The sequence below is a fragment of the Gossypium raimondii genome, chromosome 5, assembly GCF_025698545.1.
Source record: "Gossypium raimondii isolate GPD5lz chromosome 5, ASM2569854v1, whole genome shotgun sequence".
NCBI lineage: Eukaryota > Viridiplantae > Streptophyta > Magnoliopsida > Malvales > Malvaceae > Gossypium > Gossypium raimondii.
In genome coordinates this window covers 9,750,037-9,810,984 of record NC_068569.1, presented here as the reverse complement: position 1 = coordinate 9,810,984, position 60,948 = coordinate 9,750,037, and the positions used below count along the sequence as shown (strand labels likewise).

General features: G+C 32.6%; 4 protein-coding genes across 6 annotated transcripts; all 4 read left to right on the top strand.

Moving 5' to 3' along the window:
- The first annotated feature begins 246 nt into the window (after positions 1-246).
- Positions 247-3,993, top strand: LOC105769205 (ADP,ATP carrier protein 1, chloroplastic). The gene is made up of 5 exons (XM_012589680.2): positions 247-1,246; positions 2,160-2,414; positions 2,725-2,868; positions 2,957-3,304; positions 3,390-3,993. Exons 1-5 carry the CDS (start codon positions 491-493, stop codon positions 3,744-3,746), a joined length of 1,860 nt encoding a protein of 619 aa, XP_012445134.1. The 5' UTR covers positions 247-490; the 3' UTR covers positions 3,747-3,993.
- Positions 3,994-15,522: 11,529 nt separating this feature from the next.
- Positions 15,523-23,083, top strand: LOC105784834 (pleiotropic drug resistance protein 1). 2 transcript variants are annotated; one of them, XM_052630405.1, is made up of 24 exons: positions 15,526-16,195; positions 16,344-16,464; positions 16,557-16,645; positions 16,766-16,850; positions 16,968-17,127; positions 17,250-17,326; positions 17,588-17,641; positions 17,741-17,831; positions 17,927-18,228; positions 18,308-18,589; positions 18,680-18,996; positions 19,091-19,251; positions 19,335-19,438; positions 19,526-19,682; positions 19,763-19,891; positions 19,981-20,141; positions 20,261-20,593; positions 20,803-21,093; positions 21,190-21,273; positions 21,378-21,511; positions 21,660-21,887; positions 21,976-22,147; positions 22,237-22,491; positions 22,679-23,083. In XM_052630405.1, exons 1-24 carry the CDS (start codon positions 15,837-15,839, stop codon positions 22,940-22,942), a joined length of 4,410 nt encoding a protein of 1,469 aa, XP_052486365.1. In that variant the 5' UTR covers positions 15,526-15,836; the 3' UTR covers positions 22,943-23,083. The 2 variants fall into 2 exon arrangements, with proteins under 2 accessions (XP_052486364.1, XP_052486365.1); XM_052630404.1 differs by having other exon boundaries at positions 15,523-16,195; positions 20,803-21,273.
- A 9,289-nt stretch (positions 23,084-32,372) lies between these two features.
- Positions 32,373-39,847, top strand: LOC105768974 (pleiotropic drug resistance protein 1). Of its 2 annotated transcripts, XM_052631244.1 has the most exons (24): positions 32,373-32,971; positions 33,165-33,285; positions 33,377-33,465; positions 33,584-33,668; positions 33,771-33,930; positions 34,122-34,198; positions 34,453-34,506; positions 34,605-34,695; positions 34,792-35,093; positions 35,173-35,454; positions 35,565-35,881; positions 35,996-36,156; positions 36,242-36,345; positions 36,435-36,591; positions 36,677-36,799; positions 36,883-37,046; positions 37,133-37,468; positions 37,641-37,931; positions 38,028-38,111; positions 38,198-38,331; positions 38,446-38,673; positions 38,769-38,940; positions 39,030-39,284; positions 39,476-39,847. In XM_052631244.1, the coding sequence occupies exons 1-24, from the start codon at positions 32,619-32,621 to the stop codon at positions 39,737-39,739; spliced, it is 4,404 nt and encodes a 1,467-aa protein (XP_052487204.1). In that variant the 5' UTR covers positions 32,373-32,618; the 3' UTR covers positions 39,740-39,847. The 2 variants fall into 2 exon arrangements, with proteins under 2 accessions (XP_052487204.1, XP_052487205.1); XM_052631245.1 differs by lacking the exons at positions 32,373-32,971; positions 33,165-33,285 and having other exon boundaries at positions 33,365-33,465; positions 39,030-39,264; positions 39,476-39,615.
- A 12,449-nt stretch (positions 39,848-52,296) lies between these two features.
- LOC105768975 (pleiotropic drug resistance protein 1) lies at positions 52,297-60,067 on the top strand. Its single transcript, XM_012589288.2, has 24 exons — positions 52,297-52,899; positions 53,087-53,207; positions 53,299-53,387; positions 53,504-53,588; positions 53,692-53,851; positions 53,991-54,067; positions 54,330-54,383; positions 54,481-54,571; positions 54,667-54,968; positions 55,049-55,330; positions 55,441-55,757; positions 55,846-56,006; positions 56,092-56,195; positions 56,284-56,440; positions 56,526-56,648; positions 56,732-56,895; positions 56,982-57,317; positions 57,492-57,782; positions 58,077-58,160; positions 58,265-58,398; positions 58,551-58,778; positions 58,874-59,045; positions 59,135-59,389; positions 59,561-60,067. The coding sequence occupies exons 1-24, from the start codon at positions 52,547-52,549 to the stop codon at positions 59,822-59,824; spliced, it is 4,404 nt and encodes a 1,467-aa protein (XP_012444742.1). The 5' UTR covers positions 52,297-52,546; the 3' UTR covers positions 59,825-60,067.
- Positions 60,068-60,948: the final 881 nt, after the last annotated feature.

Here is a 60,948-nt window from a genome sequence, read left to right as displayed (position 1 = left end):
TTAAATTAAAGGTTAAAATAAATTTTTTTATAAAGATTTAGGGAAAAAGGTTACTATTACTTTTATATTTTCACTGTGTCTCTGTCTCATAATTCATAAATCACTGAGTCAGTCGTCCACAATTTGTTCTCTCATAATTTGCAAAAATTGGTCGTCTTATTTAACGCCCTGCGACCTTTTTAACCTCTTCTTAATGACTCTTTGAAGGGAGGAGAAAAAAAATAAAACCATTGTAAAGTTGTAAAGGTTCTAAATTCTTTAACCTGGATTAAAAATGTTTGTTTTTTTCTTAGGGTTTTGATTTTTCTTTGTCCATTTGATATAAAAAAAGGTATTTTGGTAGTAGCCATTTTCTTCGAGAAAACCATCTTCTCCAGAATCTAACCCGCCACCTTATCTCTCAATCTTCCTTCTTATGTTCTGAAAATTTTCACAGCATATTGTGGGGGATTTGATTCCTCAATTCTTTTGAAGAAACCATAGGAGAGATATGGAAGCTGTTCTAAAAACCAAAGGGCTTCTTTCATTACCACCAAATCCGACCAGTGCCAGAAGCCTTTTGAACCCATCACAAGGCTTAAAGCAGAGGCTCTTTGCTTCGAAACCCTTAGGCCTTAATGGGTTATCGGTGTCTTATAAAAGAGTTCCAAGCGTTGTAGCAAAACCAAATGGGTTATTCCCGGAACAGAAGAGCTTCATTTGCAAGGCCGAGGCTGCCGCTGCAGGCGATGGGCAGCCTTTGATTGGAGAAACTGAGAAGAAGCCAAAGTTCTTGGGTATTGAGCTTGTGACTCTTAAGAAGATTATCCCACTCGGGTTAATGTTCTTTTGTATCCTCTTCAATTACACAATACTCAGGGACACAAAAGACGTCTTGGTTGTGACAGCTAAAGGAAGCAGTGCTGAGATTATACCCTTTTTGAAAACATGGGTTAATTTGCCTATGGCAGTTGGGTTCATGTTGTTATACACAAAGTTGGCAAATGTGTTGTCAAAGAAGGCTCTTTTCTATACTGTTATTATTCCTTTCATAATCTTTTTTGGTGCATTTGGGTTTCTGTTGTATCCTCTCAGCAATTACATCCACCCTGAAGCACTTGCTGATAAGCTTCTTGCAGTCCTTGGACCAAGATTTCTTGGTCCTCTTGCAATTCTGAGGATTTGGAGTTTCTGCTTGTTCTATGTCATGGCTGAACTTTGGGGTAGTGTGGTCATTTCTGTTCTATTTTGGGGGTTTGCTAATCAGGTGAGTTATACTATCTTATGGGATTGAATGTTGCAAGTGATTCACCTGTATGATTGTATAACCATGTTGGTTTTATATATTTTGATTCTGGTGTCAGAACTTCGTAATTTTTCATTAAAATATTTGTAAATATGATATACTTTGAATATTCTTATTTGATTTCCCTTAACAAGTAGATCTCTTGCTAAAGATTACTTATAATTCCTATCCTTTAAGCTGGATAACTTGGTCTTGCTAGATTTATTGCTCTCGCTCATCAAGTTATCTTGTTTTGTTATATTGGTTTATGACTTTCTGCTTTTCCCGGTATGGCTACATACATATGTAGATCTTGTAATGGAAAAAGCGTACGGCTTAGAAATTTTGATGATCTTCTCAATATAATTTTCTCTTTGCTATATATTAAATTGGTGGTTCCTGATGTAAACTTGTTCTATCTTTGATTTGAAAATTCTATTTGCTGAACAAGTTTTTTGTTTCCTGATACTGGCAATTGAAACCCTATAAGGAATTGTAAAAGAAATTTTGTGAGGTGTATGAGAGATTTAAGAAACTCTGCTGAGTTTTAATTCTATAATTGAGAGCATTTCTCCTCCAGCATCTCTGGGTGTATGTATGAAGCATAGGAGCAAGGGCAAACAAGAAGAAAATAAATGAATGTTACTTCTAAACAGTTCAAACTTTCAATGTCTTAATTGACTTTGCACCTCGTATTTGTTCATTTATACAGAGTTCAGGCTTTTATGATTGTGGCATTTGCTTTACATGTTTAGCGGCAATCTATTACTCATGCTTCTAAGCTTTTAGTTAGTGTGTTTTCTCTAGTTTTTCTGCATTAGTTGAAACTCAGAAGTCTTCACTCGATTTTAGAATTAAAGCTGCATTTACGTGCTATTGCACTTTTCTTGTACAGATAACTACTGTAGATGAAGCAAAGAGATTCTATCCACTGTTTGGACTTGGTGCGAATGTTGCCCTCATTTTTTCTGGTCGAACTGTTAAGTACTTTTCCAATTTGAGGAAAAATCTGGGTCCTGGAGTTGATGGTTGGGCCATCTCCTTAAGGGGGATGATGAGCATTGTGGTGCTGATGGGGGCAGTCATCTGTTTCCTGTACTGGTGGGTGAATATGTTTGTTCCCCTTCCCACTCGTAGCAGGAAAAAGAAGGTAATCTTTTGGCTAGCTATTCTTCATGCTTATCATTTTTGTTTTTAATTTTGATAGGTTCTTAGGCACCAGGTCTGCTTATTCCGACCAAAATGTTCATTTGTTTTGTCTATCATTGATACTAAAGTCTGTTGAGCTGCTAAGATATTTGGAGTCAAAATACTTCATTTATACCTACGACTGTAAGATTTCACAAATGGGGGGGGGGGTCTCCATGCTTCTATTATAAATGCATTCCGAGTGAAATTGTGTGGTCAAAGCATATATGATGCCAAGTTTATTTATTTATTTTCTGTCAATTGGTTTGCAGGAAAAGCCTAAAATGGGAACAATGGAGAGCTTGAAATTCTTGGTGTCTTCAAGGTACATCAGGGATCTTGCCACTTTGGTGGTTGCATATGGTATTAGCATCAACCTTGTTGAAGTTACCTGGAAATCAAAGCTCAAAGCTCAGGTAAAATTTTATGGTTATTGGTCTGCTAATGTTTTATTATTATTATTATCTTAACAGGCTTATTAACAAATGATTCTCCATTTTGCAGTTTCCAAGCCCTAATGAATATTCCTCCTTCATGGGTGACTTCTCCACTGGCACTGGAATAGCAACATTCATTATGATGTTGCTAAGTCAATTTATATTTGACAAATACGGATGGGGAGTTGCAGCGACGATTACACCCACTGTCCTGCTTCTGACCGGAGTCGGTTTCTTTTCCTTGATATTATTCGGAGATCCATTTGCACCCACTCTTGCAAAGTTTGGGATGACTCCTCTTCTTGCAGCTGTATATGTAGGTGCCTTGCAAAACATTTTCAGTAAGAGTGCAAAGTACAGTTTATTTGATCCTTGCAAAGAAATGGCCTATATTCCATTGGACGAGGACACCAAGGTTTGGAATCTTGCAATTTCAACTTCAATTTTTTTTGTGTGTCTTCTTGTCGTTTTAATTGGAACCTATTTGATGCTACCTTTAGGTTAAAGGGAAGGCTGCCATTGATGTTGTCTGCAACCCGTTGGGGAAGTCCGGGGGTGCTCTGATCCAGCAGTTCATGATCTTGACCTTTGGATCACTTGCAAATTCTACCCCATACCTTGGAGGGATACTTATGGTGATTGTTTTTGCATGGCTGTCGGCAGCCAGGTCTTTGGATGTCCAATTCACTGCATTGCGTAGGGAAGAAGAACTTGAGAAGGAGATGGAAAGAGCAGCTGTTAAGATACCAATCGTGTCCGAAAGTGGAAGTGTCTCTCCAAGTGGTTCATCAGTAGACTCAGTAGCGGGTGACTCGCCCGGAAGTTCATCTGAAACATCAACTCCGAGCAATATCTAGGAAGTAATTCTTCCACTTGTTATGGAACAGAAAGAATAAGCAGCGGTGCTAGGTGACTACTGGCTCTAGAATTTACTTTATATTTATAGAAAGAATAATAGCTAAAAGCAAAAATGCTTGCTTCACTCTCGACTGTTCTTTTAACTCCCTTTCCTCAGATGTTGAGCTTAGTGTTTGTTTAGCTACTGTATCCTGTAGAATTGCATTTAGATTCACATCAATCTAAGCCCCTTTTTGATCTCCAAAATCTTTATGGAAGTTGCTTATTAACGGAGGTTTGTACATGGCACATACATAAAAAACGATTACGTTTCATACTGTTTATGGCACTCTGAACCCTTCACCAATGGTTTCATCAGAACAGCTGTTCTCGCACTTAATTCAATGCCCTTCTTTTTGGTTTCTGGTTATATGAGGTTGAGGATCAATCTGCAAACTAATTAGAATCAGGGAGTGTCAACTGAAGCTCAATTTGTTTTCCAGAAGCCAAATGTTCTGTCTTGTTGAAAGTTAAAACCAGTTGTCATGCTGTTTTTAAGGTGTTATATATTTGTATTAGTTTTGACACAGTAATTCATGTTGTATAAATCCTGAGCAACAGAGCCTTTGCTTTCAGTCTTCCACCTCGACTTCAGACAGATTGCTTAATGATTTTGACCGTCACACCATCATTAATCATCATCATTAACTATCCTTAATGTTTACATTTGGTTATTAATGTAATAATAATTTTTATTTAACACTTATGTTCTAAAATAGTGAAGATATAAAATAAAATATAATTAGTATAATTTAAATATGTAGTTAGAAAGATGAGTAAATTTTTTTGTGAAAAATAAGAGTTTAAAATAGCTAAATGTGATTAGTTTATAGCTAATCAATGACCAAAACAAGTGAAAAAAATAATAAACTAACCGATGAGTATGACTAAAGCATGTGAAAAAATTAACACTCCAACCAAACGTAACATAAATGTTCTTGTGGATACTCTTCAATATCCCGATGATTCAAAGAACAAAAAAGCAGATGAACAATCATATGGTTTTGGAAGAAATAGAAGCCATTGGTTTTCAAATTACTTGGGAAAAGTTCTCATTTGAGTGCTTTTGCAATGGGATGGTAGCTAGGTACGTACAAATTAGTAGCAAGGTTCGGATTTTGTTTATTGTTTATGGTTTTCCAAGCCGAGCTAATAAGGCTTCGCTAGCTAGGCATTCATTAGTCTTTACCCTGTTATCCAGGGCAAAGCGAGGAAAAAATTTCAGGAGCTGAAATTAAATTGTCTATATCTTTATAAAATTTTAAGGGTTAAGTTAAATTTGTATCATTTTTAGAAAATTAAAATATAATTTTATCTTTACTAATTAAAAATTTTAAAAATTTAAAGAATTAAAATAATAAAATTTCTATTTTAGGGGGCGGGCCCTGCCACCCTAAATCCGCCTCTGCTGTTATCATAGTAACACCATTGAAGAAACAGAACAGTTTCAGTTCAGAGTCACTAAGGTTGGTCATATATTATCCCCCCCACCAAAAAGAAAATGTTGCTTACGATGCGATCTTTTAGAGCTAATGTAAGCATCTATTTATAGAAAAAGTTGGGTGAAGCCATGATGAAGTATAGACTTGCAATAACCCCATTCAGTTCCATCTGAAAACCAGCCCAACACGGCTGAATTTTGGTTCGATGATGTGACTATCATGGATTTACACTATCACGCATGTTAAGGCAGGGAAAGGTTCGGCCTGGCTTAATAGGCTGAATTCCACGTAATGCATCAAAATGGTTACCTGGCCTGTCCAGCGAAGAAGTGCCCTACGAGTTTTGAAAAATCAATCATATAACCGAGCGTGTCGCAGCTAGTTCATGGATGATCACAAAAAGATTCTTTCCTCAAACCTTGGTGGGAAAGAGATTATAGTATTTGCAAGTTCCTTCTTACGCCTTCACCGCACCGCCAACAATGGTATGCGTTGAGCCCTAGATACAGGGCTGAGTTCCAGTGATGAATTTAATGGCAGCTTCACCTAAAGAGCTCATCATTTCATCCTTTTTAAACAGATAGACTAGGAAAACATCTGTTAGCAAAATTGGAAAAAAAACTCATTTATTCTTTTTAATAATTAAAAATACTTGAAATTAAGCCCAAATTCTGAGGCTTGATAATATACTTTTGCTTTTGAGGTTGTTCTTCTTTACGTAGGTGACACAACCCCATAAAGATTGTATATGTAAAAATCTTTTTATCTTAAAAGAAAAAGGGGAAAAAGGGAATTACACTCTTAGTTTTTATTTGTCAATGTAATTTTAAAAAGTATTTTTTTTTAACAAATGATGCCTATGCTTTAGCTTGATGGTTAAAATGGAGGCTTAGTTCAAGTTTTATTATGTCTAATTATGTTGTGTAAGTCTCCACCCCACCTTGTGCGTGTACTATGTATGGGTTTTTTTCGTCATTTTCGATTCTTGTGTCTTGTACTAAGTTGATTTTACATGTTATTGTAGTTAGTTGGACATGTATTTATACTCTTATGTTGTGCTTATAATTGTACCATCTCTATTGTACTTTATATTAAGTTGATTTTACATGCCATTATAGTTAGTCGGACATGTATTTATATTTATAATTTGTATTATTATATTGTGCTTGCAATTGTACCATCTTGCATTAGTGACATGTTAACAAATATATATATTTTAAATTATGTTTGATGTCTTTTTTTATAATAAAAGTATTAAAATAAAATAAAAAATTCTACATTTATATGGATGCAAATTAGGATAAGAGATTTAATATGTAGAAAGTTTTATATTTTATAAATTTGAATTAAGGTGAATTAATTTAAGGTAAAAAGTTAGAGGTGAGTTTGGTTCAGTTTAGTATAATGTTTTAGAAATTTTAATCATCCATGATAAATTAGTTTGGTTGTTAAACTTTTATATTAATTTTGAATTTTTATGTTTTGACTTATTTTGACAAAATGAATTTTACATCCAAGGCTTTTGGAAATTATTTGGTAAATTTTAAAATTGTTTTATAAATATTAAAAAAACTTTCTAAGTAAATAAATAATAATAAAAACTCTGTAACTTTTTTGAAAAATATTTTTATATAAAATTTTAAGTTAGTTTCACTATTTTAAATATAAAATATTTATTTTATATTATAAAAAATAAATGAAAACATAGAATTTGATTTGGTTCCTATAATTTCTATTTTTTCAAACACATTTTGTTCCATTTTACAAAAACAGTTTTATTGAAAATATGAAAACAAGTTTTTGTTGTTTTTTAATTGTTACATGTTTATATTTTTATATTTTAAAATCAAAATATTTTATTTAGTTTCAATTTTATAAAAAAAAATGAAAATAATATTTGTTTACTGAAAAGGATGGGTAACTGACCCCCACTAGCCATCAAAGACGTATGGGAGGGCTGCTGCGTTAAAGGGCAGACGAGTCTACTCCTACCTTCAGTTTCAATCAATATTTTGAATGAGACAAAAATAAATTTATAGAATTCTTATCAATTTTAATTTTGCTCGTTAAAACTCCGAATCTTGACAATGTTTCCTATCTTTGATTTTTTCTGATTCTTATTAGGTTAATGCCTTATTTTTTAATCGTGAGGCAAATTATTATTGGATTGCGGTTGGATGGACTCACGGGAATGAACAGAAACATATTAATTAGTGGGTACTGCTTATTATAATATTTTGGTTCGTTGTATATCAACTCAATACTTTTCGTGGTAGCCACCCCACCTGGGAAAATATCTAATTACCTAATTGTATGATGAAGGAACTTCAATCATAAAAATATCCTCATTTTCTGCAATCACAAAAACGTTTTTCTCTTCATGATAAAAAATTTATGTTCTTTTTAAAAATTATTCGATTTAAGATAATAGTACCCTATTGATACATGCATTATTATTTTTATTAGTATTCGTCTGTATTATTACTAATATATTTTGATTTATAGTTTCGAATTAATCATTATTTTAAAAATAGTTTAATATATATATGAAAATATTTACAAATTTCAAGATATAAAAGAATATTTGATACACTAGGTTGACAAGTGACTTATAAATGTATAGTAAAATATAATTTTTTTAAAAAGAGCCTTGTGGTATTTTTAAAAGTTTGATTATGGAATAAAATAAATTAAATAGATCTCAAATATAAAAGGGTTATTATTATGTGTGTGTTTTTTTTTGAAAAACAACGAGATAGAATTACATCAAAATAAAATGAATAAAGGCATCATTAGCCTTATCTTGTTGGATGAGCTCTAGAACTTCAATTGGGGCGCCATTCTAAACCTGAAGACTTGACTTTCCCACCAAACTTAGCTTAGCCAAGCAGTCTGCAACTTGGTTGAGGTCTTTAAAGACATACCTTATGCACCACAACCCTTCAGTTCTCATAATTCTTCGAACCCTACTGAGCACAATAATGCTAGAGTCTATCATCAAATTTTCTTGTAGAGTCCTGACAACCTCCAGATTATCCGTTTGAATCATGGCCCTTTTAAGTCATTTGCTAAGCATCACGAGTAAACCATCTAAAATCCCCTGTAGTTCTGCTTCAAAAACTGAGCAACGACCCAAGTAATGACTAAATCCCAAGATCCAATTCCCATTCTGGTCATGCAAGACACCCCCAGCAGAAGCACTACCATCACCACTAGCTACTGCACCGTCAATGAACAAATTAACCCACATATTAGCCATGGGTGTCGAGGAAGCACTCATTTGAGGGGATTGGTGATTGTCTCTATGACTGAAATCAAATTGATGCACCCAACTAAAAGAAGCCTTAACAGTATCAAGAGCCATCTAAGTGATATCTTGAAAGATAAACAAGTTCTTGTTTTTCCAAATATGTCATGCAACTAGGCCGAAAAGACAAGACCAAGTTACCCCTCGATCAGATAGTCGCACATGATAGCCAAAATTAGAAGTCAACCAATCTTGTAGGGATCCAGAGAAGAAATGGCTTTGCCTATCGATAGGGATGACATGCAACCAAACTTCCTCCGTTGCCTTACAATCTCGTAGTACATGGAGAGTGTCCTCAATTTTGCATCCACAAACAGGACAAGAGCTATTATGACCAATTTCCTACCTAGTACGCTCCAAATTAGTTAGGAGCCTTTACTTAGAAGCTAGCCAACAAAAGATTTTAACTCTTTTGTGGTCCTTGATAAATCTAGCTATTCTTCCAGAAGACATCCTTAGGGTTCCAATAATTCTCCTTGAGAGACCAAAAGCCCTACGAATCGAAAACGACCTTGAAGCCGTGCGTTCTCAAATAATTCTGTCCAGCCCGAAGAGGGATGGGGGGAGGAAAACAAACTATTTGCTTAATCACTTCCCAAAACAACCAGACGTGAAACAGATTAAGATTCCAACTACCATCCGACATAACCTGTAATGGCCTGAATTTTCAATGGTGTCAGAACGGTGATTCGAGATCACTAAATCCGAAAAGTGAGTAGAAAATATTATTAATTTAGTGAGTATAAGTTAAATGTGAAGTTAGGAATTTTTTTGAAATAGTGAATAGTATACTAGGAATAAATATTAAAATAATTAGAACTGAAAATGAGGTATCGAAACCCCAAATTCATAAAATGAGCCATAAATATTTTTATAAATATTTATATAGTGTCATTGAGTTGGTATTAAAGTTTCGTTAGAAAATTCTAACGTTTGGGTGGTCAATTAATTAAAAGGACTAAACTGAAAATAATGCAAAATTTGTTAAAAAGTGATTAAATAGCTTAAGTGATAAATAAGGAGGGACTTAAGGAATAAATATGCCAATATGGGATACTTGAGACGGCATAAGAGAAGAAAAAATCTGAAAAAGTAATGTAATAAGGGCAAAATTGGAAATTTTATAAAATTAACAAATAAAAATCTTAATTAAAAGAGTTTCTAGGTAATTATTCATATTTCTCAGCCAAGAACGCCATTTAAGAGTCCCTAAAAGCTTATTTTTCATATATTTGAATCATTTAAGTTTAATTCTTGGTTATTTCTTCTAATTTTGTGATTTTGATACTTTTACAATTAGGTCCAACTAATTATTTCATTAGTTTTTGATTTCATGGCTGATTTTGAGAGTTACCATTGATGAGTGTTGAATTTTTATGATGAATGAATATGGAATTAAAGTTTTAATTTTATTATATGATGATTTTATTAAGTGATTTTGATAGAAATTGATTTTACGGATCTAGTTGTGAAAAAGTTTAGAATTAGGGTTTGGTGTTACGATTTTGAATATCAAAGGCTATATAGTAGTGTAAAATAGTTGGACAAGGTGTTAATTGAGAAAAAAAATAGATCAATTGAGGGGTTAATTGAGAAAGGACCGAATTGTATAAACTGTGCAATTTGGGGCAAAATGGAAATCAACCTTTTGCACTAAAGCAGTTTTGGACAGCAACAGTAGTCTAACTTTGAAAAATCACCAAAAATTTTGGGAATTAAATTAGGGATGAATAAAATATGAAATTAAAGCTTATTGAGTCTAGTTTCTCATAAAAGAAACAGTGTAAGCAATAGAATTGTAAATCATGAGATATAATAAATTTTGTGAGACAATGTCAGAATGATTTCGGGTTTCCCTGTTTTGACTTTGGAAAATCATCAAAAATTGAAGAAAAATAATTATGGAATTAAATTTATATATTTAAAATCCTGAATGAGTCTATTTTCAAGATAAAAAAATGGGAACATCATTCTAATCCCGTACAAGGAGATAATTAATTTTTAGTGAAGAAGGGTCGGAACTGTCAGACAGCAGAACATAGGTGACTTTAAAGAATAAACTGTACTTATTGGATAAACCAAAAATTTTTAAAATTTTATAGTGAGAATATATGTGAGTCTAGTTTCAAGGAAAATTTACGGATCCTAATTTGGAGTTCTGTAACTCAAGATAAAAATAATTTAGTAACTATGACACGGATGGACAACATTGAATACACATAAGTAAATAGTGAAATTATGGATAATGTTACTTATAAGCAGATTATAAACATTAAGGATGTGAAATAGAGTGAAGGTGAAATCAATACTGATAAGTGAATGATTTTACAATGATAGATCGAGAACCCGAAGCAAGATGAGGAAAAGAAAAAGTAGCTGATTAGTCCCTGAACTTTTACAAATTCTGCAAATCGACCCTGGTAAGTTCATATGGCTGAAATTTAATGATTAAATGTTAATTTCATGAATTATATAATGTATGGTGAAATATATTTATTGTTGAAATGAGAATAAAATAAAAATGCGAAAACTGAATAAATGATCAAATTGAGCGGAACGCCGGATTTGAGTACTTCTGATCAGTGACAAGTGATAAGTAGTAGCTTCAGCTACACTTATCTGATCAGTGACAAGTGGTAAGTGATAAGTGGTAGCTTACCTGCACTTATCTGATCAGGGACAAGTGATAAGTGATCATACGTAAGACCATAGTTATTCTATGGCAAAGTGTAAGTGAAGTACTCAATTTTCCGTAACCGTTCCCTAATTTTGATTAAGGATGGTAAGTGACAAATGGGCCCAAAAGAATTATAGTAAAAGGATAAGTAGTAGTGAGTTTATACCAAGGGACTCACCAGTGATTGTGGTTGACAGGTAAACTTAGTAATGATGTATAATGTATAAGTATGTAAATGTTTGGTAAGATTTATGTTTTATGCCTATGAACTTACTAAGTTTCTATAAGCTTACTTGAGTGTATTCAATGTCTCTTGTAGATTGACGTGAAAATATACGGAGGATCGGATCAACACTGAGGATCACACTATCTAGATTTTCTCTTGTAGCTTTTGTAAATTTCCTTTTTGATTTATATGACATGTATATAGTTTGATGATAATATAAATGCTAAAACTTGTTTAATGAATATGAATTAAAGTAAAGTGTGATGAATATGCTAAATAGTATAATTATAATTGAAGTATGATTTGGTATCAATTTGATTGAAATAGATTGGTTGGTTTGGATTGGTTCCGGTTTTAAAAATTGCAGGGAAGGTTGAATATTTATAAAGGGATTATATTGAGTTTTTATTAAAATTTTTTTTGAGACTTTGCGAAAAATTAATTAGGTAAACTTCGGTAATGTCTCGTACCCTATTCCGGCGATGAATACGGGTAGGGAGTATTACATAACCATTTCACTAAAAATACAATCCAAATCAAGATTGACATGAGAAGAAATTTGCGATATTAAAGGGCCTACAGACGGAATCCATGAATCTTTCCAATAGCGAATGGTATTACCATTAGCTTCTGACCATGCTAAATTCTCACGAAATGATGGCCATACATTAGATAAAGACTTCCAGAGATGGGAGCCATTGCACTTAGCAATGGATTCAGGAAGCTGGTCTCTCATACAAGCAGGATTAAATAACTAATATGTGTCTATTATAATTCTTTTTTAATTTTTTAATATTATCTAAGGGCACATGACAATATTTCACCCCTATTTGTGGAGTTTTTAACTTCATTAACAATGCATCAAATAAATTTCAATTATAAAATACTAATTAATTATGTAAGATACTGTTCATCAATCTTCATAAATGCAACTCATCATTAAACAAATTCAATAGGAACAATCAAAAAAATATTTTATATTTTAAACAACAAAAAAATCACAATTTCATAATAAATAAAAAACAATTTCTTTACCCGTCGGAAACACCTTATTGTGTGTGAGATGAGCAAAATTGATTAGTATACACTGATATTCTGATAAAATATTACGAGATACAAACGGTAGAACTGACTTCCTTGACTCCCTTCTTATTTTCTCAAATTAAACACACACAAGTACAAGGAAACAGCTAAAAGATGTCCAGAATTTAGGATAAAATTGTTTGGTTTTCTAGAAGAAAATTTAGATTTTGGAATTGGGATGACCAATATTTAAAGTCTTAAGCCATTATTTGCGGTGTTTCTACTTTTCTAGAAGGCAGACCCTAATGGTGGAACCCATGTTTTTCCACGCTTTGTTTCTACAGGACAAGATATTAAAGAAAGTCAAAAAGCAGTGATCATGGACAGATAACGTAATTGGATGGTATAGATTACTTTCAATCCCCCACAATTGCATTCCGCAGATACGATTGATCGCAGTAATTAGACAAAATACATATACAACAAAATGTAGTTAAATTTTGCTACTACTCTCTTATTTTATTAAAATTGTCGTATTTTAATTTATTATTTTTATCTCACGGTAAATTTTAATTTTTATATTTTCCAAATTTTAAAATTTCAATTTTAATATAAATGATAATCGTTAATCTATTAATATTAATTGAATATTTAGTGAGTAGCATGTAAAATAACAAGCTAACATTACATTGCATATATGATAACATTTTTAATGTATCATGTTTTGGAAATAATATGATTTAATGAATTTAATAGTAATCATTTGATGAGAATTGAAATTTTAAAATTTAAAAACACTAAAATAATAAAATTAAAATACAAATATTAATAACATAATTTAACCTAAAAATACCGAAATTTATATGAAAAATATATAAATAATTAAATCTATATTAAATTCAAATCAATCTTAAAATGATATATAAAAATTATTTTTATTTTAAATTTAATGAACCTGCTCCCATTGGGTCCAATTAATGAATTAATCTCTTGTGAGACCATTAAGTATGCTCCATTGGAAACTGTCAAGGTCTTAAATTATAAATATCACAATATCGTTATCTGGAAGACTTCATTGCTTGGCATACAATTTTCGCCCTGATCTTATCTTGGAGAGGGTATCTGATTGGCTGACCCACGCACGTTATGCGTGAAAATTTGACTTTCAAACTTTATATGCTATAACTTTGTTTCTAGATGATCAAATTGACTTAGACCTCATCCAGAATTTCGATTACATTTCCTGGAATTTCTTTTATTAAGCAAAAAAGAAAATGAAAAAAATCAGATAGCAATCACGTTGCATGTTTATTAACTTCCACTGGATCAAACGGACGGTCGCCAAGGCAATTTTCATACTTTTTTCTGCAAAATTTGAAGCGTATATAATGTGATTTAATTGCTAATTTAATCAATAAATTGTGAAAAAAAAACCAAAGAATGCTCTCGCCAATGTATGATATGAATCATTCTTCATACGTTTTTTTCCATTTACATTGTAATAAAAAAAGTTGAAAGAAATTTCTTTTGAGTTACGCACGAGTAGAAAACAGCAGCTGACCGTCGATGGTAATTTCTATTGTTGACCAGACCGATTCTACTTCATTGACTTCATTTATATTTAATAGGGTGCCAATAGAATTTTGTTTGGATTATTATTTAGTAATTATAGTTAAAAGCGTGTATTTATTTTTGGTAATAGAACATTTGATATATTAAATGTTTGATAATTATTTTAATTTTTATTTAATATACTTAAAACTTTAAATTAAAATTATTTAGTAAAAGAATTAAAATATCTTTAAAAATAAGATATTCAAATTATCATATTTAACTTCTACTCAAAATTAACTATCTAAAATAATAGAAAATATTATATTAATAACATTAAAATTAAAAATTAATTAAAAAATATGGATAAAGAGTGTTACTATATTCAAGTTAGTAAATACTAGTTGAACAAGAGAAGAAAAAAATACTCAAAAAGAAAAATATAATAACAGTTATGGTAAAGTAATCATAAAATCGAAATGTTGTCTTCTTTTTGGGACTCCACCCTAATAAAATATCTAGTCTTTACCTCATTTGCTTTACACGTAAGATCATGTCTTAGGAAGGGCCCCACCTAGGAGTCATTAGCTTAGTTAATCTTGTAGTTAAATATAAATCAAACTCGATTTTTTTCTTAAATGATATTTTGTTAAACTGTAATTAAATTTGGAATGAATTGGCAAGTAAAATTTCGTGTGGAAAAATAATAAAATTGCGGATTACGTTATTAAACAGATCTGTCGCCATATGCAAAGAGCCTATTGGAGAAAGATATTCAAAGTTATTTTTTTATTTACTTCAGTATACATCATGTACTAAATAATCGTTTTCCACGTTCAAATTCAGTACCTGCTTTCACTCCCCAAAAGGGAATGCATAGCTCAGCAATTATGTCAATTTAAAACATTAAAGAAGTTATTATTTATTACACACTGGAATCACGATGAGGTGGTGGCTGCTAGTGCATGTTTTTTTTAGGAGATTCATGCCATATATTTTAGACCTTCTCGACATCTAATTTCACACCACGCTGGCTATTGATGATTGCCCATTAAAAAATAACTCGTCAAAACTAATCCATATAACCCTTTCTTTCTTTAAATTGTTAGTATACATACATATAAAACACGAGGTGAAATAATGTTATGTTTAAAACGTGTAAAAGTAGTATATCTACCGTCGTATACACATGGGTGTTAAAATAAAATAAAAATATAAAAGATTTAGGCCTCCTAAACATTACAAAAATATATCATTATATCATTGATTTATTTTTATTTTTTAAATAATCATTAAAGATATATGGAAATTTCCATTAACGACAGTAATTAAAAGAAAAGAAAAACATTTCCAAGTTCAAAACAGGTGGCATTGAAAGTGCCGTTCGCTTGATGTTGCCTCTTCCGGAAGACTTTAAAAACTAATAATAATTAATAATAACAGTAATCGGAATCTTTCACTTTTTTTATACACAAATAATTCAATCCCTGCGAAACATCCTGGAAATTTTGGAAGTTTGACAGATTGAAAAGAAAGCCGTCATATATGTTATGTAATTTCTAATAACTATATATATAACGTAAACCTCCAGTTTTATAGAAACCAAGGCTTTTCCTTCTGTTCTTTCAGTTTCAAAGTCAGATTTTTTTGTAAATGTTCAAAGACAAGAGTCTGATAACAAAACACCAATAGACTACACAAGTTTTCTTTTCTCAACGTCGATTCAAATTCTTGTAAACCCCCTTTTTTTTTGGTCTTGATTCTTTGATTTGAGCTCCGGAAACGTGAAAGTTTGGATACTGTTTTGGTGGGTTTTGGGATTTGATGGTAATGGAGGGTGGTGATATTATTAAAGCGAGTAATAGTTTACGGGGAAGTTTACGAGCAGGAAGTTTAAGAGCCGGAAGCTCTTCGATATGGAGAAACAGTGCTGTGGACGTATTTTCAAGGTCTTCACGAGATGAAGATGATGAAGAAGCTTTGAAATGGGCCGCACTTGAGAAACTACCAACTGTCGCTCGTCTCAGGAAAGGTATATTAACTGGCTCTCAAGGTGGTGCCAATGAGGTCGATGTTGATAACCTTGGATGGCAAGAAAAGAGGACTTTACTTGAGAGGTTGGTCAAAGTTGCAGAGGAAGACAATGAAAGGTTCTTGTTGAAGCTCAAGAATCGTATAGACAGGTATGAGATTCTTTTGTATGTTGTTGTTGTTGTTATTGGTTACTAGGGAAATGAATGAAACAAAAGAAAACAGAACTCTGTTTTTGTCCATGGAGGTCCTGCTCTCTGCATCAATAATCATTTGCATTGGATTTTTTTTTTCTTTCAGGGTTGGCATCGATCTTCCCACAATCGAAGTCAGATATGAAAATCTAAATATTGAAGCCGAAGCTTTTGTAGGAACCAGTGCTTTGCCTTCTGTTCTTAATTTCATTACTAGCATATTCGAGGTAGCAACCTGGAAAATACTACTTAATTTATCATTTTACAACATTTTTGTTTAGGATTCTTACTAACTTTTTATTTTGTATTGTGATTAAAGAACTTCTTGATAGATATGGGTGTTCTTTCTAGTAGAAAGAAAAAGCTGACTATCCTCAAAGACGTCAGTGGCATCGTTAAGCCAGGAAGGTAAACATGGTCATCTGAGCCTTATCAACACGTCAATTTTGTTTTTTTTTTTCTCTCATCCCTAAAGTTGGGAGATCCTGGAATTAATCAATGATTAGTCTTTTCATGTATATATTATAGGATGACATTGCTTTTGGGTCCTCCAAGTTCTGGAAAAACCACTCTCTTGTTGGCTCTGGCCGGGAAGCTTAATCCTGATCTCAAGGTGATCTACAAAATTCACAATTTTCCTTTCAGTGTTTTCCTTTCTATGCTTCTTGTTTTTGCTTTCTATTCTGCCTTTGCTTTAGTTTCTAATTTGATAGTGAAAATTCTGTTGCAGTTTTCGGGGTCTGTGACATACAATGGGCATACCATGAAGGAGTTTGTGCCTCAGAGAACTGCTGCCTATATCAGTCAACATGATCTTCACTTGGGAGAAGTTACTGTGAGGGAAACTTTGGCCTTTTCTGCAAGATGCCAAGGTGTTGGAACCCGATATGGTTAGTTTGATTGAGTTCCACCCTTCTCGGTTTTTCTTTTGACCTTTTGGTGCAAAGGTTGTCACTTTGTCTTTTTGATAATTCTTCTAAGCATGAAACCTTGTTGCTATGTGTGTTTACAGATATGTTGGCAGAGCTATCAAGAAGAGAGAAAGAAGCAAACATTAAACCTGATCCTGATATTGATGTCTTCATGAAGGTAAGAACTATGCAGCCATTGTAATGCAAATATGAACATATTATATACCTCACTCGCAAAATGCCCGTTTGTTTTACATATTGCTTTCACGTGTCCTGCAAAATTAGTTGCATATGTTCAAAGATAACTTTCTCTAAAATAAAATTGATTGACAATCTGAAATATAATATAATTTGAAAGATTAATTTTATCTGACAGGAATCTCTATTATAAAGAATCTTGTATTCACCGAGATTTGCTTTGTCATCTTTAACATTTCAGGCAGTAGCAACAGAAGGACAGGAAGCAAGTGTAATCACTGACTATATTTTGAAGGTAATATTACAGAAACTAAAGTATATTGAAAGCTATTCAAGAAGCACTAATATAAGAATTTCTTCGCTTATTGAAATCCTTTGGACATAAATTTTGCAGATTTTAGGACTGGATGTATGTGCAGACACTATGGTAGGAAATGAAATGTTGAGGGGTATCTCTGGAGGACAAAGGAAGCGTGTCACAACAGGTAGTTCATGAAGTCAATTACACAAATTTTCTTTTATCTGAGTACACTAAATTTCTTATCATGAAATCTAATTATGCTATTGTCATTGCAATTAGGTGAAATGCTGGTTGGACCTGCCAGGGCACTGTTTATGGATGAGATATCTACTGGTCTAGACAGCTCTACTACATTCCAAATTGTGAACTCCCTCAGGCAAACTGTTCACATCCTTAATGGAACTGCAGTCATCTCCCTTCTACAGCCAGCTCCTGAGACTTACGATCTTTTTGATGACATTATTCTCCTTTCTGATGGAGTGATAGTATATCAGGGTCCTCGTGAACATGTGGTGAGCTTTTTCGAATCTATGGGCTTCAGGTGCCCGGAGAGAAAAGGTGTGGCTGATTTCTTGCAAGAGGTAAGTCTTGACAAAGTTTATTCCCTTGTTCATACAGAGAAATTTGCTCTTCAGTCACATTTAACATTGCTAATTGCAGGTTACATCAAGGAAAGACCAAATGCAGTATTGGGTACGTAAAGATCAACCTTACAGGTTTATCACTGCCAATGAATTTGCTGAGGCATTCCAATCATTCCATGTGGGAATGAAACTTGGAGATGAACTTGGGACTCCTTTTGACAAAACAAAGAGCCACCCAGCTGCTTTGACAACCCAAAAATATGGTGTTGGGAAGTGGGAGCTGTTGAAAGCTTGCATCGCAAGGGAATTTCTGCTTATGAAGAGAAACTCTTTCGTGTACATCTTCAAGTGTATGCAAGTGCGTAATAATCATATTTAAATTCTTTACTGCAATTATTGTGTTTAAAGGATCGTGACTAACACATTTTTATTTTCTTCATGGTACCAGCTCACAGTGATGGCCTTAATTACTATGACACTCTTTTTTAGGACTGAGATGCATAAGGATTCTGTTCAAGGAGGAAGAATCTACATGGGGGCCTTGTTTTTTGGTATGACTATGATTATGTTCAATGGAATGTCTGAGCTTTCTATGACCATTTCCAAGCTCCCTGTCTTTTACAAGCAAAGAGACCTCCTATTCTTTCCGTCATGGGCCTATGCTTTACCATCATGGATACTGAAGATCCCTATCACATTTTTAGAAGTTTCTATATGGGTATTTATTACCTACTATGTCATCGGATTTGATCCGAATGCTGAAAGGTAGGAAAAATAAATGACAACAAAATTTTAGTACACAGTTTTTCGCTCATTTCCTCTTATCCAAATTGATGTTGAAGTTACTTTTCTGGTGCAGGTTCTTCAGACAGTACCTCATCCTTGTTCTCACTAACCAGATGGCTTCAGGATTATTTCGGTCTATTGCAGCAATCGGTAGAAACATGATTGTTGCTAACACTTTCGGGTCATTTGCTTTACTCGTACTTTTTGCATTGGGTGGCTTCGTCCTGTCACGAGGTATAATATCAAGTCTTAGAAAAGAGCTTTTAAAGTTAAAACTTTTAACAATTCTAATCTTTTTATTATATTGAATGCAACAGAGGACATAAAGGGTTGGTGGATATGGGGTTACTGGATTTCACCAATGATGTATGGGCAAAATGCATTGATGGCTAATGAGTTCCTTGGGCACCAGTGGAATCGAGTAATGCTTTTGAAATTCCAATGTCTATAATTCTGCTTTTGTCTCTTAACAATATGCTGATCTTGCATGTTTGGTTTCATATTGAAGGTCCTTCCGGGTTCAAACGTATCACTAGGAGTTGAAGTTTTAAATTCCAGGAGTTTCTTCCCAGATTCATATTGGTATTGGATCGGAGTAGGGGGATTGATTGGCTTCGTATTTTTGTTCAACTTTGTCTTTACTGTGGCTCTTACCTATCTAGCCCGTGAGTATAGTTACCTGCTAAATCTTTTCATCTTTCGAAGGGAAGGCTAATCATTTACCCTTTTTCAAATAAATTTTTAGCCTTTGAGAAGAATAAGGCCGTAATATCAGATGAACCTGAAAGCGACGATCAAGTCAATGGGGTTGGAGTTGGTGGAAGCATTCAGTTAACAAACCAAGAAAGCAGCTCAAGTCATGTAAACAGATCAGGTATTAAAAGCTCGAATATATTTGGATCGGTTAGCAATACTAATTTAATTGATTTGCTAATTTAGTTAACCATACTAATTGACATGCAGAGATCCAAGATGACATTCAAAGAAGCACCTCATCCATGTCCTTTTCTATGAGTGATGCAACAGTTGGGGCCAACGGCAAAGGGAAAAAGGGAATGGTTCTTCCATTTGAGCCACATTCCATCACTTTTGATGACATTGTGTATTCTGTTGATATGCCCCAGGTAACATAAGGTTCCATGTACAAGTACTGTATATGTTCAACGGTTGGTTTGAGTCTTTTTTCCGGTTCAATGTGGTGCAGATATATAAGAGTTTCTTTGATTGAACTGAAACATTGCAGGAAATGAAAGAACAAGGTGTCCCTGAAGATAGATTGGTGTTATTGAAGGGTGTTAGTGGTGCTTTCAGACCCGGCGTTCTCACAGCTCTCATGGGTGTTAGTGGTGCTGGTAAAACCACTCTGATGGATGTGCTTGCAGGCAGAAAAACTGGTGGTTATATCGATGGGAACATTACAGTTTCAGGTTTCCCCAAGCAACAAGAGACATTTGCTCGAGTATCTGGATACTGTGAACAAAATGACATTCATTCTCCTCATGTCACTGTGTATGAATCCTTGCTTTATTCCGCTTGGCTACGATTGTCCAGTGAGGTTGATGCTCAAACTAGAAAGGTTAGCATTTGTGAAATCCTAACTTGTTCCAAGTCTCTTATACTACTTTGTTACAAAGCTTTAAGTTGAGAACTGTTGTGTTTGATAAAACTACTATTCCCTTTCCCCTCCATTGGCCGGAACAAGAGTCCTATAAAAACAACACATTGTCGTAGTCACTTTTGGCCAGGATTAAGTTGATGGTTTTCTCTCAACATGTTTTCTTTTAGATGTTCATCGAGGAAGTCATGGAGCTTGTGGAACTGAAACCATTAAGGCATGCCCTAGTTGGTATACCTGGTGTAAACGGTTTATCAACTGAGCAGCGAAAGAGGCTTACCATTGCAGTCGAGCTTGTGGCAAACCCCTCCATCATTTTCATGGATGAGCCAACTTCAGGGCTTGATGCAAGAGCTGCTGCAATTGTCATGAGAACAGTTAGGAATACAGTGGACACTGGAAGAACAGTTGTGTGTACCATCCATCAACCAAGTATTGACATATTTGAAGCATTTGATGAGGTGAGAAACATTTTTCAAAAAAAAAAAAAAAGAAGTGGCTCCATTTTAGTTAGTTTTATATGTAATAGTGTAACTAAGATAAAATTGCAACTGCAGCTATTCCTTATGAAGCGTGGAGGACAAGAGATCTATGTGGGGCCATTAGGACACCATTCTAGACATCTTATCAAATATTTTGAGGTGTGATGAAATGAAAGACAACAATTTTTGAAGTTCATCAACTTAATTCATTTCTCAGTTCACATGAAAACTGTATCTAACACTTTAATGTTCATCTCCTCCAGGGAATTCAAGGAGTTAGCAAAATCAAAGATGGCTATAATCCAGCTACTTGGATGTTGGAAGTTACCTCAACAGCACAAGAGTTATCTTTAGGCGTCGATTTTGCTGAAATCTACAAAAAGTCAGACCTATACAGGTAATAAGCTAGCTAGGCACAGAATTGCAACAAAAAGTGTTACTTGATTTAACAAATTACTTTGGTTTGGCATATGTAAGACATATCTATGGCCTATTAATCTTGGCTACCTTGAATTTGCTACTGATGCATCATGTCATTTGTTCAGGAGAAACAAAGCTCTTATTGAAGATTTAAGTAAACCAGCTCCTGGTGCAAAGGAACTCTATTTCGCAACACAGTACTCTCAATCATTCTTGACTCAGTGTACAGCTTGTTTATGGAAGCAACACTGGTCATACTGGCGCAACCCCCCATATACTGCTGTGAGATTTCTCTTTACAACCGTCATAGCATTGATGTTTGGGACAGTGTTCTGGGACCTTGGTTCTAAAACGTAAGCAACAACTCAAGTTCTCAAGCTTCAATTTAAGTTTTAATCAGTCAGCTTCATGCATCTAATTGTCTGGATTGTAAATTTACAGGAAAACAATACAAGATCTGTCCAATGCAATGGGTTCAATGTATGCTGCTGTTCTTTTCCTTGGTATCCAAAACGCTTCTTCTGTGCAACCTGTTGTGGCGGTCGAAAGGACAGTCTTTTATAGAGAAAGAGCTGCTGGAATGTACTCTGCAATGCCATATGCCATTGCACAGGTAAGTAATTTTCACATTTTGAAGAGTAGTTGAAATGGTTAAGAAAGTTGTAGGCACATTATAATTGACTCCACATTTTGCCACTGCAGGTGTTAATAGAGATACCTTATATTTTTGTTCAAGCTTCTGTGTATGGCCTTATAGTCTATGCTATGATCGGGTTCGAATGGACGGTTGCTAAGTTCTTCTGGTATCTCTTCTTCATGTTCTTCACCTTACTTTACTTCACCTTCTACGGCATGATGGCTGTTGCTGTCACACCAAACCATTACATTGCAGCCATAGTTTCCGCGGCATTCTACGGAGTATGGAATCTCTTTTCAGGATTCATCATCCCACGACCTGTAAGTGCTACTTCCATGCAATTTTTCTTTTCAAGGGGTTATAGATGTGTAGATTCGAGTCCCAAACCTGTTGGATGCCACCTCTAAAAGGCGACTGCATAAACCAATAGGATTGGTATCTTTAGCATATACATATATACACACAAATTCTGAGGACTAACTAAATTCAAATGTGCACCAATTACAGAGTATGCCAATATGGTGGAGGTGGTACTACTGGATTTGTCCGGTTTCTTGGACCTTGTATGGATTGGTTGTTTCACAGTTTGGAGATATAACACACATGCTTGAAGACGGGAACAATGAGACAGTGGAGCAGTACTTGAGAAATTTTTATGATTTCAGGCATGATTATCTGGGATTAGTTGCTGCTGTGATTGTTAGTTTTGCAGTTCTCTTTGGAGCAATCTTTACTGTGTCCATAAAGATGTTCAATTTCCAAAGACGTTAAACAAATTTTTGGTTTAAATATTGTGTACAACAAAATTCCATATTTGTAATATTAGAATATATTATTAGTTCCAAAAGTTGTATGTTATCTTGTATTCAAAATATTTAATTCCAAATTTATATATTCGTTACAACCTTCAAATACTATTCTTTCTGGATCAATTAACAAATTCCATCCTCTTTTAAGGATTGGATTTGAATTTAGGTGATGATTAACCTTTTTATTTATAATCATGCATTTAATGAAATTTGTAATCCAAATATAAATTCAAATTTTGGTATTTAAAAAATTTAATATCTATAAATACAATTTTAAAATTATGGGAATAACTTATATTAGAATAATGTTAAAATTAAGATTTTTAGGCATCGGTCATTAATTATTCTATGTCTTTAAAATTTAATGATATGGTGAAATTATTTAGAATATAAGTAATTAAAATAAACATCTAAAGCTCCAGAGTAGTTTATTTATATTTTTATTTTATGTTTTAAAAAATTATTATGAAATTATATTTTATTTTAAAAAATAATATTTTGGTTTTAAAAGAAAGATACTTAAATTACAAATGTTTGGCCACACATCCAACGAAAGTATTCTAAAATGCCAACAATGCCTTCTAGATATTACATTTACACTCCACGAAAATAATTGTAGGTTGCAATTTTTCAACAATGGCTTCTCAACTACATGTGATTTATTTTACTTTTTAATGGAAGTATGTTCCACATTATATATTTTCCTGTCGACATTCTTATCCAACAAATTTAATATTAGGGTTTATATATGAGATTTCCCTCTTACTGGAGGTTCTTAATTTCATACATATGAAATGGAAGCAAACTTTATTTTGCTTAATATACCAAAATCTACTGTGCAGTTTCACGATGAGTTCTGCATATCAGCAACCTTAAATTGCTATCTTGTTCCTTGGTTTTTTGTTGGGTAAATTCCGCATAAGTGGTTGGGTTTAATTTTTTTTTATTTTAATTAGATCAATTTTTGTCTCTAAACTTTTTGAATCGGTCAATTTTAGTCTCTTATGTTTTTTTAATTTTAAATTTTCAATATTTGACACAAATGGTAACAGTTAAATCTGATTGGTTAAATTCTGCTATTAGTATTGCACTATGCATAAAGTTGTAGGTTTAATCCATGTTCTTCAATTGGATTATTCTTAGTTTTTATATTTTTTCGAATTTCGGATTTTCAGTCTTGACCAAAACAACAACAATTAAATTCATTAATTGCCTTTTTTTGTGAGTAATATGTGAAAATAACAAGTTGACACGACGTTACATATGATAATATGTTTGCCACGTCAAGTTTTTAAAAAAAATAAAACTCAATGAATTTAACAACTATTATTTGGGCAAAGCTACAATTTTAAAATTTAAAAAGTATAAGAACTAAAAATAATCAAATTAAAATATATAGACCAAATCCACAACTTACATGGACTAATAGCAAAATTAACCTTTCTTGCTTCTTTATGGTGAAGTTAAAAACAATGATAACGAAGTAGAGTTGTCCATGGGCCGGGCCGGGTCCTAACAAAATTTTAGGCCCTATTGATAGACCCGGGCTCGATCTGGACCAGAAAATGGATTTAAATTTTTGCTCAAGTCCGACCTAGATAAAAATGCTAAAACTTGAGCCCAACTTGACCTGCTTGTATTACCTTTTTCAATTTTTATTTTTATATATAAAAAACTTTAAAAATATAATACACCGAATATACTAAAAATATTAAAATAAACGTTTCCTAAGAAATTGAAAATAAATTAAAAAATATTTTATAATTAAATAATACTAAAATAAGTACAACAATCAAATACCTCTAAAATAGTAGCAAAATTAACAATAAAACAAGTGTTATACAATATCCAAACATTAACAAAATAGATAGTAGTAATGTAATAGTGAGATGGTAGCAAAATAGTGATAAAAAGTGGGAAAACAATAGCAAAACAACAAGGTTTTTTTTTATTGCAAAATCGGGTCAGATTCAAGTAAAAAATAAATTCTTACCTGAGGCCTAATCCATTTTTTAAACGGACCTTATTTTTTGTCTAAACTTATTTTTTAAATGTATATTTTTATCTAAACCTTTTATTTTTTGGATAGACCTTCCCGTCGGGCTACTCGCACAACTCTATAACGAAGAGAAGAGACATAATTTATTTCATGGCTTTCTCTATACTGAAAGTTTAACTTGTGAAGGTAAAATATGACATGAAAAATGTTGCCATTTTTCGTTTTAATAATTAATAGAGCTAGAATCTATTTGGTGGTTATGGTTTTAATATGATTGTAAACAATTTTTTCCCTAAAATCTAGATATAATTTTTAGAGTTGGAGAAACTCGTGTAGATTTAAACCATCATTTTCACATGAAAATTGAAAAAAGAAAAGAAAAGATAAGTTGAAGTCCGCACTTCTAGACCCAAAATAATTCTTCTTTATTTCATATATAATAATCAGGTAAAGAATCATACGTCATATTTAAAAAATCGTTAAAGATATTTTAGTTAGTGTTGAATTTGGAACTATGCAGATTTGAGTTCCACCATCGTAAAATAAAAGTTTATATTAATTTGACTCTAATTGGATAATTTGAAATAATTAATTAATTATAACTTAAAAATAATATAAAGTAAAATTCAGTCCATGAAATCTACAATGGCTTTGACTAAACTATGAGCAAAATAAAATGAATTTATAAATCAATTGGAGCGACTTTGTGGATAATCAAATACATGAGTTTTGCAATAAATAAGAAAAATAGATTCTATCAATTTAGTATTAAATTTAAAAAAATTAACAAATTTAGTCATCAACTTTATACATTTTGTCAATTTAGTCTTGATTCTTAAAAATAAAATTCAAAAAAAATTATTTAAAAGTTTATTTTTCAATAAAAATACATATATAATTATAAAAATATTCATAAATAAATGGATATCTATTTTTCTCATTTTCTAAAATGAAATTATTTATTAAAATAATAATTTTATAAATAAAACAATTTAAAGGGAGAAAAATCACGAAGAAAACTTACACAAATTCAACTTTTTTCTTTTTGTAATATTAACAACCACCATTTTCAGGTTGAGTAAAAAACTATAGCATGAGGTCGAAAAAGATGAAATCGAAGTCTTTAGGTTGTTACCCTGAACGAGTTTGTTACGTTTGAGGCTGTGCTTGAGGGTGGATATGATTGAGGATATATAAGCAAGGATGAGGTCTTGGAGACCAAGTAGGTGGAAGGTCATTGCTTGGAAGAGACTCAAGGTCCATCTACTTGGATCTTGGTTAAAATGTAAACACTCTAGTAAATTGTATTTTTACTAGGATAATTATTGTAAATCCTAAAAGATAAAGATGTATAGAGTCTAAATCCTTCAAGACTCTCATATTGTAGATGAGAACTAAACTCAGCCAGTCAGCCAATGATGTAATACGATCTGTACTGTTGGATCTGGGGGAGCTCAACTATAAATAGAGGCCCTCCCCCTTCATTTGTAACCACTTTATTCTTTAGTTAAGAACATTCTTGAGAGCATTTACTCGAACACTTGGTGTGCTATTATTTTCTAGTGGCTTTTCTATTCGATTCAAGTCTCTTTATCTTTTCAAGTTGCTTTCGCTTTATTTTAATGCCTTAGAGAATTTTCGTGAGAATTCTCATCTTTCAAGAGTTAGGCTTAGGCAAATTTGAAGCAAATGAATTGCCTAAGACTGCATGTTGTTGCAAACTAAAGTTCTAGCCCCGTAACAATTAGTATCAGAGCTAGTGTCCGAAGGCGCTGATTGATATGATGAAAAAAGTAGACGAGTAGAATGTCTGAATGGAGACCCGTGTTGGGAGGGGAGAGAAAAATAGTTGATCGATGGATATGTTGTCAGCTTTGGAAAGTCGAATGGTCAATACTGAGAAACCCATGAGTGAGGTGAAGGAAACACTCAAGATAGTTAGGGGACGCATTTATGAGTTGGACTCGATGAAAGAGCAACTTGAGGAATATGTTATAGAGGCACTTAGTTCCAATATGGACGTGTTATAAGCACTCCTCAATACTGCTCCGAGTAAGTTGATAGAAAAGAATGATGCGTAAGCCCTTAGTTGAGGAATCCATGGGTGAGTTGAATGAAACATTTGAGATAGTTGAGGGACACATTAATAACCTGGACTAGATGAAAGAGAAACTTGAGGAATATGTTGCAGAGGCCTTTAGTTCCAATATGGACACATTACAAACGCTCTTTAATATTACTTCGGGTAAGTTTACAGAAAAGAATGATGCTCTCGAAGCCACATTGACGATTTTAAAGGAAAAAAACGAAGTCACAGTAACAACTTTGAACACAAAAATCAAGGAGCTCAAGGGAGAGCTCGCTGTGGGTAAAAAGGTGTTGGGTGCGACACTGAGCCATAAGATTGATGTCCCCAAATCGGAGAAGTTTAAGGGGGTAAGATTCGTGAGGAAAGTGGACAACTTCTTGTGGAAAATGGAGCAATGCTTTCGTGCCGTGGGCATCAAAGATTACGATGTAAGGTAAATATTGCTTCCATTCATTTTACTAATGTCACTCTTTTGTGGTGACGTCGTAGGTCCACAGATGAAAAGAAATGTGGGATCGAAATTGGGACTTTGGTGAAGTTCCAAAAAGAGTTCAAGGGGCAATAGTCACTCACACCTAATGCTGTTACGACCCGTTATGTAAGATCCAATATAGCAGCTTATCGATTTGCTAAAGATTGGCAAGAGTAGAATGACTTAGCCAGAGCTTGCTTACACAAGACAAGTAAGCACAATAAGAAGTGGGCTGATCAGAATTGCAGGGTTGTGTAGTTTCAGGTTGTTGACGTAGTCCTTGCTAAATTACACTTGATTTTGCGCCACATTGGCTTGCACAAGGAACTTGTACGACAATATGAAGGACTTTTTAGAGTTTTGAAGAAAGTAGGCAAAGTGGCCTACAAACTAGAGGTGCTAGCAAAATTCAAGGTTTATTTGGTGTTCCATGTTAGTATGCTTAAGCCTTTCCACGAGGATCAGGAGGATCCAAATCCAGGCAAGTCTAAACAAGCGCCAATAGGGGTAAAGGTGTAATACCCCCTACCCGTATTCGTCGCCGAAATAGGGTATGAGGCATTACCAAATTTTACCGAATAAATTTTTCGTTATTACGAGTTAAATACTATTCATTTATCGAAACATGTCATGACGTCCCTTGGATGGGCCTCCGAAGCCCAAAACATACATCGAGACCAAACCGGGATTAAATCGAAACCATAAGAAATTTTTTTTCGCAAAATCCCGAAGTCTTTTTTTTATGAACTCAATATAACCCCTTTATAAATATCTAATCTTCTCTGCAATTTTTAAACCGAGACCAATCTAACACAACCAATCCATTTCAACATATTTTCAAGATAGATTTAACATATTCATAAGATAACATCATCACATACCAAAATCAAAATTGTTAGCCATACCAACGGCTAACCATACATTCATTTCACATTAACATTTACTTTAATAGCTTATACATGTCATTGATTTCCAAAACAAAGTTTCTTTATATATCGAGATCTTGAGGTTGATAGTATGATGCGTCTCCGACCAAATCTAACCTCTGAGCTCTTAACACTACAACACAGGGGAAAAGGAAACAGGTAAGCACTTTGTGCTTAGTAAGCTCATGTAACAAGAATTATACTTACCTAATATTTTCAATACAATGCAATAAACATTAATACATCCATTCAATGCATTATTCCCTTAACATGCACAAACTCAACATTCAAGTTAGTTCAATAATTTTCATGTATCAATAATATATATACTATGATTGATGAGCTCATCAATACCATGATTTCCATCTCATTGTTATTTTTCCATATTTATCCCGTTGAATTTCTCGAAATTTTGATGGATTTTCAGAGGTACACTTTAGTGTACAATTCCGGGTCCGTCAATTCATATTCATGTGCGCACATTTCCATTTCAGAGAGCACACTCCCGCGAACCTCATCCTTACAGCGGGATTACCAGTCCAGGCTAAATCTCCCGTAATATAAACTCATAGAGTATTGTCGGGATTACCAGTCCATGCTAAATCTCCTGCAATGACAATTACTCTAATGACCTTGGATCTGAATTACCAGTCCAGGCTAAATTCAGACCCTAATTCGGATTACCTGTCCAGGCTAAATCCATTTTCCATATATTCTCCGGGAGGGCTATATTAGGATAGGATCACCCGTCCAGGCTAGATCCTTTTTACCGTTAATTCATTTTTAGAGATCCATCGAATTTTCCTTCTATTCAACCGAGATTTCTTCCCCCTTTTTATCAAATATATCAATGTTTCATCAATTTTCATATAATGAACATTCAAATCATATTCACGTCAACAACAAACATTTCAAGCATTTAAGAATATAATTCAAGTTACACGAACTTACCTCGATACTTGTTCGTAAACAAAAATCTACTAATCCCGAACTTTTTCTTTTCCTCGATCTAGCTTCGTATTTGAATTTTTTGGATCTAAATAAATAAATTTAATCATTAATCTAATACATTTCATGTTCATATGTAACATTCTCTATAATTCCATTATTATTTATAGTGCATTCAAAGTTGTCTCATTGAGTCATAGTCACTAAATTATTTATATCTTGAGCTACGGAACTCCAAATTAAGATCTGATAATTTTTTCCAAAACTAGACTCACATATCTTCTTATCATAAAATTTTCAGAATTTTTTGTTTAGCCAATAAGTACAGTTTATTCTTTAAAATTTTCCCTATTTCACTGTTTGACAGTTCCGACCCCTTTTCACTAAAAAATAATTATCTCATTGTACAGAATTCGGATGATATTATCATTTGTTTCTTTTGAAAATATACTAATTAAGGATTTTAAACATATAAATTTAAGCCCTAATTATTTTTCTCCAATTTTGATGATTTTCTAAAGTTAGAACAGGGAACCTGAATTCATTTTGACCTTATCTCACAAAATCTATTATATCTCATGATTTACAATTACATTGCTTACATTGTTTCTTTTATAAGAAACTAGACTCAATAAGCTTTAATTTCATATTTTATTAATCCTCTAATTCTATCTCTACAATTTTGGTGATTTTTCAAATTTAGACTACTGCTGCTGTCTAAAACTGTTTTAGTGCATGATGTTAATTACCAATTTTTCCTAAGCTTTCAATAAATGATAATTTCATCCCTGCTCAATTAACCTCTCAATTGAGCTGATTTTTCTTAATTAACACTTTATTATATCACTTTAAACTACTTTATAACCTTTGGAAATCAGAATTTTAGCACTAGACTTTGATTCCAAACATTTTTCACAATTAGGTTCTACAAATCAATTTCTATTGAAATTACCTAATAAAATCATCTCATAAACATATTAAAGCTTAAATTTCATGCTATTTCTTCATAAAATTCTAGCACATATTCATAGAAACTTTCAATTTCATTCATAAAATCAAAAACTAATGAATTTAGTACTAGGACCTAGTTGTAAAAGTCTTAGAAACAAAAAAAATTACAAGAAAAAGGCAAGGAATGACTCACTTGGTGCAAAAAATTATGAAGTACCAGCTTGAATAAACCCCTAGGACGTTTTTGGCTGATGATAATGAAGAAAATATGAAGAGAATTCTAGATATTCCAATTTGGTCCTATTTTTATGTTAGTAAAATTTGTTATTTTCTCATTATACCCTTATTTCACCAATTCTCCTGATTTTTCTCAGCTTATGCGGCCTAAAATATCTCCTTTTAGGCTTATTTTCAATTTATGTCCCTCCTCATTTAACAATTGAGCTATTTAATCCTTCTAGTAACTTTTACACATTTTTAATTTAGTCCTTTTCACTTAATTGACTACCCAAACATTTAAATTTTCTAACGAAATTTTAATAACATATTACTAACATCTCATAAATATTTATAAAAATATTTTTGACTCGTTTTTACGAGATCGAGGTCTCGATACCTTGTTTTTACCCAATTTCTTCAATAATTTCTTTTTCTAACTAACCACTAAACCGGTAAAATTCTTCTATGTATATTTTCATACGATTTTCCTATCATATCAATATTCATGCAAAAATATTAAAATAAATTTATCTTTAAATCGGATTTGTGGCTACAAAACCACTGTTCCGATAACCTTGAATTTAGGCCATTACAAAAGGTCTCCTATGATCGTGATGTTGAATGCATCATGACAAACCGAGTGATTTGGCAGAAGTATTATAGGCCGAGGCATTAGTACCTTGTTTGACTGAAGGGACTTCTCGATGATGAGGCTAGTTGAGAACTTTTCGAGGCTTTATGACAGTTTTAAGAGAAGATAGATCAGTTCCACATCGAGGACGCGATGAGGCCGTCAGAAGAACATGTGGGGGAGAATGTCACGGGTTGCATAAAGGAGCTCGTAACTGATGCGCACATTTTAAACCCTTCATGTTCCTTTGGAAGAGACTTAATGCCTATCTACTTGGATCCTGATTAAAATGTAAACACCCTAGTAACTTGTATTTTTACCAGGTTCCATGCCACTAGTGCAATTCCCTAGTTTATATGTAGCTTGATCAAATGACTATGTCTCTTCATTTCTATATTTTAACAACAACAGTTGATTTAAAAAGAATCTCACGGATCTTATTATAATAAGTCACATTTTAGACATTAGAAATAATTTATTTTAATTTTATAAATAAATAAAAAGTTTGAATTTGAGATACTAAAGGATTATTCGAAAAAACAATATCCTAAAAATAATCAAAATAGTTGATGTTCGAACAATCAATCAACCAAATTAGTTGTAAATAATATTTTTTTCACGGTAACAGAAAATATTTTTGTTTGAAATTAAAGAGTGATGAATGCACAGCTAAAAAAGTTATGTGGAATATATGTTTAAGGGATCCCATGATTAACAACTTGGAACAAAACAAGAGTCTAGCAGCTCCAACGATTTCCTTGGCAACTTCAACAGGCTACAGAGAAATTTGAAGTCTTGCCCATCCAACTTCGTTAAAAAGGTTTTAGTCGTGGAAGGTGCTAAAAAGAGGAAAGGGGAATTTTGCTTCACTGTACTTTCTTTTAAAGTCAACCGAGGTATGCCGTGAAAATGAACTGTCGAAGAAATATGTGGGCACAGAAAGAGCCAGAATAACGAGGCAGGTGATTTTCATTCTTTTTTATGCTACTCATCTCAACATTATTATTATTATTTTTGAATTTTGACAAAAAAAAAAAAACTTTGAACCTCCCATATAACAAAGAACAAAATATTAAAAAAATAATTAAAAAAGAACCCGCCATATGATTTTAAAGTTCTAGCTAATAATATAACCTTATAAATATCACAAACCTCCAGTTTTCTTGCTACAGCATCAGCTTATTCCTCAACCCTCATACTGGTTTAATGGTTTTTGTTATTTTAGTTTCAAAACACTTCACATTTTCTTCTCAATGTTCAAAGACAAAGAGTCTGATAACAAAAGGATACCGAACTTCTAATACTCCATTTATCGTTATTATTTTGTTTTGATTCATTGACTTGAGCTGGGGGGAACGCGAAAGTTTTGAAATTGTATTGGTGGGAGTTGGGAGTTGGTGGTAATGGAGACCGGAGATATTCTTAAAGCGAGTAATAGTTTACGGGGAAGTTTACGAGCAGGAAGTTTGAGATCAGGAAGCTCTTCCATATGGAAAAACAGTGGGGTGGACGTGTTTTCAAGGTCTTCTCGAGAAGAGGATGATGAAGAAGCTTTGAAGTGGGCTGCTATTGAGAGACTACCAACTGTTGCTCGTCTCAGGAAAGGTATATTGACTAGCTCTCGAGGTGGTGCCGATGAAATTGATATTGTTAACCTTGGATGGCAAGAAAGGAGGACTATACTTGAGAGGTTGGTTAAAGTTGCTGACGAAGACAATGAAAGGTTCTTGTGGAAGTTCAAGAACCGTATAGATAGGTATGAAGTTTTTCTGTTATTTTCTTTTTACTAGAAAAAAAAAATGGAAAGAAGCATTTTCTTTTTTTTTTTAATGACTCGAGGGAAAGACTTGAATGACACAAATGAAGACAAAGAGTTTGTCTAATTGAGATCCTGTTCTCGCGTATCAGTAATCATTTACATTCGAATTTTTTTTTCTTCTAATTTTCAGGGTTGGCATCGAGCTTCCCACAATCGAAGTCAGATTTGAAAATATAAATATTGAAGCTGAAGCTTTTGTAGGAACCAATGCTTTGCCTTCATTCCTTAATTTCATTACTAGCATATTTGAGGTACCAACCTGGAGAATCATAATTAATTCATCATTTTACAACTTTTTGTTTAGGATTCTTATTAACCTTTTACTTTGTTTTGTGATTAAAGGGCTTGTTGATAAATATGGGTATTCTTTCTAGTAGAATGAAAAAGCTGACCATCCTCAAAGATGTCAGTGGTATGATTAAGCCTGGCAGGTAAACTTGGTCATCTTTTCTCTCATCAAACACATGAATTTAAAATTTTCTTCTAAAATAAAAAGTTGGGCCATCCTGGAATTAATCAATGATTAGTCTTTTCATGTATATATTATAGGATGACATTGCTTTTGGGTCCTCCAAGTTCCGGAAAAACCACTCTCTTGTTGGCTCTGGCTGGGAAGCTTGATCCTGCTCTCCAAGTGCTCTACAAAATTCACTTTTTCCTTTCTATGCTTTTGTTTTTTGCATTGTGTTCTGCCTTTGCTTTAGTTTCTAATTTGGAAGTGACAATTCTGTTGCAGTTTTCGGGGTCTGTGACGTACAATGGGCATACCATGAAGGAGTTTGTGCCTCAGAGAACTGCTGCGTATATCAGTCAATATGATCTTCACATAGGAGAAATGACCGTGAGGGAAACTTTGGCCTTCTCTGCAAGATGCCAAGGGGTTGGAACCCGATATGGTTAGTTTGATTGGTTTCTATCCCTTCTGAGTTTCTCTTTTGACCTTTTGATGGAAATGTTATCACTTGTTTTTATTTATTCATTTATTATTATTATTATTCTTTATTATTATTATTGTGATAATGATGATTATGATGATGATGATGTAAATCTTCAAAGAATGAAATCTTGTTGTCTTGGGCGTTTACAGATATGTTGTCAGAGTTGTCAAGAAGAGAGAAACAAGCAAACATTAAACCTGATCCTGATATTGACGTCTTCATGAAGGTAAGAACCATGAAGTCATTGTAATGCTAAATATGAACATCTTGTATACCTCTCTCGCAAAAGACTGTCTTGTTTACATTTTGAAAGGTGTCTTGCAAAATTAGTTGCATATGTTCAACGATAATTTTCTCCCAAATATAATTGATTGAAAATCAGAAATATAATATAAGTTAAAAGAGTAAATGTATCTGACGGGAATCTTTATTATAAAGAATCTTGTATTCATCCTGATTTGCTTTGCCATAACATTTCAGGCAGTAGCAACAGAAGGACAGGAAGCAAATGTAATCACTGATTATATTATGAAGGTAATGTTACAGAAACTGAAGTACATTAAAATCTATTCAAGAAGAACTAACATGATAAGTTCTTAACTTATTGAAATTCTTTGATTTAAATTTTGCAGATTTTAGGACTGGATATGTGTGCAGACACTTTGGTAGGAAATGAAATGTTGAGGGGTATATCTGGAGGACAAAAGAAGCGTGTCACAACAGGTAGTTCATGAATTCAATTACACCATTTATTCCATTATCAGGGTAGACGAAATTTCTTATCATCAAAATCTAATATGTCATTGCCAATGCAATTAGGTGAAATGCTGGTAGGACCAGCCAGGGCACTGTTTATGGATGAGATATCTACTGGTCTGGACAGCTCTACAACATTCCAAATTGTGAACTGCCTCAGGCAAACTGTTCACATTCTTAATGGAACTGCACTCATCTCCCTTCTACAGCCAGCTCCAGAGACTTACAATCTTTTTGATGACATTATTCTCCTTTCTGATAGCGTAATAGTATATCAGGGTCCTCGCGAACATGTGGTGAGCTTTTTCGAATCTATGGGCTTTAAGTGCCCTGAGAGAAAAGCTGTGGCTGATTTCTTGCAAGAGGTAAGTCTTGACAAATTTTCATTCCCTCGTTCATAGAGACAAACTTACTCTTCTGTCACATTAACATTGCTAGTTTCAGGTTACATCAAGGAAAGATCAAATGCAGTATTGGGCACGTAAAGATCAACCTTACAGGTTTATCACGGCCAATGAATTTGCTGAGGAATTCCAGTCATTCCATGTGGGAATGAAACTTGGAGAGGAACTTGGAACTCCGTTTGACAAAACAAAGAGCCACCCAGCTGCTTTGGCAACAAAAAAATATGGTCTTGGGAAATGGGAGTTGCTAAAAGCTTGCTTCGCAAGAGAACTTCTGTTAATGAAGAGAAACTCTTTCGTCTACATCTTCAAGATTATACAAGTGCGTACTAATCATTTTTAAACTCTCTAGTCTGTACTGCAATTATCGTGCTTTAAGGATCTTGACTAACTCCTTTTTTTATTCATTTCTTTTCTTGTTTGTGCTACTAGCTCACAATAGTGTCCTGTATTACCATGACACTCTTTTTGAGGACTGAGATGGATCGAGATTCAGTTCAAGGAGGAAGCAACTATATGGGGGCCTTGTTTTTTGGTATGATTTTTCTCATGTTCTGTGGAATGCCTGAGCTTTCTATGACCATTACTCTGCTCCCTGTCTTTTACAAGCAAAGAGACCTCCTATTCTTTCCTCCATGGGTCTATGCTTTACCATCATGGATTTTGAAGATCCCTATGACACTTATAGAAGTTTCTGTGTGGGTATTCATTACCTACTACACTGTCGGATTTGATCCGAATATTCAAAGGTAGAAAAAATAAATGACAACACATATATCTTATGCACTTTAATAGTAATATACAAAGTTTCTTGCTCATTAGCTCTGATTCAAGTTGACGTGGAAGTAAAATTTTTGGCACAGGTTCGTAAGACAGTTCCTCCTCCTTGTTCTCATTAGCCAGACAGCTGCTTCATTATTTCGGTTCATTGCATCAGCCACTAGAAACATTATTGTTGCCAACACTTTTGGGACATTTTCTTTACTTGTACTTTTTGCATTAAGTGGCTTTGTCCTGGCACGAGGTATAATAATAAGTCCAAAAAAGTTTTTTTAATGAAAGTTAAGCTTTAAACAGTTTTAACATACCTTTTATGTTTAATGCTACAGAGGACATAAGGGGTTGGTGGATATGGGGTTACTGGATTTCACCTTTGATGTATGGGCAAAATGCATTGATGGTTAATGAGTTCCTCGGGCACCAGTGGAGTCCAGTAATGCTTTTGGAAGTTGAAATGTCTATAATTTGTGGTTTGTCTCTTAAAAATATGCTGATCTTTTTATGCTTGCTTTCATATTGAAGGTCCCTCCAGGCTCAAACGAATCGATAGGACTTCAAGTTTTAAAGAGTAGAAGTTTCTTCCATGAATCATATTGGTATTGGCTCGGAGTAGGGGCGTTGGTTATATTTGTAGTATTGTACAACGTTTTCTTTACTCTGGCTCTTACCTATCTAAAGCGTGAGTATAGCTTACCTACTAAAATTTATGCCTCTTTGGTAGGGAGAGCTAATATTTTATTCTTTTTCTTCAAATAAATATGTAGCCTTTGAGAAGAATCGAGCTGTAATATCTGAAAAACCCCAAAGCAATGATCAAGCCAATGGTGTTGGTGGAAGCATTCAGTTAGCAGACCATGAAAATAGCTCAAGTCATGTAAACAGATCAGGTACGGAAAGCTCATATAGATTTGGATTGGTGTGTTTGTGTACAAGCCATAGTATGTGCAACATTAATTTAATTGACATGCAGAGCTCCAAGATGACATTCAAAGAAACACCTCCTCATCCAAGTCCTTTTCTTTGTCTGACGCAACTCTTAGGATCAATGGCAAAAAGAAAAAGGGAATGGTTCTTCCATTTGAGCCGCACTCTCTCACTTTTGAAGACATTTACTATTCTGTTGATATGCCACAGGTAACATAAGGTTCCATGTACAAATACCACATACGTTCAATTGTTCAGATATGTGAGAGTTACTTGATTGAATTGAAATTTTGTAGGAAATGAAAGAACAAAGTATCACTGAAGATGACAGATTGGTGCTATTGAAGGGTATTAGTGGTGCATTCAGACCAGGTGTTCTCACAGCTCTAATGGGTGTTAGTGGTGCTGGTAAAACCACTCTAATGGATGTGCTTGCTGGCAGAAAAACTGGTGGTTATATTGAGGGGAACATTACAGTTTCAGGTTTCCCCAAGAAGCAAGAAACTTTTGCTCGAATATCTGGATACTGTGAACAAAATGACATTCATTCTCCTCATGTCACTGTGTATGAATCCTTAGTTTATTCCGCTTGGCTACGATTAGCCAATGACATTGACGCTGAAACCAGAAAGGTTAAGATTTATGAAACCCTGAGCTGTTTCAGGTCTCTTATTTTACTTTGTTACATGCTAGAGTTTTAAGTCACTTTATCTAGGATAAAACCCAGAACAAAAGAGCCCAATAAAAACCACATAATTTCCTATGGATTATGTTGATGGTTTTATCTCAACATATGTTTTTCAGATGTTCATAGAAGAAGTCATGGAGCTTGTGGAACTGGATTCATTAAGGCATGCCATAGTTGGTTTACCCGGTGTAAACGGTTTATCAACGGAGCAGCGAAAGAGGCTTACGATTGCAGTCGAGCTTGTGGCAAACCCTTCTATCATTTTCATGGATGAGCCAACTTCAGGGCTTGATGCAAGGGCTGCTGCAATTGTTATGAGAACAGTTAGGAATACAGTGGACACTGGAAGAACAGTTGTGTGTACCATCCATCAACCAAGTATTGACATATTTGAAGCGTTTGACGAGGTGAAGAACATAAAAAGTTAGATTTCAAAAGGAGTGGCTTCGTTTTTTGTTGGTTCTTTTTGTAATAACCTAACTAATATATAATTGCAATTGTAGCTATTCCTTATGAAACGTGGAGGACAAGAAATCTATGTGGGGCCATTAGGACACCATTCTAAATATCTTATCAAATATTTTGAGGTGAGATGAAATGAAAGACAATACTGAATTCATTTCTGAGTTCACATGAAAACTATATCTAACATTATGATGTTCCTGTTTTGTAGGGAATTCAAGGGGTTAGCAAAATCAAAGATGGCTACAATCCCGCAACTTGGATGTTGGAAGTTACGGCGTCAGCGCAAGAGTTATCTTTAGGTGTTGATTTTGCTGATATCTACAAAAACTCACACCTATACAGGTAATAAATAACCAGATTCAACTAATTACTTTAGTTTAGCATATATAAGACATATATGTGGCCTATTTATCTTAGCTACCTTGAATTTGCTACTGAGGCATGTCATTTGTTCAGGAGAAACAAAGCTCTTATTGAAGATTTAAGCAAACCTGCTCCTGGTGCAAAGGAACTCTATTTCGCAACACAGTACTCCCAACCATTCTTGAGTCAGTGTGCGGCTTGTTTATGGAAGCAACATTGGTCATACTGGCGCAACCCCCCGTATACTGCCGTAAGATTCCTCTTTACAACAGCCATAGCATTGATGTTTGGGACGCTATTCTGGGACCTTGGGTCAAAAACGTAAGCAATAATACAAATACAAAAGCTCAGGCTTCAATACTGGTTTTCATCAGTCAGCTTCAAGTATCTAATTGTCTCTACCTCGTAAATTACAGGAAAAAATTACAAGATCTGTCCAATGTAATGGGTTCAATGTACGCTGCTGTTCTTTTCATCGGTATCCAAAACTCTTCATCTGTGCAGCCTGTTGTGTCGGTAGAAAGGACAGTCTTTTATAGAGAACGAGCTGCCGGAATGTATTCTGCGATGCCATATGCCATTGGACAGGTAAGTAATTTTCTCATTTCGAAGAGTAGTTGAAATCGTGAAGAAAGTTGTACGTGCATTGTGATTGCCTCCACATTTGGCCACTGCAGGTCTTAATAGAGATACCTTATATTTTTGTTCAAGCTTCTGGGTATGGCATTATAGTGTATTCCATGGTCGGATTCGAATGGACCGCTGCTAAGTTCTTCTGGTATATCTTCTTCATGCTTTTCACCTTACTTTACTTCACCTTCTATGGCATGATGGCTGTTGCTGTCACACCAAACAGCCACATTGCAGCCATAGTATCCTCAGCATTCTACGGATTATGGAATCTCTTCTCAGGTTTCATCATCCCACGATCTGTATGTGCTACTTATATATAATTTGATATCTTTTTTCTTTTCTTTTTTTTTCAATACAAAGAAGACCAAAGCCTATAAGCCAACAGGATTAAACCTGGGGTTTAGGTTGCTGGTCTCTTTAGCATATACCTATACACAAATACTGAGTAAAAACTTTATTCTCACTCGTTTCAATCATTCACCATTTACAGAGTATGCCAGTATGGTGGAGATGGTACTATTGGATTTGTCCAGTATCTTGGACCTTGTACGGATTGCTTGTTTCACAATTTGGAGATATAAACGAATTGCTTGAAGATGGAAACAATGAGACAGTGAAGCAGTACTTGAGAAATTATTATGGTTTCAGACATGATTACCTGGGATTAGTTGCTGCTGTGATTATTAGTTTCGCAGTTCTCTTTGGAACAATCTTTGCTGTGGCCATAAAGATGTTCAATTTCCAGAGACGATAGAATTTTTTGGTTTTATTCTAATAAAATCAATGCTATTTGAATTTTATGCATTTATTACAAGGTCCAAATTCTAATAAAAATCAATGCTATATGAATTTTATGAACCAATGTACACCTTTTTAGATGTAAAAAGTTTACGGTTTGATTGCTTCTCTAGCGGGTGAAGATGAAACAAATTCGGCCCAAATTCTTTGAAGTCAGTTTTGAAGATTTGGCCCAAACTCTCAAGCCTGCTTCCTTGAAATTTTTATGCTCTCATTTTACTCTCTGTTGTATTAGCTTCTTTTCTAATGAATTTTATTTTCTTTCAAAAAAAAAATTACTTAAAATAATTCAAGACTCCAATGATTAAACTCTAAATTAACGAAAATTTATGATTCGTTTTAATGGTTTATATTTCAAAGTTTAAGGAAAACATTGTTATCTTTTTTATTGAGAAAATAAATGTTGAATGAAGACACACATTAATTTTCATGAGAATTTTTTTATTTTTCTGCACTTTTTAGGTTTTTTTTTAATTTTCATGTTAGCTAATATTACAAATATTCATCTATTTTCATATATGGTTTTATTTTTTTTTCTTTTTAGCTTTACAAGGTTCAAGTTCTAAAAACCAGTATATGAACTCTCACCAAATTTGCTTTGAAGAGATTGAATTCTGAAAATAATTCTAGAATAAGTAAAAACTTTATTTATTTTTCATATGAAGCAATTTTACTATTGTTAATAAAAATTTTTATAAATCTTTCAAAAATAATTCTTAACAAAATTAATATATCAATACATTCACACTTTGTTTTGAAATTAAAAAAAAGGTTTACATTTATCAATTTTGCCTCTTTTTTTTTGTCTTCTTCAGAAATTCACGGCTTAAATAGAAATGAAAATACTTTTCGTTGTTTAGTGTTCATAAGAAAATTGTTTACTACTATTTTCTAAACATAAATTAAATTTTTAATTTTAAAACCATAGTTATAAGTTAACAAAATATAATTATAAACATTTACAAACTTGAGACCGCGAACACCTAATTACCAAATTCAATAATGCTAATTTTTTAATACTGTGCAATCAATTTTTAGGCATTAAAATTATTAGAAATTAAATGTTGAATGAATGTCATAAGGGGTTTAGGCATTAAATGTTGAATTAATGTTGATTTTTTTTGAATGTTGAATGGAGAGTATTAGTGGTGCATTATTCATGTTTTTATTAGAAATTAGTAAGGGCCATTTAGGCATTAAAAGTTAGAGATAGGGATAGATAATTGAAATTTTTAATTACGTATTTTAAAATTTATTATTCCATTTTAATTGTTTGTGTTTAAATTGTTATTTTTCCAAATGAATTTATTTATGCTTAATTTACCAACTTTTTTATTGTAATAATTTAGTAATTTTATTTCAATATTTGTAACTTTTAAAAAAAACTATATTCCAAGAATTTATATACACGAAAATGTATATAAAAGTTTAAATAGTATGTTTTCAAAGGAAAAGGTAACTAAAAATAAAATATTTTAGTATTATTCAAAAATTAATATATGCTATTATATCTATATGTATCAATATCTATATATCTATATATTAATATCATATTTACTTTTCTTTTTCTTTTTCTAAATTGATTGGTTTCTTTAGCTTTACTAAATATATTATTATCACAAATTTTTATAACCCTTTCCCACAACATCATCCATAGTCCTTTTCCAATTATTTAATACATTTCAATAAATTTTATGTTATTGTCACATAATTTGGGCAATTTTTTTACTTGAACCTCAAATACTAAATCATGAATCTTAGTCTTGAACTCCGAACCCTAATCCTCAAACTCAAATGCTAAATCTTATAGGGTTCAGGGTTTGAGTTCGGAAAGTTTAGGGTTCAAGGTTCGAAATCAAGGGTTTGGAGTTCGTAGTTCAAGGTTCGAGGTAAAAAACTACCAAAATCATGTATCTTATGAAAATAGCACATTTATGACAGCGTCATTGGACGAGCATTTATTAAATAGCTTTCATAATGGTATGTATTCAGGGGAGTTCAGTTATGATACAATAGTGGAATGATTTCATAATTAAATAATTAATAGGCGAAAAGTTGGAATCTAATTATAAATTATTTGTGTTGTAATTATATATATGCAATTGATTTCTCTGCTAACTTGTTGAAATTAGAAATAAATTGCATGTAGAACCAAATAAATAAAAATAAATAGAAATGAATGGAAATGATAAAGTTAGATTTACTAATTGTCTGCATCATGAAATTATAGGAAAAGAATACAAGACCTGTCCAATGCAATGGGTTCAATGTATGCTGCTATTCTTTTCAATATTGGTATCCAAAACGCTGCTTCTGTGCAACCGGCTATGTCGGTCGAAAGGACAATTTTTTATAGAGCAAGAGCTGCTGGAATGTACCCTGCAATGCCAAATGCCATTGCACAGGTAAGTAATTTTCACATTTTGAAGAGTAGTTGAAATGGTTAAGAAAGTTGTAGGCACATTATAATAGACTCCACATTTTGCCACTGCCGGTGTTAATAGAGATACCTTATGTTTTTGTTAAAGCTTTTGTGTGTATGCTATGATCGGATTCGAGTGGACCATTGCTAAGTTCTTCTGGTATCTCTTCTTTATGTTCTTCACCTTACTTTACTTCACCTCCTATGGCATCCAATTCTGTTGGATGCCACTGCATAAACCAATAGGATTAAACCCCGGCCGGGTTGAGGTCTTGGCATCTTTAGCATATACATATATACACACAAATCCTGAGGACTAACTAAATTCAAATGTGCACCAATTACAGAGTATGTCAATATGGTGGAGGCGGTACTACTGGATTTGTCCGGTTTCTGGGACCTCCTATGGATTGGTTGTTTCACAGTTTAGAGATATAACATACATGTTTGAAGATGGGAACAATGAGACAATGGAGCAGTACTTGAGAAATTATTTTGATTTCAGGCAGGATTATTTGGAATTAGTTGCTGTGTGATTGTTAGTTTCACTATTCTCTTTGGGGGCAATCTTTACTATGTCCATAAAGGTGATCAATTTCCAGAGATATTAAACAACTTTTGGTTTAAATATTGTGTACAACAAAATTCCATATATATATATGGGTAAATAAGGGACAAACCCATGAATGACAGAATTCCATATTTGTAATGGTAGAATATATTATTAGGAAAGGAACAAGTTGAACAAGTTCCCGTATGATGCATGTTATATTGTAATCAAAATATTTGATTTGAATTTTATACATTCATTATAACCTACAAAAGCCATCTTTGTAGTTAAATTTTAAAAATAATTAAATGTTGATGTATTATCTACATGTCTGTAATTCAACAAAATTAAAAAATATTAATATTTTTATTTATTTTAGAGTGATTAGACAAAAATACAAATTTAAAGATAACAAAAAATTAATTGAAAAGCTAAAATATTTTTTATAAAATTAAAAGAACTAAATAAATCATCATGTCTTGAATTTTTTTAAATATATAAAAAAACTCAAACTAATTAACTAACTTCAATTAATTAACAAATTCAATCATAAGGATTGGATTCCAACTTGGATGATCAAAGTCTGATCGATTAACTTTTTAGGTCTATAATCATGCATTTAATGTAAATTATAATAATAAAAAACAAAATTTGACATTCTGGTTTTCTTTTTTCTTTTTATTTAATATCTATAAATAAAAAATTTAAAATTTAAGAAATAATTATGATAATAACTTATATTAAAATAATTTTAAAACTTAAAATTTTAAATATCAATAAAATTTTATCATATCATTAATTTTTAAAATATAAAATTATTATTATACATCTATCCTCAGTTCAATCCACTCTCTACCTCTAATTAAATCATTTAAAACATAAGTAAATGTTCATAAATTATTTTCCATCTTTTATGATTTGACTCATTCAATAGAAAACAGAAAAATAAATGTTGAATGAACAAGAGTGTTTTTATAAGAGAGTAATTATTTAAAAATTATTGCAAAGGTATATTTATTTTAAAATAATATTTGATTTAAAAAAAACTAATTTTAAGTCAAACGGTTAATCCCTCTACTTAACTCAAATTACAAATTTAATCCTCATATCATAACTGAATAAGGTTAAAACCTTTACTTTACAGGTTCAGAAAAAAAAAAAAAAAAGGGGAAGCGTGGCAAATATTTTGCAAATTGTTGACCACACATCCAACAAAAATAATTCTAGAATGTCAACACTCAAAACCAAGTATTACACTCAACGAAAATAATTGTAATTCAACATTGGCTTCTCAACTACCTGTGATGTAAACGACGTTGATTGTATGAAATTATATGTAGAAATTAAACCAAGTAGAGTGGCTGACTGTGATTTAATTTATTTTTAATATACCATAGGCATAGGAATATCTACCACATTACTAAAATATATTTTCTTGTCAACCATTTTATCCAACAAATTTAATATTAGGGTTTAAATATGAGATTTTGTACTTACTTTCATATTAAGCTGGAGATTTATGGAGGTTTTAATATCCTCAATTTTAGTTTTTATATATATTTTTAAATTTTAAAATTATAATACTAATCCAATTAAATTTAATTGGTTAAATAACAAATTTTAAAAAGACAAGAACCGAAAATGACTAAATTAAAGTATATAAATCAAATCTACAACTTACCCGATCTAATAGCAGAGTTAACCTCAACAATGATAATGAAGGGAAGAGAAATGGATTTTAATTCATGGCTTTCTTAACTAATTCAAATTCAAAACTCAAAATAATTAATTGCTAAAGTCATTTTGTTTCATATAAATATAATAACAATGATGTATAACTAAATCATATTTAAAGAGAGTCATACATGATATTCTTTCCTCTTCATATATAATATATGTATTTACAAATATAGTATTTTAAATTATTTTCAACAACTTCTTACTTTAATGACAAAAGTATTTGTATTGGACATAAGGGTTTAGGTTTAATTTCTAACAATTATCCCATCTTCAATTATATAATATGTATATTCAAAATAAGAGAGAAAACAATAAAGTTAATTAGGACTATGATGCTTTAAGTTTTCAAATTTGAGTTTACCACTGTAAAAAAGAAGAAGTGTAAATTACTTATTTTAATTAGTTTGAGTTAAGTTTAATTATTCAATTCAATACTTGTAATGTTTGATTCTAATAAGATCATTTAAAAATTAATTAATTATAACTTAAAAAAGAAAACTAGTTTATGAAATCTACGATGGCTTTGACTAAACTATGAGCCAAATAAAATGAATTTATAAACCAATTGGTGAGACTTTGTATATAATATGAAATTGGTTCAGTCAAATACATGACTTTCGTAATAAAAAGAAAATAGATTTATAACCTTTTATATCTAAGGATATTGGTACACCTCTGTAAAGAGATTCAGATCCCAACTTTAGAAATATTCTTTATTAAAAATTATATGGCAGGGATTCATATCTTCTATTTTTACTTTGGGGTTTGCTAGGATGGTTCTAGTTAGGGTGCGCTTGAAAAATCACTTTATAACTGAATTAGATTTAATTACTTATAATCACATAGGGTTGGCATGTTTGGATAAACACTATAATTAGTGGATCGAAAAGACTCATCAATAAGTTAATTGAGTTACAGATATTCAAATTTTCTGTGAACCCTGCAGTTTGATCTTGATCCCCTCATTAAGAGCTAATTCTCTATTATTGTTACGGTTAAAAAGTATTTTTGAAAATTGTAATAAAAAATATTATGAAAAGTGTGTTTTTTAGATTTTAGTGTCCTCAATTGCTGACGAAACTTAAATTCCACCCAGTTTTGTTTTGGACTTTTTCTACTATATATATCGGTAGAAAAAGAGCATCGTCACTAATCTTGGTTGACGGCCAACACTAAACATGCCATCCTGCACAACGTAAAATCTCATCTGGTGGTTGTAAAAAACAATAAAAACCCAGTGGCCATTTGAACGCATAATTAGCCAAAGTATCTGCTATTTTGTTGCCCTCCCTATAGATATGCTTTAGTTTGACTTCCCATGGCAGATTCATCGTTCTTCTAACATCACAAGCAACTGCATTACTCAACTTACCAACCCTGCAACAATTGGATTGCTATCCAATTCAAGAACGATTGTCCTTGCTCCCATCTGCCATGCCTGCACCAATCCACCACATACTCCCCAGTCCCCACTTTACCACTTCTAAAAATTTTACCCTGTATGTTCATCCATAGTGTAAGTCCAGCTCCTTTACGAGTTCAAATTTAACTTCAAATCGTAACCTCTTGATGAACAAAAATCTTCTACCCATTATTGTACTCCTTTTTCTGACCCACTCCACCTAGAATATTTTGACACGTTTCTTTTTTTTTTCTTTATACAATAATCAATTCACATTCAAATTCAGTTAAAATTCTCAAAATTTAATATTTTGGCCACTCCTTTGCTAAGTCATTAAAAATCGTTTTATTTATTAGTAAAATAATAAATTTAATCCTCCAAAATTTATAGATTCTATTAATTTAATCCTAAATCTAAAAGAATTTAACAAATTTAGCCTCAACTTTACACATTTTATCAATTTAGTCTTGATTCTTGAAAATTAAAATTTATTTTAAAAATAAAATTACATTTTTCAATAAAAATATATAAGATTTTATAAAAATACATATATAATTATAAAATATTCATAAACAAATGAATATCAATCTTTCTCACTTTCTAACATGAAATTTATTTATTAAAATAATAGTTTTATAAATAAAACGACAACCTTATAAATAAAACAATTTAAGGGGAAAAACCATGAAAAAAATTACGCAAATAACTTTGTTCTTTTTTCAACATTAACAATTACCATGTTCACATTGAGTAAAAAACTACAACTTCAGGTTGAAAAGGGTGAGAATTGATGTTTTTAGGTTGTTATCCTGGACAAGTTTGTTGTGTTTGAGGGCGCATATGATTAAGGATATATAGGCAATGAAGAGGTTTTGGAGACTTGATAGGTGGAAAGTCATGCCAACAGCTCCACAATCAATCTTAGACTTAGTTTGGATGCGCGACGTGTTTACCTCCGATAATGTTAAAAATAGCGGTGGCGATAAGATTAGTTACTGTAGCGATGAGATTAGTTACTATAGCAATGAGATTGGATACTGTAGTAGTAAGATTAGAAACAGTAATGGTGTGTGTATTTAGATTCAAACGCAACTATAACGGTGAGATAAGAATAAAAATGACTATTAAGGACAATAATAAAATTTATTATATATTTATTTTAATTAAAAAATAACTCAAAGAATATTGTTTTTGTAAAACAATTTTCCACATCTGTAAATTTACTCCCACCGGAGCATAAAGCATCAGCCAAAATTGAGGGGTGTGGTTGAATTCAATTGCCCCACCGCACGTGTAAAAAGGAAGTTGCTTCACCATTTAAAATGCATATACTCTATTAATTCCATCTCACCATGGGTGAAATGATATCTAAAAGGAGCCTCAGTTTGATGGAGCGATAATGGAGGATGTGAAAATTGAGAAGTTCAAATTAAAGGTTATTGGTATTAGTGTTTGTTGGTGAAAACGATGCTCAAATTTGACAAGAATTAATGAGTAAGGCTAAACATATAATAAATTTATTTATTTTATAAAATTAATTAAAAATAATTTTTAAAATCTAGTTTAAGTCTTATTTGTGGGTTTTAAAAATATATATAAAAGTATTGTTTTAATAAATAAATTTTATTTCAGAAAAAGATAAAAATAGGTATTCATTTATTTATAATTTTGTATGTCCAATCAACTCTATCTAAACCAATTGTTATGACAATCAAGTTTCTAAAAGAACTAACTTTATAATTTTAATTTTTATTTTAACCTCTATAACAACTTTTCACTTATAACAACAACATTTATAGTTATGAAGTACGTTCTTTATTAAATTAGTTCAGTAGCAACATATGGTTTAAATTTTAAGTAAAACATAGTTATTTCTTATAAGCAAGTCTATTAATTATCATTTATCAAATGAAAATGATCTTAATTAAAATATTATTTCAATAAAATGATTAAATTTCACATGAGAAATCTATTAATCATATTTTATTAAATAAAACAATCCTCAATTAGTGGAATTAAAGATATCAATTCAATAAACTATTATGTTCTCTAATTAAATATTCTACTATGAATTTAGAACATCATAAACTTATAAATTGAATAATTGAATTTAGCAACTCATGATAAATTAATTAATTTAATTTGACAACTCATGTTGATTAATTGAACTTGTTAGATTTATCGACTTTATAATTAATCATGTGAAAATGTAAATAAAATATGCATAAAAGTAGTAATACATGCACATGCTATACTTCTTTTAATTTGTTGGTTTCATTAATGTTTTTTCGATATAAAACACTCATGTCGATAAAACGAATTGAGCCCCTTTTTCCAATGCTGAATCGATGACCTATGTATAAAGGGAGAAGAATTCTTTGAATTTGAAGAAAAAAAAGAAACAACTTTGCTGACAAATTACAATTATACATTATACAATTCTAAGTACAATTAGAAATTCTAAATTATATGTAAATTTTTTATTTATTATTTTTTTTATTATACTTTTTAGTTTTTTGATATATTTTCTATTTTGGTCAGAAGAACTTTCGAATATGGAATTCAAAGGGATCAAATAGGAAATGATATTCTGAATCATAGAACTATAATGAAATATACGATCAACCAACATTTATCGAATTTGAAAAAGAGTCAGAAGGAATGGTTCGATCCTCTTATTTTGATTTCTTGGACCAAGAGATCCATGAATCGGGATCCTAATGCATATAGATACAAATGGTCCAAAGGGAGGAAGAATTTCCAGGAGCATTTGGAACATTTCATTTATGAGCAGAAGAGCCGTTTTCAAGTGGTGTTCGATCGATTACATGTTAATCAATATTCAATTGATTGGTCTGAGGTTATCGACTAAAAAGATTTGTCTAAGTCACTTCGTTTCTTTTTGTCCAAGTTGCTTCTTTTTTTGTCTAACTCACTTCCTTTTTTTCTTTGTGAGTTTCGGGAATATCCCCATTCATAGGTCTGAGATCCACATCTATGAATTGAAAGGTCCGAATGATCAACTTTGTAATCACTTGTTAGAATCAATAGGTCTTCAAATCGTACGTGGTGATCAGTTGGACTTTTGATTAATTAACATATATATCTTTTTTGGATTAATTAACATACCTTTTTTTGACTGACCCCTTCAATTCTTAAATTTTTGAATTTCAATTTATTTAATAATTTAATCCAAGGAGGTTAAATTCGAATTGTTGTTCAATTTTTTCAGTTCGGTGTAATTTTTGACCTAACAAGAGCGGAATCACTCTCTGTAGGATTTGAACCTACGACATTGGGTTTGGAGACCCATGTTCTACCGAATTGAACTAAGAGCGCTTTCTTATCATAATAAATAAGACTGTAAAAAAGAGGATTCTTTTATTTTATAACCCCAATACATTGCGCACAACTATACTATCATATACCATATATGATATGAGAAAATGATAGATTATGTATGCTTAATTTTAATCAATCTAAAACGACTCCCTCGTTACTGCTCAAAGGAGAAGTAATAGGTAGGGATGATAGGATTTGAACCCATGACATTTTGTACCCAAAACAAACGTGCTACCAAGCTGCGCTACATCCCTTTCAATTGGCCTACGATGTCATTGTAGAGAATCCCTGTCTTGTTTTCCACACCTTTATTTTATCTATTGATATGCAAAACGGATCTTTCCATTTCCTCTTTTTGGTCTCATACCATATAACAACCATATAATGAATTATAAATGAATATTTTTAGCGGGAATTCTTAGGCGGAAAGGGACCTATTTTGTTTTGTTGTTTTAAGAAAGGGAAAATCTTATCTATCGAATCATTGTACATTTAAATTTGAAATTTGAATTGGAAATTCCGGGTACAAATAGACAAATCCAAGTGGTCTTTAACCACACATATATGCGATTATATATGTATTACCATAATGTAATACAATAAAGAATGAGGGTTTTAAATGCGAGATCTAAAAACATATCTTTCCGTAGCACCGGTACTAAGTACTCTCTGGTTCGGTTCTTTAGCGGGTTTATTGGTAGAGATCAATCGTTTCTTCCCAGATGCGTTAACATTCCCTTTTTTTAATTCTAGTTATTGTTGCGGAACGGGGCGAAAAAGATTAGATCGAGATACAATCAAATATCTGTGACTACTCTCTCGCCCCCCCCTTTTAGTTTTTTTTTTTTTCGAATTAGATAAGAATTAGATAAAATAAATAAGGAAGGTAGAATGAAAAAAATATATTCAACCTCATCGAAACTCGGGTTCAAGCTCCAATTAAATTACTAGTTTTTAAATTTTGTTGGTTTCATTTCGACTTTTTTTCTTTTTTGGAACATAATTTTCACTTTTTCTATTTGATGAAAATTCATGATATGAATTCTATGATAAGCTTATAACAATTATCTCTCTATAACAAAATGTTGTTATAGGTGTTAGGTTTAGAGATAACAATCACCTCTCTATAATAGGCAAAACTTGAGTAAGCAAATGAGGTTGTTATAGAGAGGGTTGATTGTATTTTGTAAAATAATAAAATTTTAAATATTTTATTTTAATTTTAAAAAGTAAAACTAAATTAATAGAAGATGTAAGGTTGATGACTAAATTTGTTAATTTTTTAGAATTATGATTAAACTGATAAAATTTATAAACATAAAAAACTAAATTTATTATTATGTCAATAAAAAGAGTCATTATTAATGATTCAATGGAAATATCAATAACATTAGAAACTAAAATTTTAAACTTGGGAGTAAAAAATACATTATTAGTTAAGTGATGTTTTTGAACTTAAAATTTTAAAAGCATATTCTCTTTCTTAAAAAATTTCAATATTCATCTTTTTCCTCGTAAATGCTTCATTTTCTTTGTAATCCACAAATATGGCAACGGCAAATGGAAAATTATTATTTAGGTCTTTTAAATTTTTAAAAATTTTAAATTAGTAAAAGTAAAATTATATTTTAGCCCCTAAAATTATAGAAATTTGATTTAATCATTTAAAATTATAAAGATATAGAGTATAAATAAAATAAAATTTCATTTGACCTCCCAAAAAATTGTTCTGGCTTCGCCCCTGCACTATGGTATATACCAATATTACAGAAAAATAAAAGCAATAAAAAAAATACCAATATCACAGAAAAATAAAATTTCAAAAATAAATCTCGACATCATTAGAAAGGTGACTTTTGCTTTTTCTGGTTTTGAATTGCTCGTGAATTATGGTGGTAAATTAATCTAATCTAATTTAATGTATGGTTAAATATTAACCTAATTTATCAAATAATTTATTTTAATTTTATAAATGAATAAACTAAATAAAAATTCAATAGCCTAGAAGATAAGCAATCAATCAAATTAGTAAAACTTGAAACTAAATTATCTTTTCAGTGTTAGAGAAAAGAATTTTGTTTGAAATTGAAGAGGGACTAACAACTTGGAAAAAAAGCAAGAGTCTAGCGGCTGAAACGATTTTCTTGGCCACATCATCACGGTGGAGGCATGCCCATCCAACTTTGTCAAAAAAAGTTTTGGTTGTAGAAGGCGCTGAATTTTTGCTTCGACGGCAAGTATTTTTAAAGATCAATGCATTTATTTTTAATTGTTAAGTTATTTTTTTAAAAAAGTCTTACCAGTGAGTTTCAAGTGATGATTTGAAAATTAATGCAGTGGACCAACATTCATTAATGAGTAAAAAAGCATACCTTAGTTCCAAGTTGATTTGACGGTCAATATTAGAGATCGAATAAAAAAGAAGTTTAAATTTTGATTCATAAATTTATGACATTAAAAGTTGTTCCATAAAATATTGAATTACAGAAGAGAAGAAGAAAAAATACCAGATAGTGCGAACAAAAAAAACTATACATCAGCTATTTTAATAATCTCGTGACTTAAATGAAAACTTTCTAATAATTCAATAATCATTTTGTAACTTTTTAAAGTTGAGTGATTAAAACATAATGTTTAGATTACATATTTCTTTAATTATCATCAAAACTAAGCTTGTGATTATGATGGCATATTTCTTTAATTATTATAGGTGGCACAGTAACGGGCAGCGGATTTTCATTCCTTTTGATGCTAGCTCAGCAAGTATGTCATCTAAGCATTATAATAATAATATTATTTCTTATTATCTTCCTCTTAGTTTTATTTACATTCAAAGTGTTTTCATTCATTAACCAAATCAAGAGAAAAGAATATTCAAATCAAACGTGAGCCTTTAAAAAAGAAAACAGATCAGATGAAGTTTGAATTTTGAATTTTGACAAGATAATAATCCCTACGAAACCACCTTGAAATATATTACAAAGAACAAAAATAATTAAAAAAGATTTCTAAGTTCTAACTAATAATATAACCTTATAAATATCACAAACCTCCAGTTTTCTTACTACAGCATCAGCTTATTCCTCAACCCTCATACCGGTTTAATGGTTTTTGTTATTTTAGTTTCAACACTCCTCACATTTTCTTGTCAATGTTAAAAGACAAAGAGTTTGATAACAAAAGGATACCGAACTTCTAATGCTCCATTTATTATTATTATTATTATTTTGTTTTGAATCATTGACTTGAGCTGGGGGGAACGTGAAAGTTTGGAAATTGTATTGGTCGGAGTTAGGGTTTGGTGGTAATGGAGACCGGAGATATTCTTAAAGCGAGTAACAGTTTACGGGGAAGTTTACGAGCAGGAAGTTTGAGATCAGGAAGCTCTTCCGTATGGAGAAACAGTGCGGTGGACGTGTTTTCAAGGTCTTCTCGAGAAGAGGATGATGAAGAAGCTTTGAAGTGGGCTGCTATTGAGAGACTACCAACTGTTGCTCGTCTCAGGAAAGGTATATTGACTAGCTCTCAAGGTGGTGCCAATGAAATTGATATTGCTAACCTTGGATGGCAAGAAAGGAGGACTATACTTGAGAGGTTGGTTAAAGTTGCTGACGAAGATAATGAAAGGTTCTTGTGGAAGTTCAAGAACCGTATAGATAGGTATGAAGTTTTTCTGTTATTTTCTTTTACTAGAAAAAAAAAATGGAAAGACGTACTTTTTTTTTTTATGATTCGAGGGAAAGACTTGAATGACACAAATGAAGACAAAGAGTTCGTCTAATTGAGATCCTGTTCTCGCGTACCAGTAATCATTTGCATTTGAATTTTTTCTTCTTCTAATTTTCAGGGTTGGCATCGAGCTTCCCACAATCGAAGTCAGATTTGAAAATATAAATATTGAAGCTGAAGCTTTTGTAGGAACCAATGCTTTGCCTTCATTCCTTAATTTCATTACTAGCATATTTGAGGTACCAACCTGGAGAATCATAATTAATTCATCATTTTACAACTTTTTGTTTAGGATTCTTATTAACCTTTTACTTTGTTTCGTGATTAAAGGGCTTGTTGATAAATATGGGTATTCTTTCTAGTAGAATGAAAAAGCTGACCATCCTCAAAGATGTCAGTGGTATGATTAAACCTGGCAGGTAAACTTGGTCATCTTTTTTCTCATCAAACACATGAATTTTAACTTTTTCTAAAATAAAAAGTTGGGCCATCCTGGAATTAATCAATGATTAATCTTTTCATGTATATATTATAGGATGACATTGCTTTTGGGTCCTCCAAGTTCCGGAAAAACCACTCTCTTGTTGGCTCTGGCTGGGAAGCTTGATCCTGCTCTCCAAGTGCTCTACAAAATTCACTTTTTCCTTTCTATGCTTCTTGTTTTTTGCATTGTGTTCTGCCTTTGCTTTAGTTTCTAATTTGAAAGTGAAAATTCTGTTGCAGTTTTCGGGGTCTGTGACATACAATGGGCATACCATGAAGGAGTTCGTGCCTCAGAGAACTGCTGCCTATATCAGTCAATTTGATCTTCACCTAGGAGAAATGACCGTGAGAGAAACTTTGGCCTTTTCTGCAAGATGCCAAGGGGTTGGAACCCGATATGGTTAGTTTGATTGGTTTTGGTTTCTACCCCTTCTGAGTTTCTCTTTTGACCTTTTGATTGAAATGTTATCACTTGTTTTATTTATTTATTTATTATGTAAATCTTCAAATAATTTATTTATTTATTTATTTATTTACAGATATGTTGTCAGAGTTGTCAAGAAGAGAGAAACAAGCAAACATTAAACCTGATCCTGATATTGATGTCTTCATGAAGGTAAGAACCATGAGGCCATTGTAATGCTTAACATGAACATCTTATATACCTTTCTCCCAAAAAGACTATCTTGTTTACATATTGAAAGGTGTCTTGCAAAATTATTAGTTCCTTATGTTCAAAGATAATATTCTCCCAAATATAATTGATTGAAAACCAAAAATATAATATAATTGGAAAGATTAATTTTATCTGACAGGAATCTTTATTATAAAGAATCCTGTATTCATCATGATTTACTTTGTCATCTTGAACATTTCAGGCAATAGCAACAGAAGGGGAGGAAGCAAATGTAATCACTGATTATATTATGAAGGTAATGTTACAGAAAATGAATTATACTGAAAGCTATTCAAGAAGCACTAACAAATAATTTCTTCACTTATTGAAAATCTTTGAAATAAATTTGGCAGATTTTAGGACTGGATATATGTGCAGACATTTTGGTAGGAAATGAAATGTTGAGGGGTATATCTGGAGGACAAAGGAAGCGTGTCACAACAGGTAGTTCACGAGGTCAATTACACCATTTATTCCATTATCAGAGTAGACATTTTCTTATCATCAAAATCTAATTATGTCATTGTCAATGCAATTAGGTGAAATGCTGGTAGGACCAGCCAGGGCACTGTTTATGGATGAGATATCTACTGGTCTGGACAGCTCTACAACATTCCAAATTGTGAACTCCCTTAGGCAAACTGTTCATATTCTTAATGGAACTGCACTCATCTCCCTTCTACAGCCAGCTCCAGAGACTTACGATCTTTTTGATGACATTATTCTCCTTTCTGATAGCGTGATAGTATATCAGGGTCCTCGTGAACACGTGGTGAGCTTTTTCGAATCTATGGGCTTTAAGTGCCCTGAGAGAAAAGGTGTGGCTGATTTCTTGCAAGAGGTAAGTCTTGAAAAAGTTTTAATCCCCTGTTCATACAGAGAAAGTTGCTCTTCTGTCACATTTAACATTGTTAATTGTAGGTTACTTCAAGGAAAGATCAAATGCAGTATTGGGCACGTAAAGATCAACCTTACAGGTTTATCACGGCTAATGAATTTGCTGAGGCATTCCAATCATTCCATGTGGGAATGAAACTTGGGGAGGAACTTGGAACTCCATTTGATAAAAAAAAGAGCCACCCAGCTGCTTTGACAACCAAAAAATATGGTGTTGGGAAATGGGAGTTGCTAAAAGCTTGCATTGCAAGGGAATTTCTGTTAATGAGGAGAAACTCTTTCGTGTACATCTTCAAGTGTATACAAGTGCGTACTAACATTTTTAAACTCTGTAGTCTGTACTACAATTATCGAGCTTTAAGGATCTTGACTAACTCCTTTTTTTAATTCATTTATTTTTTTCTTTGTGCTACTAGCTCACAATAGTGTCCTGTATTACCATGACACTCTTTTTGAGGACTGAGATGGATCGAGATTCAGTTCAAGGAGGAAGGATCTATATGGGGGCCTTGTTTTTTGGTATGATTTTTATCATGTTCAATGGAATGCCTGAGCTTTCTATGACCATTACTAAGCTCCCTGTCTTTTACAAGCAAAGAGACCTCCTATTCTTTCCTCCGTGGGCCTATGCTTTACCGTCATGGATTCTGAAGATACCTATGACATTTATAGAAGTTTCTGTGTGGGTATTCATTACTTACTACGTTATCGGATATGATCCGAATGTTGAAAGGTAGAAAAAATAAATGAGAACACAAATATCTTATGAACTATAATAGTAATATACAAAGTTTGACGTGGAAGTAAATTTTTTGGCACAGGTTCTTTAGACAGTACCTCCTCCTTGTTCTCATTAACCAGATGGCTTCCTCATTATTTCGGTTCATTGCATCAGCCGCTAGAAACATGATTGTTGCCAACACTTTTGGGACATTTGCTTTACTTGTACTTTTTGCATTAAGTGGCTTTGTCCTGGCACGAGGTATAATAATAAGTCCAAAAAAAATCTTTTAATGAAAGTTAAGCTTTAAACAGTTTTAACATACTTTTTATGTTCAATGCTACAGACAAAATAAGGGGTTGGTGGATATGGGGTTACTGGATTTCGCCTTTGATGTATGGGCAAAATGCGCTGATGGTTAATGAGTTCCTCGGGCACCAGTGGAGTCGAGTAATGCTTTTGGAAGTTGAAATGTCTATAATTTGTGTTGTCTCTTAAAAATATGCTGATGTTTTTTATGCTTGCTTTCATATTGAAGGTTCCTCCGGGCTCAAATGAATCGATAGGACTTCAAGTTTTAAAGTCTAGAAGTTTCTTCCATGAATCATATTGGTATTGGCTCGGAGTAGGGGCGTTGGTTATATTTGTAGTATTGCTCAACGTTTTCTTTACTCTGGCTCTTACCTTTCTAAAGCGTGAGTATAGCTTACCTACTAAAATTTATGCCTCTTTGGTAGGGAAAGCTAATATTTTATTCTTTTTCTTCAAATAAATATGTAGCCTTTGAGAAGAATCGAGCTGTAATATCTGAAAAACCCCAAAGCAATGATCAAGCCAATGGTGTTGGTGGAAGCATTCAGTTAACAGACCATGAAAATAGCTCAAGTCATGTAAATAGATCAGGTACGGAAAGCTCATATATATTTGGATTGGCATGTTTGTGTACAAGCCATTGTATGTGCAACATTAATTTAATTGACATGCAGAGATCCAAGATGACATTCAAAGAAGCGCCTCCTCATCCAAGTCCTTTTCTTTGTCTGACGCAACTCTTAGGACCAATGGCAAAAAGAAAAGGGGAATGGTTCTTCCATTTGAGCCGCACTCTCTCACTTTTGAAGACATTTACTATTCTGTTGATATGCCACAGGTAACATAAGGTTCCATGTACAAATGCCACATACGTTCAATTGTTCAGATATGTGAGAGTTCGTTGATTGAATTGAAAATTTGTAGGAAATGAAAGAACAAGGTATCACTGAAGATGATAGATTGGTGCTATTGAAGGGTATTAGTGGTGCATTCAGACCTGGTGTTCTCACAGCTCTAATGGGTGTTAGTGGTGCTGGTAAAACCACTCTAATGGATGTGCTTGCTGGAAGAAAAACTGGTGGTTATATCGAGGGGAACATTACAGTTTCAGGTTTCCCCAAGAAGCAAGAAACTTTTGCTCGAGTATCTGGATATTGTGAACAAAATGACATTCATTCTCCTCATGTCACTGTGTATGAATCTTTGCTTTATTCCGCTTGGCTACGATTATCCAATGACATTGATGCTGAAACCAGAAAGGTTATGATTTATGAAACCCTAAGCTGTTTCAAGTCTCTTATTTTACTTTGTTACATGCTAGAGTTTTTAAGTCACTTTATCTAGGATAAAACCCAGAACAAAAGAGTCCAATAAAAACCACATATTTTCCTAGTGGATTATGTTGATGGTTTTATCTCAACATATGTTTTTCAGATGTTCATAGAAGAAGTCATGGAGCTTGTGGAACTGGATTCGTTAAGGCATGCCCTAGTTGGTTTACCCGGTGTAAACGGTTTATCAACAGAGCAGCGAAAGAGGCTTACGATTGCAGTTGAGCTTGTGGCAAACCCTTCTATCATTTTCATGGATGAGCCAACTTCAGGGCTTGATGCAAGGGCTGCTGCAATTGTTATGAGAACAGTTAGGAATACAGTGGACACTGGAAGAACAGTTGTGTGTACCATCCATCAACCAAGTATTGACATATTTGAAGCGTTTGACGAGGTGAAGAACATAAAAAGTTAAATTTCAAAAAGAGTGGCTTCATTTTTTGTTGGTTGTTTTTTTAGGGAAAGGATTATATGAAATAGTGACGGCACGTCATCTGAATCCATTTTTCAATAGTGTTATGTCACATCAATATTTTCATCCTAAAAAAATCAATTCCAAATTAAAATTCTAAAATTGAAGATGAAAATACTTATATGCATAAAACTGTTAAGAATGGATAATATTTCTGTTTCATACTATCCTTTTTCATCTATGTATGGCCTAACTAATATAAAACTGCAATTGTAGCTATTCCTTATGAAACGTGGAGGACAGGAGATCTATGTGGGGCCATTAGGACACCATTCTAAATATCTTATCAGATACTTTGAGGTAAGAAGTAATGAAAGACAACAATTTTCAAAGTTCATGAACTTCATTCATTTCTCAGTTCACATGAAAACTGCATCTAACATTATGATGTCCATCTTCTGCAGGGAATTCAAGGTGTCAGCAAAATCAAAGATGGATACAATCCCGCAACTTGGATGTTGGAAGTTACCGCATCAGCGCAAGAGTTATCTTTAGGTGTTGATTTTGCTGATATCTATAAAAACTCAGACCTATACAGGTAATAAGCTAGCTAGCCACAACATTGCCCCAAAATAAATAAATAATCAAATTCAACTAATTACTTTAGTTTAGCATATATAAGACATATATGTGGATTATTTAACTTGGCTACCTTGAATTTGCTACTGATGCATCATGTCATTTGTTCAGGAGAAACAAAGCTCTTATTGAAGATTTAAGCAAACCTGCTCCCGGTGCAAAGGAACTTTATTTCCCAACACAGTATTCTCAATCATTCTTGACGCAGTGCACAGCTTGTTTATGGAAGCAACACTGGTCATATTGGCGCAACCCACCGTATACTGCCGTAAGATTTCTCTTTACAACCGTCATAGCATTGATGTTTGGGACGCTGTTCTGGGACCTTGGGTCAAAAACGTAAGCCATAATTCAATTACAAAAGCTCAAGCTTCAATATTGGTTTTCATCAGTCAGCTTCATTATCTAATTGTCTCTGCATTGTAAAATTATAGGGAAAAAGTACAAGATCTGTCCAATGCAATGGGTTCAATGTATGCGGCTGTTCTTTTCATCGGTATCCAGAACTCTTCATCTGTGCAGCCTGTTGTGTCAGTCGAAAGAACAGTCTTTTATAGAGAAAGAGCTGCTGGAATGTATTCTGCCATGCCATATGCCATTGCACAGGTAAATATTTTTCACATTTTGAAGAGTAGTTGAAATCGTTAAGAAAGTTGTATGCGCATTATAATTAACTCCATATTTTGCCATTGCAGGTCTTAGTAGAGATACCTTATATTTTTGTTCAAGCTTCTGTGTATGGCATTATAGTGTATTCTATGATTGGATTCGAATGGACCGCTGCTAAGTTCTTTTGGTATCTCTTCTTCATGCTCTTCACCTTACTTTACTTCACCTACTATGGCATGATGGCTGTTGCTGTCACACCAAATCACCACATTGCAGCCATAGTATCCTCAGCATTCTATGGACTATGGAATGTCTTCTCGGGTTTCATCATCCCACGACCTGTAAGTGCTACTTTTATATAATTTGATATCTTTTTTTTCTTTCGATATAAAGAAGACCATAGCTTATAAACCAACAAGATTAAACCTGGGGTTTAGGTTACTGGTCTATTTAGCATATATACACAAAAACTAACCTTATTTCCACTCTGTTCAAACATTCACCCATTACAGAGTATACCAGTATGGTGGAGATGGTACTATTGGATTTGTCCAGTATCTTGGACCTTGTATGGATTGTTTGTTTCACAATTTGGAGATATAAACGAACTGCTTGAAGATGGCAACAATGAGACGGTGAAGCAGTACTTGAGAAATAATTATGGTTTCAGGCATGATTACCTGGGATTAGTTGCTGCTGTGATTATGAGTTTCGCAGTTCTCTTTGGAACAATCTTTGCTGTGGCCATAAAGATGTTCAATTTCCAGAGACGATAGGTTTTTTTTTTTAAATGTAGTGGTAAGAATTTTTTTTTTATTTTTATAATTGAGGGAGGGATGGAACCCAAACTCTTATACCTAGAATATGAAACATTTACTATTGGATCAAGAGGTTATTTGAATTATTATTTGGAAACAAGTTTTAAAACTCCATGTTTTATTCTTGTAAAATCAATGCTTATTACCAGGTGCAAAATGCAAATTCTGTCATTGTAATAAAAGGTTTTTTCTTGTATGTAACTATGAACCAATGTACACTACTTTTTTAGATGTAAAGAGTTTATGGTCTGATTGCTTCTCTAGCCGGTGAAGATGAAACATATTCGGCCCAAATACTTTGAACTCAGTTTGCAGATTTGGCCCAAACCCTCAAACCTGCTTCCTTGAAATTTTTATGCTTTGATTTTACTCTGTAGTATTAGCTTCTTTCTTAATGAATATTACTTAAAATAAGTCAAGACTCAAGACTCCAATGATAAACTCTAAATTAACGAAAATTTATCATTCCTTTTAATGGTTTATATTTCAAAGTTTTAAGGAAAACATTGTTATCTCTTTTTTTACCCATTCATGGGACTTCATTTTGCTAATTCAGTAACGATATTTAAAAAAAAAAAAACTTCACGAGCAAGATATTGAAATATGTTTTTTCTTAATAAATATTTTGGATCACGGGTGTAGTTAGGAGACTAAAATGAAAATTTTTCATTCAATTCCATTAAAATTTAAAATTTTAAATTAATAAAAGTAAAATTACACTTTAGTTTCCTTAAAAATATAAAAATTTGATTTAATTTTTAAAACTTAAATATACCTATTAAAATGATAAAATTATATTTTTATTATCGTAAAATTACAATTTAATTTCGACTCACCCTAATATATTTTTTGACTTCGTCCATGTTTTGGATATATACAATAGACAATTATTTAATATATCGTCAATAGAATTTTTTAGACCCAATAAATAAATTAAGAATATAACAAGTGTCACATTTACTTATATATTTGTCAAACTCTCAACAAACCTAAAAAATTAAACTAAAAAAAATAAATGCAGTGTTGAAACTTGCAATTATAAGTAATCACTTAACAACCAGAGCAATTGGTAGCTTTTACTT

What these genes read in the sequence shown, in the direction of transcription:
- LOC105769205 (XM_012589680.2), top strand. Translation starts at nt 491, where the DNA reads ATGGAAGCTGTTCTAAAAACCAAAGGGCTTCTTTCATTACCACCAAAT. An exon ending in CTCGTAGCAGGAAAAAGAAG is followed by an intron (nt 2,415 to 2,724) that starts GTAATCTTTTGG and finishes ATTGGTTTGCAG; the next exon opens with GAAAAGCCTAAAATGGGAAC. An exon ending in AATCAAAGCTCAAAGCTCAG is followed by an intron (nt 2,869 to 2,956) that starts GTAAAATTTTAT and finishes TCCATTTTGCAG; the next exon opens with TTTCCAAGCCCTAATGAATA.
- LOC105784834 (XM_052630404.1), top strand. Translation starts at nt 15,837, where the DNA reads ATGGTAATGGAGGGTGGTGATATTATTAAAGCGAGTAATAGTTTACGG. An exon ending in CTCAAGAATCGTATAGACAG is followed by an intron (nt 16,196 to 16,343) that starts GTATGAGATTCT and finishes TTTTTCTTTCAG; the next exon opens with GGTTGGCATCGATCTTCCCA. An exon ending in AAGGAAGCGTGTCACAACAG is followed by an intron (nt 17,832 to 17,926) that starts GTAGTTCATGAA and finishes CATTGCAATTAG; the next exon opens with GTGAAATGCTGGTTGGACCT.
- LOC105768974 (XM_052631244.1), top strand. Translation starts at nt 32,619, where the DNA reads ATGGAGACCGGAGATATTCTTAAAGCGAGTAATAGTTTACGGGGAAGT. An exon ending in ACATCTTCAAGATTATACAA is followed by an intron (nt 35,455 to 35,564) that starts GTGCGTACTAAT and finishes TTGTGCTACTAG; the next exon opens with CTCACAATAGTGTCCTGTAT. An exon ending in GTTTCATCATCCCACGATCT is followed by an intron (nt 39,285 to 39,475) that starts GTATGTGCTACT and finishes CACCATTTACAG; the next exon opens with AGTATGCCAGTATGGTGGAG.
- LOC105768975 (XM_012589288.2), top strand. Translation starts at nt 52,547, where the DNA reads ATGGAGACCGGAGATATTCTTAAAGCGAGTAACAGTTTACGGGGAAGT. An exon ending in TGGGACCTTGGGTCAAAAAC is followed by an intron (nt 58,779 to 58,873) that starts GTAAGCCATAAT and finishes GTAAAATTATAG; the next exon opens with GGAAAAAGTACAAGATCTGT. An exon ending in TGCCATATGCCATTGCACAG is followed by an intron (nt 59,046 to 59,134) that starts GTAAATATTTTT and finishes TTGCCATTGCAG; the next exon opens with GTCTTAGTAGAGATACCTTA.